Source organism: Mercenaria mercenaria, unplaced genomic scaffold (genome assembly GCF_021730395.1).
Source record: "Mercenaria mercenaria strain notata unplaced genomic scaffold, MADL_Memer_1 contig_3397, whole genome shotgun sequence".
NCBI classification, from domain to species: Eukaryota; Metazoa; Mollusca; class Bivalvia; order Venerida; family Veneridae; genus Mercenaria; species Mercenaria mercenaria.
In genome coordinates, this window is record NW_026461529.1 from 1 (window position 1) to 62,966 (window position 62,966).

The following is a 62,966-nucleotide window of genomic DNA, read 5'->3' on the forward strand; positions in this document are numbered from 1 at the left end:
GATCTGCGCTATATAAAAACATATTTTAGGGCATCATAATGCATATCATAATTTTAAAAATGATGTTAACCAGATAGGTGGGACAGACTTTAAGAATTTTACCTTCAAGAAAGCTTGATTTTATCATTTTCGCAAATTTAACAGGTTAGTCCATAAAACTGTCCCAGAATGCAAAAAATGAAGTGCCAAATTGCAAAATTTCCAGGGCGGGTGGGGGCAGGGGATCGGACCCCCTCTGAGAAAATTGGCTGTGTCCGTGCATGGTCACTATACCTGTCCAGTACTGGACATTACGGTAAACGCTTCATTCCTGCACAAATGACGATTTCGCAGCTTCTGTCCGGTTTGTACAAATTTCTGGCCGCGATAAACCATTTGACTTGTATACTTTTTGAGCTAGGTGTGTCACAAGGTGAAAATGTACATTTTTGACTATTTCAGGGGCCATAACTCTAAAAATAGGGGGCGGACCCAAATGAACAAGCAAATTCGATGAATTGGAATCCCCCGCCGAAAGGGTCAGAGTTGAGGAACGGCAAAAAAATATATCCAGCAAAAAGTTAAGAATGTTACCAAGAAGCAAATAATTTCATTAGTCAAAATCAAATTAAAAGAAAATGAATGGTTTGTTTGGGTGGGGGGTGGGTGTGTATGGTGAGGATACAACAGTTTACATGTTGATTATAAATATTGATAGAAAACAAAAACTGAAAAAAAAAAAAAAAAAAAAATTGGGTGGTGGGGGGGGGTTTGAGGGGGGGGGGGGTGACCAAGGTAAGGTGGTGACCAGGTGTAGGTACACAACATCACATGTTTATAATAAATATTCATGGAAAAGAATGGAAGAAGTTTAATGAAATTCTTCCAATTGGTTGGTTTGTTATGTACAGATCTGTGGATTTTTAAACAATTAAAGGGCAATAACTATATGGAAAATTGACCAATCGAAAAAAAACTTGAAGGGCATCGTCGCAGTATCTTGGTTCATGTCTACTTCAAGTTTGATGAAATTCTACCTGCTAGTTACTGAGAAATGGCTGCAGACGGACATTTTTCATTAAATCAAGGGCAATAACTCTGAGGGAAATTGACCAATCAAAAAAAAAACTTGACGGGCATCAGCGACGTATCTTGGTTCAGGTCTATTTCAAATTTGATGAAATTCTACCTGTTAGTTACTGAGCAATGGCTGCAGACGGACATTTTTTATTAAATCAAGGGCAGTAACTCTGAGGGAAATTGACCAATCAAAAAAAAAACTTGACGGGCATCATCGCAGTATGTTGGTTCATGTTTATTTCAAGTTTCATGAAATTCTACCAAGTAGTTACTGAGAAATGGCTGCGGACGGACAGACGGACTGACGGACGGACAACGCCATTTCAATACCCACCTCCCGATTTCATCGGCGGGGGATAAAAATAGGAGGTACGCAAGTTCATATCATGATTAAGACTCATGCAAGGTTTCATGAATCTATATCAAATACTTTTTGAGCGAGGCATGTCACAAGGTGAAAATGTGCATTTTTAACTATTTCAGGGGCCATAACTCTGAAGATAGGGGGCAGAGCCAGATGAAAAATAAGAGGTGCGCAAGTTCATATCATGATAAAGACTCAAGCAAGGTTTCATGAATCTATATCAAATACTTTTTGAGCTAGACATGTCACAAGGTGAAAATGTGTATTTCTGACTATTTCAGGGGCCATAACTCTGATAATAGGGGCAGAGCCGGATGAAAAATAGGAGGTGCGCAAGTCCATATCATGATAAAGACTCATGCAAGGTTTAATCAATTTATATCAAATACTTTTTGAGCTAGGCATGTCACAAGGTGAAAATGTGCATTCTCGACTATTTCAGGGGCCATAACTCTGAAAATAGGGGGCAAAGCCAGATGAAAAATAGGTGGTGCGCAAGTTCATATCATGATTAAGACTCATGCAAGGTTTCATGAATCTATATCAAATACTTTTTGAGCTAGGTGTGTCACAAGGTAACTAGATGTGTGTCCATAGGACACAGGTGTCCCCCACTCTTGCCACTGTAACATGGTTTAATGACTCAGGTTAAACAATTTTTAAGATGTTTGCAACACAAACTTTTAAGAACCTTATGTGTATTTTTCACTTTGGCCATAACTCTGGCCTAGCTGAGTAAAATCCTAAAGAGAACACTTCATAGGCTATAAAACAATCCTCTCATGTTTTATGATTCTAGTTTTAACATACATGTTTCACAAACTTTTTTTTTTGAGTAAGTCTGGACAAGAAGTCTGGTCTTGTGTAGTGAAATAATGACTGTAGGTAAAATATTTTCGGAGCTATGCACGACAAAACATTAAAATGAAAATTTTTTCCTAGGTCAGGGTCCATAACTCCTACAATACTGAATGAATATGGACGTGAAACCCCAGGTACACAACTGCACATGCTGACCAACATTCCTGTAAACTTTGGTGACTCTAGGTCAAATACTTTTGGAGCTATGCGCGACACAACATTAAAATGTCCAATTTTTAACTAAGTCTGGGGCCATAACTCATACATAACTGAATGAATCTGGACGCGAAACCCAAGGTGTACAACTACACATGCTGACCAACATTCCTGTAAAGTTTTGTGACTCTACATCAAATACTTTTGGAGCTAGGCGTGACACAACACTAAAATGACCAATTTTTACAAAGTCAGGGACCATAACTCCTACAAGACTGAATGAATCCGGACGCGAAACCCCAGGTGCACAACTACACATGCTGACCAACATTCCTGTAAAGTTTTGTGACTCTACGTCAAATACTTTTGGAGCTAGGCGCGACACAACATTCTCGGAAGGACGGACGGATGGAAGGAAGGACGGACGGACGGACAAGAGCAAATCTATATGCCCCCACCACTCATGGGGGTGGGCACAAAAAAAATGTGCATTTCTGACTATTTCAGGGGCCATAACTCTGACAAGAGGACCATGATGGTCCTGAATCGCTCACCTGTCCCAACATGACCCAGTTTTGAACTGAGTATGATGTCGTTTTTTTTTCTATTATTTGACATAGTGACCTAGTTTTTGAGCTCATGTGACCCAGTTTTGAACCTGATCTAGATATCATGAAGATGAACATTCAGACCAACTTTCATACAGATCCCATGAAAAATATGGCCTCTAGAGAGGTCACAGGGTTTTTTCATTATTTGACCTACTGACCTAGTTATTGATGGCACGTGACCCAGTTTCAAACTTGATCTAGATATCATCAAGGTGAACATTCTGACCAATTTTCATGAACATCCATTCAAAAGTATGGCCTCTAGAGAGGTCACAAGGTTTTTCTATTTTTAGACCTAATGACCTAGTTTTTGACCGCAGCTGACCCAGTTTCGAACTTGACCTAGATATCATCAAGATGAACATTCAGACCAAATTTCATACAGATCCCATGAAAAATATGGCCTATAGAGGGGTCACAAGGTTTTTCTATTATTTGACCTACTGACCTAGTTTTTGAAGGCACATGACCCAGTTTCAAAGCTGACCTAGATATCATCAAGGTGAACATTCTGACCAATTTTCATGAAGATCTTGTGAAAAATATGGCCTCTAGAGAGGTCACAAGGTTTTTCTATTTTTAGACCTACTGACCTAGCTTTTAACCACAGTTGACCCAGTTTCGAACCTGGCCTAGAAATCATCAAGATGAACATTCAGACCAACCTTCATACAGATCCCATGAAAAATATGGCCTCTAGAGAGGTCACAAGGTTTTTTTATTATTTGACCTACTGACCTAGTTATTGATGGCACGTGACCCAGTTTCGAACCTGACCTAGACATCATCAAGGTGAACATTCTGACCAATTTTCATGAAGATCCATTCAAAAGTATGACCTCTAGAGAGGTCACAAGGTTTTTCTATTTTTAGACCTATTGACCTAGTTTTTGACCGCAGCTGACCCAGTTTCGAACTTGACCTAGATATCATCAAGATGAACATTCAGACCAACTTTCATACAGATCCCATGAAAAATATGGCCTCTAGAGAGGTCACAAGGTTTTTCTATTATTTGACCTACTGACCTAGTTTTTGATGGCACGTGACCCAGTTTCGAACTTGACCTAGATATCATCAAGATAAACATTCAGACCAACTTTCATACAGATCCCATGAAAAATATGGCCTCTAGAGAGGTCACAAGGTTTTTCTATTATTTGACCTACTGACCTAGTTTTTTAAGGCACGTGACCCAGTTTCGAAATTGACCTAGATATCATCAAGGTGAACATTCTGACCAATTTTCATGAAGATCTTGTGAAATATATGGCCTCTAGAGAGGTCACAAGGTTTTTCTATTTTTAGACCTACTGACCTAGTTTTTGACCACACGTGACCCAGTTTCGAACTTGACCTAGATATCATCAAGATGAACATTCTGACCAACTTTCATAAAGATCCCATGAAAAATGTGACCTCTAGAGAGGTCACAAGCAAAAGTTTACGCACGGACGCACGGACGACGGACGCTGCATGATCACAAAAGCTCACACTGTCACTTTGTGACATGTGAGCTAAAAATAGGGGACAGAGCCTGACGAAAAATAGGAGGTGCACAAGTTCATATCATGATAAAGACTTGTGTAAGGTTTCATCAATTTATATAAAATACTTTTCGAGCTAGGCACGTCACAAACTTTGGACGGATGGACGGACGGACGCACGGACAAGACCAAATCTATATGCCCCCACCACTCATGGGGGGGGTACAGAAACATGTCTCCCGTCTATGTATTCTAAGGATAGGAGAGGGGCATGTTTGTTGGTATGCAGGGTGAAAGTCAAAACATGAGTTGCAGTTGGTATTGACGGATTTAAGACATGAAGATGAAGGCAGTTTTGTCGAAATCTGTCCAGTGACCTGTGAAAGCCTGACAAGATTTTTCTATTTTTTAGCTCTGCTGGCCATTTTGTGCAGTGAAGTGGAAGTTGCCAGTGGTATTCACAACTAGGGTTGGTACTGATCACTCCTGTGAAGTTTAATCAAAATCCAGCCAGCAGTTTGATCTGAGAAAGTCGGGCAAGATTTTTCTATCTTTAGCACTGGCGGCTATTATGTGCAGCGAAGCTGAAAGTGTCGGCAATATGCACAACTAGGCTTTGTACTGTTCACTCTTGTGAAGTTTGATCAAAATCCAGCAAGCAGTTTGACCTGTGAAAACTGGACAAGATTTTTCTACTTCTAGCTCTTGTTGCCATTTTGTGTAGCAAAGCGGAACTTGCCAGCCACATGCACAACTAGTCTTGCAGTAAAGTTTCTTTGAAATCCGGCCAGCACTTTGACCAGTGAAAGCCGGACAAGCCTTATGCGGACGAACAGACAGACAGCAAAGGCGAAAACAAAATGTCTCCCCCCACCTATGGGGGAGACATAGCTATAGTAAATAGTTGTAACTTACTCTGTATCCAGCATAGATTATCTGAGCAATACTCTGATGTTTCTTGTCAACAGAAATTGATTCAGGAACTTCTTCAGACTCTAGAAACTCCTTGTGTTTGCATGTGGCCTCTCCTTGTTGCTATAGAAACAAAAACTGAGTATAAGAATATGATGTATAATCTTTTCCATCAGTTCAACTAAGGAAATTAAGCCAAGGTAGTCTTTGGTGAATATTATGTTGCCATTTCTATTTCCAGCTATAGTAACCATTTTATATCAAGGGGCACAATCATTTGAATATCACTGATAGGCCCTGAAGGGTATCCCTCACCTGATATAACTTTTAACTCATGGAAACATAGTATCTAATTTAGTTTAAGGAGAGGTAGGTTACCTAGTTACATGGGAAAATTCAAATTAGTTGAACTGCAGCAATTTTTTGTATTTCATGTAATATGATGTTTTAACTGCTACAATCTCAATTTTGTTTATCTCTGTCCCTTCAAGTTCAATTTTTACCCAGGTTTGAAGAACATGACCCTCCAAAGGTACTTTATATTAAAAGAAGGAAAATATGGATATTTAACACTTTTCAGTGTATTTTAGTTTCACTGATATCCATAATGTCTGCATAACTGATAAACTAGTATGCACTTTAGCTATCTAATATCAGCTTAAAATGTATATGTTGCAGGGCTCATGTTTCCATGGTAACGCATTTTCTCTCATTTTTAAACAACTATGTATTACAAGAGGGCCATGAAGGCCCTGTATCGCTCACTGACCTATTGACCTAAAGATCATCAAGATCAACATTCTTACCAAGTTTCATTAAGATATGGTCATAAATGTAGCCTCTAAAGTGTTAACTAGCTTTTCCTCTGATTTGACCCAGTGACCTAGTTTCTGACCGGACATGACCCAGATTTGAACTTGATCTAAAGATCATCAAGATTAACATTCTGATTAAGTTTCATGAAGATATAGTCATAAATGTGGCCTCTAGAGTGTTAACAAGCTTTTCCTTTGATTTGACCTAGTGACCTAGTTTTTGACCCCCACCTGACCCAGATTAAAACTGACCAAAAGATCATCAAGATTAACATTCTGACCAAGTTTCATTAAGATATGATCATAAATGTGGCCACTACAGTGTTAACAAGCTTTTCCTATGATTTGACCTGGTGACCTAGTTTATGACCCTAGATGACCCAATATCAAACTCGTCCAAGATTTTATTGAGGGTAACAATCTGACCAAGTTTCATTAAGATTGGGCCAAAATTGTGACCTCTAGAGTGTTAACAAGCTTTTCCTTTGATCTGACCTGGTGACTTAGTTTTTGACCCTATATGACCCGATTCAAAATGGACCTTGAGATCAACAAGATTAATATTCTGATCAATTTTCATGATCCATTGAAAAATATGGCCTCTAGAGAGGTCACAAGGTTTTTCTATTATTTGACCTAATGACCTAGTTTTTGAAGGCACATGACCCAGTTTCAAAGCTGACCTAGATATCATCAAGATGAACATTCTCACAAATTTTCATGACGATCTCATAAAAAAGTATGGCCTCTAGAGAGGTCACAAGGTTTTTCTATTTTTAGACCTACTGACATAGTTTTTAACCACATGTGACCCAGTTTCGAACTTGACCTAGACATCATCAGCATGCTTATGCAATTTATGAAATGTTTAAAAATGGCTGCGCCCAGGCTGTATTATTTCCAAAATTTTGAAGTAATTTTAATGAAAATGAAACAACATTTAAAGTTGCAACGTAGTGCTTTCCTGAAAAATGGCCAATTGTCGATGATATGCAGTCTGTGTTTAGTATACGACTAAGTTTATAGTAACTGTTGTCCCAATAGCGCAATGCTTATTATGGTGATTCTATGCATGGCTTATGCGAACTTGAAAGCAATTTTTCCCTAAAAATATCATTTATATACACAATGATTACAGTACTTTTGTTTGATGATATAAACTGGTACAGGGGACATCAAAACGGTGTAATTGTAAGGCCTGGTAAGCAAACGTTTAGCCTGTCCTCTAGCGCTTTTTTGCGTCCAGTAACCTGTTTGTTTATAAATTATGAATTACGTATTTTTTTTTTAATGAAATTATTGTACGTTACATATTAACATCAGATTAATGTTGATTATAGATGTAATTACTGTCTTTTCCAATGTTGTTGTGCAGCAGATGTGGCAAAACAAATATTTGACTGACAGAATTTTCAAAGATCATGGCACAGATGAACTGTTGTATTACATTTGGCCTATTCATAAAATAAATAACAAAAGCCAAGAAAACCATAAGAGGAAAGGCAAGGCTTCCAGTTAACAGACGGGCAGAATATAGGTGTCTGTTTACTAGATGGCTAGACACTTCCTATTCCTATTTTACTTACAAGGCAGTCTGAAAGACAGCTAAATCCCCCGCCACTGTTATGGATAGTGAAAGGGTAAACCTTTGACCTTGAGCTGTGACACTGACCTTGAACTGGCATGAATGACTTATGAATCCTGCACATCATCTTGATGAGGTGATCATTTGACCCAAGTTTCATGAAAATCCTTCAAGGGTTTTAGGAGATACAGAGCTCAAACATTTGACCTTGAGTTGTGACCTTGACCTTGAGTTGACATAGCTGAATCATGAGTTCTTGATGTGGTAATCATTTGACCCAAGTTTAATGAAATCCTTCAAGGGGTTTAGGAGATACAGAGTGGACACAAAATGGAAGGCTCAAACCTTTGTGACCTTGACCTTGAGCCTGCATGGCTGACTCATGAGTTCTGCACATCGTCTTGATGAAGTGATCATTTGACCCAGGTTTCATATAAATCCTTCAAGGGGATTAGGAGATACGAGACCATTCCTATAACCCCCCACCACTTGTGGCGGGGGATTAAAAAAGATAATTGCTTATTAGGCACAGTGTATTGTATACTGTCATGTAGTTGTAGCCCTAAGTTTCAAACTGGGTCCATAAACAGCCAAGATGCTTGATGGCTGCTGAGTGTAAAATTCTGACAAACAGTGTTGTTCAAATGTTTGGAATATTTGATTCTTCCCATCTGTTGTTTTAACACAAGGTATTAATTTCAGTCAGTGTTTAACATATGACTTCTATGTCTCCATTCATTTAGTATGTGAGAATATATGCAGTTTTTATGTATAGTATAAAATGTTACAGCTAACTGCCCAGCCGTATATTAATGTAATTTTACAGAAAATACAAAGACAAAATTTTTTCCCAAGCAGCTATAACTAGCCCCAAGGCTCATTTTTAATCAAATATAACCAAGGTCAAAGATATTTTTGAAGGAAAAAGCATCAAATATGGGAAAGAAGATTATAACATGCAGCCTGTGTGATGTTATCTAGAATTTACCCATATTCCTTTCAAAGGTCTGTTTCCTATGGAGATAAAAAGTTCTGATTCTGTTTTTTTATTTTATTTTTTTTCCCTCCTCCTACGACCATGTGTCATCCTGGCGGTTCGTAAACCAAAAAATAAAAAATAACGGCCTGGATTTTTGTGTTCCTTAAATAGACCAGTGTCAACACTTTTGAATTTTACATTTAGATATATAGGTCATGAGCTTCGTTTCCATGGTAACATCAATTCAATTCAAGAAACCACAATTTTCTACTGAAATTTGAACAATTTTAGAGCTTATTTTTAGTATATAAGTAACAAATTATCAATGGAAACTGAAAAATAGGTATTACAAATCAAACTGCCAGCTTTTTTTTTATTTGAAAATGGCCGTAACAAGTAACCTTTCACCCAACTATATTCCAAATAACATTGGTTACCATCATCCATTTTCTTACATTCCGCATAACATTTCAATATAACTACATAAAAGAAGCAAAATACTGAATATAAGTCAGAGCAAAAGACTCATAAAAATATTTCAGCAAATAATGGCTGTTTGAAAATAGTTCAAATAAAGAAAATGCACAGAATTACATACTTGCAATATAAAAGCTATTAATTTTGCACGGTAACTGACATGTAACGTCATGATGCCAATGACATCATTTTAAGGCAACATTGTTTGGAAGCATTTCTGCGGCAATTTATTCATTTCTGCATTTTTAAACCATAAAGCATCAGATTAGAGACATGTTCAGGATTTGTTTTCAGAAGAATGGATATACAAACACATTTAGTCTGTCGTAAACATCATCGTAAATTGTCACGTTAGCTTCCGGTTGGACATGCACACATACAAATATTAAGGTAACCTACCTCCTTAAGTTTTCATAGAGACAAACATTCTGTCCATGTTTTATGTAAGTGAGTGAGTTGTGTTTTAGGCAAAATCGACACAAAATGGTCATATATCACCAAGATGTTTTATGTAAATCAGATAGATCATTAACCAAGTTTTTCAATGATTTGGCCCAATGAGTTTTTTGTCCAAGTGACCCAGTTACAAAATTCTCCTAGATTTCAAACTGGTTAATATTCTGACCAAGTTTCATGAAGATTAGGTAGAAGAAGTGGCCTGCAGAGTGTTAACAAGGTAATTCTATGATTTCATATAGTGGCCGAGTTTTTTTTAAATAGATAATCCAGTTTCAAAACTGACCTAGATTTCATAGACAAACATTCTCACAAAGTTAAATAAAAGTAAAGAAGAAAATGTGCCATCAAGTGGCTTAACATAGTTGTTTCCTGTGATTTTAAATAGTAAATAAAAAGTTTTTGAACAAATAAAAAAAAACACCAATTTTGAGAAGTCGACCAAATAAATAACAAGAGCTGTCACAGGCGACAGCACGCTCAACTATTTCGATGCTGGATAGTGAAACTGGGCACATCTGAGGAAACTAGAGCTGTCACTGGAGTGTTTAATGACTCCAGTTGTGGATGAAGATATTGCACAATAGCCTGAGTCTATGTCAAAAATATCAACTTAAAGTAATAAGAGAGGTAAAGATAAAATGTATCAAAACACTACATAAGTATATCCTAAGCAACAAGAGCTGTCCGTAAGACAGCCAAGCTCGACTATTCGAAATATTGACCCAGAAGCAGGAAAATATTACCCAAAAAAGTTAAATATCAAAAGAGTTTTAAGTTAAAAAGGGGGAATAATTTGACCAAAATGCATATCAGTTATGGGACTTGCTGCTATCAACTAGTTTTATAACCCCGAAGGCACATGAGAAGTTTCAATTCAATATCTGCATTAGTTTTGGAGATAGAAACTTGCATGTAAAACTTTAACCAGAATTTTCAAAGTCCAAAAGGGGGCATAATTTGCCCAAAATACATGCCAGAGTTATGGGACTTGATCCAGTGAGGTTAGTAATTGATCTAGAAAAAGAAAAAATAAGTTTCAAATCTATATGCCTTTTAGTAATAGCTGTATGTACTTGCACGCAAAACTTTAACCAGAATTTTCTAAGTCCAAAAGGGGGCATAATTTGGCCAAAATGAAGGTCAGAGTTATGGGACTTGATCCTATCAACTAGTTTTATAACCCCGAAGACACCTGTGAAGTTTCAAATCAATATCTGCATTAGTTTTGGAGATTAATAACTTGCATGTAAAACTTTAACCAAAATTTTCTAAGTCTAAAAGGGGGCATAATTTGCTCAAAAAAACATGTCAGAGTTATGGGACTTGACCCAGTGAGGTTGGTAACTGATCTAGAAAAAGAAAAAATAAGTTTTAAATCTATATGCCTTTTAGAAATAGTTGTATGTACTTGCACGCAAAACTTTAACCAGAATTTTCTAAGTCCAAAAGGGGCATAATTTGGCCAAAATGAAAGTCAGAGTTATGGAACTTGCTGCTATCAACTAGTTTTTATAACCCCGAAGACACCTGTGAAGTTCAAATCAATATCTGCATTAGTTTTGGAGATAGTAACTTGCATGTAAAACTTTAACCAAAATTTTCTAAGTCTAAAAGGGGGCATAATTTGCTCAAAATACATGTCAGAGTTATGGGTCTGACCCAGTGAGGTTGGTAATTGATCTAGAAAAAGAAAAAATAAGTTTCAAATCTAATGCCTTTTAGAAATAGTTGTATGTACTTGCACGCAAAACTTTAACCAGAATTTTCTAAGTCCAAAAGGGGCATAATTTGGCCAAAATGAAAGTCAGAGTTTATGGAACTTGCTGCTATCAACTAGTTTTATAACCCCGAAGACACATGTGAAGTTTCAAATCAATATCTGCATTAGTTTTGGAGATAGTAAACTTGCATGTAAAACTTTAACCAAAATTTTCTAAGTCTAAAAGGGGGCATAATTTGCTCAAAATACATGTCAGAGTTATGGGTCTTGACCCAGTGAGGTTGGTAATTGATCTAGAAAAAGAAAAAATAAGTTTCAAATCTATATGCCTTTTAGAAATAGTTGTATGTACTTGCACGCAAAACTTTAACCAGAATTTTCTAAGTCCAAAAGGGGGCATAATTTGGCCAAAATGAAAGTCAGAGTTATGGAACTTGCTGCTATCAACTAGTTTTATAACCCCGAAGACACATGTGAAGTTTCAAATCAATATCTGCATTAGTTTTGGAGATAGTAACTTGCATGTAAAACTTTAACCAAAATTTTCTAAGTCCAAAAGGGGGCATAATTTGCTCAAAATACATGTCAGAGTTATGGGACTTGACCCAGAGAGGTTGGTAATTGACCTAGAAAAAGAAGAAATAAGTTTCAAAGCTATATGCCTTTCATTGATGGCTGTAAAAAAACTTAACCAAGGTGTGACGCCGACGCCGACGCCAGGGTGAGTAGAATAGCTAGACTATTCTTCGAACAGTCGAGCTAAAAAGGGGCATAATTCATTAAATATTGGTGCCAGAGTTATGCAGCTTGTGTCATATAGTGTGGGTGATGATGTTGAACAACTATTTTAAGTTTGAATCAAATCCATTTATAAATAACAGAGACAGAGTGAAAGTGCATCAAAACTTTAACCTAAAATTCTAAGTAAAAAGGGGGAATAATTAATGAAAAAATTGGTGCCAGAGTTATGCACCTTGCGTCATATGGTGTGGGTGATGATGTTGAACAACTATTTTAAGTTTGAATCAAATCCATTCAGTAATAACAGAGACAGAGTGAAAGTGCATCAAAACTTTAACCTAAAATTCTAAGTAAAAAGGGGAAATAATTCATGAAAAATTGGTCCCGGAGTTATGCACCTTGTGTCATATGATAAGGGTAATGATGTTGAACAATTGTTAAAGTTTGAATCATATCCATTCAGTAATAACAGAGATAGAGTGAAAGTGCATAAAACTTTAACCTGAAATTCTAAGTAAAAAGGGGAATAATTCATGAAAAATTGTGCCAGAGTTATGCATCTTGTGTCATATGATGTGGGTGATGATGCTGAACAACTATTTTAAGTTTGAATTAAATCCATTCAGTAATAACAGAGGTAGAGTGAAAGTGCACCAAAACTTTAACTTGAAATTCTAAGTAAAAAGGGGGAATAATTCATGAAAATATGACGCCAGAGTTATGCACCTTGTGTAATATGATGTGGGTGATGATGCTGAACAACTATTTTAAGTTTGAATCAAATCCATTCAGTAACTAGAGCTATCACTAAAGGTGATGAATGTACCCCCCGCATGCACTGACACAGTACATTGCAATTTGACGCACACAAGATTGCATAATTATGTGGACTGTATATATATAGACTGTATGTATACAGTATAGTAACAAAAAACAAAGTCCCATAACTATGCAGAATATTTATCTAAAAGAATGTAACATGCACCATGCACAACTAGGGTTGGTACTGATCACTTGTGTGAAGTTTCATTAAATTGTGTGCAAGGGTTTGGTAGATTAGGCACGCACAAGACTGCATATGTAGACTGTATGTACATAGTATGTTAACAAGAAACAAAGTCCCATAACTCTGCAATTTTTGTCACTGAAAGAACCTAACATGTCCCGTGCACAACTACTGTTGTTACTGATCACTTGTGTGAAGTTTCATTAAACTGTGTCAAGGAGATGAGGAGAGATGGTGCGCACAAGATTGTGTCTATGTATATAGTATAGTAACAAAAAACAAAGTCCCATAACTATGCAAAAAGTTTTTCTAAAAGAACCTAACATGCCCCATGCACAACTACTGTTGGTACTGATCACTTTGTGAAGTTTCATTAAATTGTGTCAAGGGGATGAGGAAGATGGTGCACACAAGTTTGTGTCTATGTATATAGAATAGTAACAAAAAAACAAAGTCCCGTAACTCTGCAAATTTTTTTCTAAAAGAACCTAACATGCCCCATGCACAACTACTGTTGGTACTGATCACTTGTGTGAAGTTTCATTAAATTGTGTCAAGGGGATGAGGAGAGATGGTGCGCACAAGATTGTGTCTATGTATATAGTATAGTAACAAAAAACAAAGTCCCATAACTCTGCAAATTTTTTTTCTAAAAGAACCTAACATGTCCCATGCACAACTACTGTTGGTACTGATCACTTGTGTGAAGTTTCATTAAATTGTGTCAAGGGGATGAGGAGAGATGGTGCGCAAAAGATTGTGTCTATGTATATAGTATAGTAACAAAAAAAACAAAGTCCCATAACTCTGCAAATTTTTTTTCTAAAAGAACCTAACATGCCCCATGCACAACTACTGTTGGTACTGATCACTTGTGTGAAGTTTCATTAAATTGTGTCAAGGGGATGAGGAGAGATGGTGCGCACAAGATTGTGTCTATGTATATAGTATAGTAAAAAAAAAAACAAAGTCCCATAACTCTGCAAATTTTTTTTCTAAAAGAACCTAACATGCCCCATGCACAACTACTGTTGGTACTGATCACTTGTGTGAAGTTTCATTAAATTCTGTCAAGGGGATAAGGAGAGATGGTGCGCACAAGATTGTGTCTACGGACAGACAGACAGACAGACGGACAGACGGACAGACAGACAACCTGACAACCTGAAACCAGTATACCCCCCCTTACAACTTTGTTGTCAGGGGGTACAATAACAGAGATAGAGTGAAAGTGCATCAAAACTTTAACCTGAAAATCTAAGTGAAAAGGGGGGATAATTCATGAAATATTGGCACCAGAGTTATGGCCCTTATGTCAGATGATGTGGATGATGATGAGGAATAAGTATTTCAAGTTTGAATCAAATCCATCAAGTAATAACAGAGATAAGTTAAAAAAAGAGAAAGTGCACCAAAACTTTAACCAAGGTGGGGACGCGGAAAGACGCCGACGCCGGGGCGAGTAGGATAGCTCTCCTTATACTTCGTATAGTCGAGCTAAAAATGAAATGTTCAAAAGGATACAATTCTTTTTTTTTGTTCAACACAGAAAACAAAAGCTTGCAAGCTTAAACTGAATACACACTCCCAAAAAAACTATTCATGCTATTCTGAACTGGTTTATATCTCATAATCACAGTATATTGTTATTTTCTTTATGTGTAGCTTGTATGCATTTATATGCCATTTTCAAAGTAACCAAGGATATATATTATTAGTGTCTTTGTTATACATATCTATTTTGTAGTAAAAATAGACTTGTGGAAACATTTTTCATAATAAACTATACAGATACCACAGTGGACATGCAAAAACATTGCATAATGTTTTTTATATAAACATGAATAAAATGGGGATATGCAATGACTACTTTAGGTCTGCATCCTGCATACATGCAACCGGCAGGAGGCACAAAGTCTTGAAAGACAGGCATTGTCATACTAGAAAGCAGAAATTATCAATTGATAAATACTATTCACACTGGGTTTTGGAATCTGATTCATTATATGCAGTAATTTAACCAACAACATTAATATTGTTGTAGCTTTGGTTAAGTTTCAGTGGCTTGAATATTGTTTTATATTTTGCCGACTGTCAGTGCCACCTACGTTGTATGACAAGCAAAAACAATCTCAATTTTGGTTCAGCTAAAATGTGTACAAAATAACAACCTTATCGGCTAATGTGCAAACAACAGTTTCGGAGAGAAGACTCTTCACCGAGATGGGACTTGGGACTTAGCAAGTTACGAGTCCGAAAAAACATTTATTACTGGATATGTCATTATGTGTTCCTCAGTGTCAAAGGCACATGTGGCATATAGGGAATGAATGTTTGTCCCATACATTACAGATTTTATTGGTATATATCAAGTGGACATAAAAATATTGCTGTGAGTTTCATGTTTTGAGATACGGTACCTGGCTAGAACTTAATTTAATTTGACGCAATCCTAGAAAATATTGAGAATGATAATCTGTTATAGTTTATATTATGTGAATATATGTTTAAATGTGTATGTATATGTTTTGTTCTGTATCATTTCAGTTGCTGGAGCCTTCATTATAGTGTAATCAATAAAAAGTAATGTGTTAACGTAGTTCGACTATTTTACATAATCTTTTCATATAGGCAATATTTTAACTCGGTTTTATTGCCCGTCACAAATATTAAACAACCATTAATCTGACTGTCTAATTATTTGGACAAGTTAGAATTCTTTTATCACATGTATCATTGTCAAGCATTTGCAGGGGACATGTGTCATTATACATTGAAACTGCACTTGGTTTTGAACAGAACTAATAAAAATTTATGGTAGTAGTTATTTTTTCTTCAAGACTTCAAAGAAACAAAAATGTGTTTAGCAAGTTAATATTCACTTTTGCTCTTCCATTATGACATTTCTTTGGTTTCTTTCCTTTTTACCAATTGTAGTATTTTCTGACAGGACCCACATGAATTTGATTGTTGCCCAATTACAATATACAGACAACAACTCTCTATATCGTGATATGCCAGTTTTTTTCCAACAACTCCAATTATAAGAAAAACATTTTACTCTGACACTGTGCGTTTCATTTGAAACGTACAAGAAACCTAAATACATGAAAAATACAAGGTTTTAGCTTGATATCAACAGCTTCTAAGGTTTTATGGCATTTTCAGTACCATAAGACAAAGCGTCAGATTTTGTCAAATATAACTGTCGCAACATATTTTGAAGCACTTACCCCAAATGTAGTCCCAATCTGTGACTCTAGTTACCTCTCCTAACGGTCCGTCCACAGAGTCACAAGCAGCCACTATTAAATTGACGTAATTTAGGTACTTCAGTCTTTCAGACATGATTGCAAGCATAATGATGATTTAATGGCGAAATTTAAGAAAAATATTTCAAATAGCAAATTTTTTCTTGTGTTTGTCTTGTAAAATACGCTATATGTCAGGTCATGAGCAAAAAGTAACGCACTGACCTACGTTATCGATTTGTTTTTCGCCATTGGTGACTTTACAGCTTTAGTACGTCACTATTGGCGCATTTCATTCCTACTCAATTACCGGTAACGGATGAGCACAACGTCTCAGGCTAATTCTAAATGTATTAGCGCAGTATTATTTGTTACCCCAGTCTGAAGTTGAATTATAAAATTTGAAGACAAAACAAATATTGGGAGAGAACTATTCACATATATTCCCATGTGCTTGTTCCTTCACGAACACCCGGAATAAACTTTGGAGAGCAAATCAATTTCGACTTCAAACTGTGCTAAATGCTGTACATTCATGCATGTATATTTGACAGCTGTTTTTCTACAGTTTTTTATGCAGAATACCATTTCTGTTCACAAGATAAATGTATTACCTACAGCAAATTAAAATATTTCTTTCATTTTTCAAACTATGAAGCTTATAATTTATGTTCATATTTTAATCACTAATGATTACGCCTGTGTTCTGACGTGGCTGAGTTGGACGTAATATCAGACTGAAATGAAATGAAAGTGACAATTGAGTCACGAAATAGCTCTACAGAGCAAAAAACCTGAGGACATTTGTATCCGCCATTATGCAACTACCATTTTTTTCGCACCATTTTTCTATTTAGTGTCTATATGCCTGGACAGTGTTGATAGTGAAAATCATTTTTCATAGTTTTACCTGATTATTCCTAATGTTGAGCTTTAGCTGCTGTAATTTCTACTCAGATCCAATTTCTTTACAATACTTGTTATCTCTGCCAATTTATTCCAAAGATAATTGTCTGTTTAACTTGTACATTTTTGGCTTGGAGCTACGGCTCCAAGCCTATGTATTGTTTTTGTTGTTTTTTCGGTACCCAAGTGTCAGTAGGGGAAACTTCCCGTTCGGGAAATCATTTATGGGTTTTTCCCTACTTCCTGAACGGGAAACTTGTTACTTTTTATAGTAACATGCTTCCCGTTCGGGAAGCAATATCGCAAGTTTTAGACCCATTTCATTTAAAATTGCCGGTGCACGAGAATATACACAATATCTGCAAATTAAATATGCCACATTAAACTTGAATGATATATCTAAATTTCTACCATTCACAATTTTTTTAAATGTCTTACTGAATTTTTTATTTGACAGTGAAATTGACCATTTTCTTCAGAAATTGCTTAAAATCAGAGTTTCCCGAATTGGAAACCTAACTTCCTGATCGGGAAACCTAGCCTTTAAGTTACTTCACAATCAGGAAACTGAAAGCAGACATTCAGAAAATGTATTTTTTTATTGTTATAAAAAGCAATTATTTCAAATTTCAAGTTTTCAGGGAGTTGTGATCCTGTAATTTGATGTGTCTGGTGCCCCAGGATTTTAACAGACTCATATGAGTTTGGGTTCAAAGGCAGTGGATCAATTATTTGAATATTTACTTTAGATATATTCCAAGATCTTGTGTTGTGTGACTCCAGCATAGTTTCTGACGTAAATGTATTTCTTTCTCCTTTTAGTTCGTCTGTTTTTTGGGGGTTTTTTTTTTTAACTTTGTGAGGTATTGTCGTCACTTGATGGTTGGCGTTGGTGTCTGCGTTTGTTAAAAATTTTGTTTAGGTCCACTTTTTCTCAAACATTGTAAGGGTTACAGCTTTAAAACTTTGCACATTAGGGGACTATGTATGCCTAGAACCACAACTCTGATATGCATTTTGATAAAATAATTGCCCTTTATTGTACTTGGAAAATTTTAGTTTCTTGGTTAAATTTTTTGTTTAGGTCAAAAACTATAAGAGCTACAGTTTTGAAACTTTGCACACTTGTTTATCATCGATCATTAGGGACTATATAGCCCAAGAACCATAACTCTAATCTGCATTTTGTCAGAATTACGGCCATTTTTGTAGTTTTAAAAAATCCTAACTATATCTTTTTAAGATCTCTTGTATGTGTTACTACATAATACACATGTTATTTCTTTACTTTTCTGTTGTTCAGTTTTTATCATTTTCAATACTATCAGAGAAATTGAATTCAACAAAATGCGGATCTCTGCTCTTCAAAAATAATCTTCTTTGCTGAAAACAATGTACAAATATTCATAATGTGGGTCATAAATTGAATCATAATACTGGCCTGTTTTGTTCTTTACACCTTCTTGTTTTTATAAGTTTTCACTACATACTGATGTTCTGAATTCAAATCTACTGCACAAAATGATGTTGCATTAACTTTGGTATCAGTTTTAATTAACCATGTTTTTCCAACTATTTGATCATTGTTAAAGGCTCCTATACAGTAAGACAGAAGAAATTTCAGTTGCTAAGTTCCCTGTGATGTCAGCCACTTCATTAACGTAAGATAGCAGCCAGGGGCCGTATTCATAAAGCATATTAAGTATAAGTTTTGACTTAAGTTTAAGATTTTACTTAAGTTTGGGTGATTTCAACTTAAGTCTAAGTAAAAACTTAAGTTCTAGTCATAAAACAGCTAAAACTTAAGATACGTAAGAAATAACATAAGTCAGAAAATACAAAAGCGTTGTGAGTACGATTAAAGTGTTGTTTTCAGATAAAAGCACTTTAAACATAATTGTGCATGTTGTATCTGTCTGAAATTAATGTTGTTGTTTTTTTAATGTTTTCGTCCACAATAAAAAAACAAGAGGGCCATGATGGCCCTATATCGCTCACCTGTTATCATTGCACTTGAGGACAAGAAGGTCCTCAGAAAAAATATCTAAGTCCAAAGGACAGGAACAACAAAGGGAAGAAATTTAACCAAAAAGAAAAAAAAATTCTTACAAGGTAGAGATATGTCAAAATACACCTAAAAATTGGAGGTACCATCCATGTTGTACCACAGAAAAGTGGTCTCAGTTTTTCCCTACGGTCAATAATAAAAAAGTTACTAAAAACAAGCTATTTATAGTAACGTAAGTGGGAAGTAATAAAAAAAAAAAAAAATGCTTGTAAGTTAACAAAAGAAGGATCTGCCAAATAAATCTTGACAAAAATGAAATTTCAGATCAGTATCTTCATTAGTTACAGAGATATACCCATTTTAATTTGAAATAAAGGGAGGTAATTTGATATAAAATCAGTCCATAGTTATCTACCCTCAGTGACTCAGTCCAACTAATGACAATAATGAAATTTCAAATAAGTCCTATAAGTACTTACTGATATAAATCCATTCTGATTACAATCAGGGGAGGTAATCATATATAAAATAACTCTGGAACCTTTGAATGGATCTGATTTGTCATGGAATCCAAGATTTATTGTTGCTGAAGATATTTTGGAAGTTTGTATCAAATAAAACCATAAATGAAGTCTCTATATGGCTGCAAAAGCCAAAATAGCTAATTTTGGACCTTTAAGGGGCCATAACTCTGGAACCCATGAAGGAATCTGGCCAGTTCAAGAAAGAAACAAAGATCTTGTGGTGATACAAGTTGTGTGCAAGTTTGGTTAAAACCAAATCATAAATGAAGCTGCTATTGTGCAGACAAGGTCAAAATAGCTAATTTTGGCCCTTTCAGGGGCCATAACTCTGGAATTCATTAAGGGATCTGGCCGGTTCAAGAAAGGAACCTAGATCTTATGGTGACACAAGTTTTGTGCAAGTTGGATTAAATTCATATCATAAATGAAGCTGCTATTGTGCAGACAAGGTCAAAATAGCTAATTTTGGGCTTTCAGGGGCCATAACTCTGGAACCTGTAATGGGATCTGGCCAGTTCAAGAAAGGAACCGAGATCTTATGGTGATACAAGTTGTGTGCAAGTTTGGTTAAAATCAAATCATAAATGAAACCACTATCGTGCAGACAAGAAATTGTTGACGCACGGACGGACGCACGAGACGGACTGACGACGGACGACGGACGACGGACGAAGGGTGATCACAAAAGCTCACCTTGTCACTATGTGACAGGTGAGCTAACAAGAATTACTTATCAAGTTGTTTTATGAATAACAAATATTCTTAAGTAAAATAAATTTCTAACCTAAGTAATACTTAAGTAAACAATCAATTTCTTGTACTTATAAGATGCTTTATGAATACGGCCCCAGATGAATAACATGAGCTGTCCATAAGACAGCATGCTCAACTTTTGTCAGTGCTTGACTCTGAATTAGAGTTTTGCAAGTACAAATTTTAACAGTCAAAATTCAAATCAGAGTTATGAGGATTGTTTCTCTTAGTGATGACTTTGATAGTAAAAAACTATTTTAATTTTCAAGTCAAAATCTTTGATAGTAACAGAGATATTTGACTACATCAACAACTTTTACCAAAAAAAAAAAAATCTAAGTTAAAAAGGGGCATAACTCTATCAAAATTCAAATCAGTGTTATGGGGATTGTTTCTCCTGGTGTAGACTTTAATAGCAAAAAAAAAACTATTTTAATCTTTGATAGTAACAGAGATATCTGACTTTATCAAAAACTTTTACACAACAAAATCAAAGTTAAAAAGGTGCCTAACTCTGGCAAATTTCAAGTTATGAGGATTGTTTTCTGGTGTAGACTTTGACAGTAAATACCTATTGTAAGTTTCAAGTCAAAAACTTTGATAGTAACAGAGATATTTGACTTTATCAAAAACTTTAAAGTTAAAAATTAGAATAACTATATCATAAGTCAAATCAGAGTTATGTGGATTGGTGTAGACTTTGATAGTAAATAACTTTTTGAAGACTGAAGTCATATTTTTTTTACTTCTCTTTAATAGGTTTAAAACAGTCTAAAAGAGCATTTGTCACCTTTGCATTTGGGTGTGCAGAAAAGGAAGACATATAAAGAGATTGTAATTCTGTATCAGCTATTAATAGAGACATAGAGTCCTTGATTAACTTGGATTTTGATAAATATAAAAGTGAAAGAAACAAAGTAGTTACATCTTTTCTTGAAGGTATCACATCTGATACAGTAAAAACACAAAATACTGTAAGAGCATGTGCTGCATTTGAACAGATTTACAGTTTCAGGTAGATGCATCTTATGGCCCCAGTTTTGTTACAATATCAAACAGCACAAGGTAAATTGTCTGTCAGTATTGGTTCTAATCTTTAGCTCGATTTTTAAAAGAAAAAAGTAGAGTTGGCGATGGCGTCACCTTTGATTAAAGTTTTTTAAAAGTCAAATATCTCTGTTCCTATCAAAACTAGTATTCCAAAACAATATAATACTCTGAAACCAAACCATGAGCTTATAGGGACTTGTCACTGCTATATTTCTATGTCATTATAAGTAAACCCCTTTCATATTTTATCGTTATGTTTAGTAATACAAGTATTGTTATATTATCATGTACAATAAGTAAGCTAAAGAACAGACTTTAATTTAACAAGAGCTCGTCGAACACGAAATGCCCCCCTTGATGCATTTAGTAATTGCACAAGCAACAGAAATTATATGCTCACTGTAAACAAAAGTTCTACCATTCTGGTTTAATCTGACCTTGACATTTAACCTATTGACACTAGGCCGAAGCGTTCTTGAGTTATTGCCTGGAAACCATTTTACTGTTCCTGGTCACTGTGACCTTGACCTTTGACATACTGACCTCAAAATCAATAGGGGTCATCTGCTGGTCATTACCAACCTCCCTATCAACTTTCATGATCCTAGGCCCAAGTGTTCTTGAGTTATCATCCGGAAACCGTTTTACTATTCAGGGTCACTGTGACCTTGACCTTTGACATACAGACCTCAAAATCAATAGGGGTCATCTGCTGGTCATTACCAACCTCCCTATCAAGTTTCATGATCCTAGGCCCAAGTGTTCTTGAGTTATCATCCGGAAACCGTTTTACTGTTCAGGGTCACTGTGTCCTTGACCTTTCACATACTGACCTCAAAATCAATAGGGGTCATCTGCTGGTCATGGCCAACCTAACTATCAATTTTCCTGACACTAGGCCAAAGCGTTCTTGAGTCATTGCCTGGAAACCATTTTACTGTTCCTGGTCACTGTGACTTGACCTTTGACATACTGACCTCAAAATCAATAGGGGTCACCTGCTGGTCATGACCAACCTGCCTATCAACTTTCGTGACCCCAGGCCCAAGCATTCTTGAGTTATCATCCGGAAACTGTTTACTGTTCAGGTCACTGTGACCTTGACCTTTAACATACTGATCTCAAAATCAATAGGGGTCATCTGCTGGTCATTTCCAACCTCCCTATCAATTTTCATGATCCCAGGCCCAAGTGTTCTTGAGTTATCATCCCGGGAAAACCCTTTTTACTGTTCAGGGTCACTGTGACCTTGACCTTTAACATACTGACCTCAAAATCAATAGGGTCATCTGCTGGTCATTACCAACCTGCCTATCATTTTTCATGATCCTAGGCCCAAGTGTTCTTGAGTTATCATCCGGAAACCGTTTTACTATTCAGGGTCACTGTGACCTTGACCTTTGACATACAGACCTCAAAATCAATAGGGGTCATCTGCTGGTCATTACCAACCTCCCTATCAACTTTCATGATCCTAGGCCCAAGTGTTCTTGAGTTATCATCCGGAAACCGTTTTACTGTTCAGGGTAACTGTGACCTTGACCTTTCACATACTGACCTCAAAATCAATAGGGGTCATCTACTGGTGGTGACCAACCTCCCTATCAACTTTCATGATCCTAGGCCCAAGCGTTCTTGAGTTATCATCCGGAAACGGATAGGTCTACATTCCGACCGACCGACAGACCGACCGACCGACATCTGCAAAACAATATACCCCTCCTTTTTCAAAGGGGGGCATAATAACATTTTTGGTTCTAGCATATGACAGTATTATGTCATACTGTTTCGATGTCAGTTGCCTTAAAGCTACTTTTTCGAATTTCTTAAGTTTGTTCAAAAATTTTCAATTTGAAAAATACATTTTGTATCACCTTGACAATTGATTTTTTTTTTTGGAAAATATTCATGTGAAGAATACAAACAATCTGGAAAAGCATTATGTATCCCTCGTGAACAAAATCAGATTTTACATTGAAAAACATCAAGCATCGAATATCGTCCTGCTTTTGGTATTTCTAAATACCATTTTGTATCAAACTAGATACTGTGAATTTATTACTGAAAGATTTGGCATCAATTAAGGTAAAAAATGTACCTGTACACATACATGTGTTCAATAATATCGGTCTGTGTTGCTTGATCTATTTTCTTTGCATTCTGTATAATAGTTTTAAAGTTTTCAATGTAGGAGACACAGCCTTTGCAATATGACACTAGTTTTGTGATTTTCTATTTTATGTAGTTTATCAAAGAGCTATAAAAATAAAGTATTTTATACTTCTTTGAGTTTATCAAGTTTTTTCAGATCTCCCTTTGAAATGTTTCTTCTGGTTCTTATGACTTCGTCTGTCTCGATATTTCATTTAGTATGATAAAAAGATGTACCACGAAAATAAGAATTTCCTGATCGGGAAGTTTGGTTTCCAAATCGGGAAACTCTGCTTTTTTGCAGTTCATTCAGAAAAAGGGCAGATTCAATGTAAAATTAAAAAAATACTAAAGCATTAAAAAAAATTCTGAACGGTAGAAATCTAGATATGTCTTTTAAGTTCAATATGGCATATTCAATTTCGAGATCTCATGTATAGTCTTATGCATCGGGCATTTTTAATGAACCTACATAAAATATAGTGGTTTTACTTCCCAAACGGGAAGCATGTTACTATAATAAGTAACAAGTTTCCTGTTCGGGAAGTAGGGGAAAACCCATAAATAATTTCCCGATCGGGAAGTTTCTCTTACTGAGTGTGTGTTAGTATGATAAGAAAAGCCGGGAAGCTGACGCAAACAGAGTTCAATATGTTACAAATTCAGTGATTGGTTGCAGCAACAAGTGACCTGTGACGTCAGCTGCGCAATGCAGAAATATTGGAAGTATTCCGATTGCAGTTGCTCTTTTGTTTGTCTATTATTTAACTGGGGGTGTACAGCAATATGAATATAACTATAAAACTAAAGTCTGTACGATAAACTGACAACTTCTCAATTTTGACGTTTACATTATTCATGATTGAGTTTACATTTATCCATTGCAGTAATTGTTAATAAGATTTAACAGGCAGTTTTGAAATTTGTTAGAGAACGCCACCCTTAAAGGATGTAACATACCAAAAGGTGTCTCAAAAGACATTTTGCCACCAATTTTTGACAGTACTATTATGGTTGGTTCGATTAATGTTGTAGGGGTGTTATTAAAACAAGTTAAGGAAGTAGCTCTGCAAGGTATTTTTAACAGATTTTTTTTCACAATACCACCTTATTTTGCATATCAGTGTTTATACTTCTGTGTTTGTATCGTAATTACTGGTGAAAGCCATGGCAAATCTGGGTTAAGGCTTAGAGTTTTGTGTATTCTTATTATGCCCCACATCAAAGAGGGGGTATACTGCTTTGCATAGGTCAGTCGGACGGTTCATAGACCATAAACTTTCAGCCTAGTAACAACAGAACCATTTAACCCATAGTCTTCAAACTTCATAGGATAATTGGTCTCATTGAGTAGAGAACCCCTATTGTTTTTATGGTCACTGGGTCGAAGTCACAGGGGCCTAGTAAAGGAAATTGGTTTCCGCTCAATAACTTGAACGCTTTGGGCTAGAGTCTTTAAATTTTATATGGAGGTTGGACACCAGTAGTTCAAAACCCAAAATGCCAAGAATTGTTCAATACCCTTGCCTCTAAAGTTAAGACTGGCGTTCCCATGGGAGCAGCAGTAGAAAATCGCAATCATGTTTTGCATAGAATCTTATGTAATGATCCCTACCCCCACTTGTCCAGTTATGTAGACTATGCCTAAACCAGACAAGCCTTTCCTTTTTAAAAGGAAACTTTGTTCCTATTTAATTTCACACAATTTTTAATGCAGGCCAAAACTGTTCATGCCTCTGCTGACCTTGATAAAGAAAACCTCTACCATACAGTTACACTTTTATTTTTTGGCAATATCAGACCTAAGACCACAGTTATTATTACTATGTGCTCTACATAGGCACTGGACACTACTGCAATTTTGCATGCATTCCAACCCCCCTAAAAATACCTGAACTCAACAGAACTATTCAAGAGAAAAAAATCCAGCCACAATAAACATGGGGTTGACCATGCAGCTCTTTTTTCCACCATTTTGAATCAAATCACATGCGTATGAAGAATACTCTCTAGATGGCTGCAAACAGGTAAAACAGGCCTTATCAAAAGGTCATGTTATGCATATTCTGATATTCTCATTCTGTCAAATTGTACATGTACCTACTATTTCATATCTCCTCTATTAAATCATGCCATTTATTGCAGGTCTTTCACTAAAAAATTCACCAATATTCACCATCAAACAGAGAAACTATTTTCCACGTAACCACTTCCTTACTCTGGTCAACCAAGGGCAAATAACTGTGGTCTTGTGTCTATGTAGTAGTTATGGACGGTCGGCAGGTAAAATGAAAATAAAAATACTCAAAATGACATTTACTTTTATTTTGTTTCGTCAAAAATTAGGGTCGACGCTCCCGGAAACCAGAAAATAAACTAGAGCTATCACTAAAGGTGATGAATGTACCCCCCGCATGCACTGACACAGTACATTGCAATTTGACGCACACAAGATTGCATAATTATGTGGACTTATGTATATAGAATGTATGTATACAGTATAGTAACAAAAAACAAAGTCCCATAACTATGCAGAATATTTATCTAAAAGAATGTAACATGCACCATGCACAACTAGGGTTGGTACTGATCACTTGTGTGAAGTTTCATTAAATTGTGTGTAAGGGTTTGGTAGATTAGACACGCACAAGATTGCATATGCAGACTGTATGTACATAGTACGTTAACAAGAAACAAAGTCCCATAACTCTGCAATTTTTGTCGCTGAAAGAACCTAACATGCCCCATGCACAACTACTGTTGTCACTGATCACTTGTGTGAAGTTTCATTAAATTGTGTCAAGGGGATGAGGAGAGATGGTGCGCACAAGATTGTGACTATGCATATAGTATAGTAACAAAAAAACAAAGTCCCATAACTCTGCAAATTTTTTTTCTGAAAGAACCTAACATGCCCCATGCACAACTACTGTTGTTACCGATCACTTGTGTGAAGTTTCATTAAATTGTGTTAAGGGGATGAGGAGAGATGGTGCGCACAAGATTGTGTCTATGTATATATAGTATAGTAACAAAAACACAAAGTCCCATAACTCTGCAATTTTTTTTTCTAAAAGAACCTAACATGCCCGATGCACAACTACTGTTGGTACTGATCACTTGTGTGAAGTTTCATTAAATTGTGTTAAGGGGATGAGGAGAGATGGTGCGCACAAGATTGTGTCTATGTATATAGTATAGTAACAAAAAAACAAAGTCCCATAACTCCGCAAATTTTTTTTCTAAAAGAATCTAACATGCCCCATGCACAACTACTGTTGGTACTGATCACTTGTGTGAAGTTTCATTAAATTCTGTCAAGGGGATAAGGAGAGATGGTGCGCACAAGATTGCGTCTACGGACAGACGGACAGACAGATGGACGGACGGACAGACAGACAGACAACCTGAAACCAGTATACCCCCCCTTACAACTTTGTTGTCGGGGGGTACAAAAATGCTGGCCTTATGAAGATCAAACAGAAAATGTGACCTCTAAAGAGTTAGTAATGTGTTTCTCAGATCTGATCTAGCAACTTAAGGCTTTTACCTCAGGTAACCCAGTGTTACATTTACCTAAATTTCATAGCAACATACATTCTTAGTTTTATGAAGATTGGTAATAAAATGTGGGGATGCAGAAAGGCGCCGGGCAATCAATGCGGCACAAAGCATGCTGCATAGTAATGGACAGCAGACACGAGACAATCCTTGAGCACTTTGTGCTTAGGTCAGCTAAAAAAACTCATGTTGTTCAACTTTTTCTTTTTTTGCTATTCCAGTAAAAAGAAACTACACTCTGCACTGAAAAAGGCTTAAACTAAGACTAACGTGTGATATGCTCCGAAACAGATAAAATTGATTTTTTTCTTCAATAAAATTTAATTTTATATAAATTCAATATTATTTTGAAGAAAGAATATCAAAACCATAATAATAATGATACCAGTTAATGTTAATGGACTACTATTTTTAACGGAGATAAATCTGTCAATAACAAAACTGACAAAAAGGTGACACAGTAGGCCGGCCAACTAATTGACACTTTAACAGATGAGAACAACAAAATATTGGTAAAACTGATAGATTCTACCCAATGTAAAATTATTGCATACTAAAAGCACAGAAGGGGAATTCATCAACTGGGCACAATGTGGAAATCTGTGACTAGTTTATCTTTTTACTAATGTTGAATAATAAAAGGGCAATAATTCAGTGAATAATCATTGGACATGAGCGAATAGTTGTTGAGAAAACACATACACAAGACATGTGCATTTCCTATTGGGTGTGAAGCTTCCTATGTAGTTTTGCTGAAGCATAATCTGAACAAGAAATGGTGCTATAGAAAACTAATGCTGAACAAGCAAATTCGATGAATTAGTATCCCGCGCCGAAAGGGGTTGAGGTAAGAAATGGCAAAAAATATTTCTTGCAAGAAGTTAAGGATGTTACTAAGAAGCAAATAATTTCATTAGTCAAAATCATTTTAACAGAAAACTAGAGATGCTTTTGAGAAAAGCGCATGTCTCCCACAACTGCCCCTATGAAAAATGTTAGTTTCTCTAGATGTTTCAGACGAGTGGATCCAATTAGATGGTCTGGATGAGTGGATCCAATCAGTAATTCAAGGGCCATAAATCAAAAGTGCCTGGGCGGATTTGGCTAGTTATCGAACTAGGGTAAGGTCTTATGGCCAAACACACTTTGTTCAAGTTTGGTGAAGATCGGATGAGAAATGTTCGACTTAGAGAGCGGACAAGAGTAAACAGACGGATTTTTTCGGTAATTCAAGGGCCGTAACTCTAAAATGCCTGGACCGATTTGCCTAATTATCGAACTTGGCCGAGGTCTCATGGTCAAACACATTTTGTTCAAGTTTGGTGAAGATCAGATGAGAAATGTTCGACTTAGAGTGCAGACAAGAGTAAAAAGGCCGATTTTTCGATAACTCAAGGGCCGTAACTCCAAAATGCCTGGACCGATTTGGCTAGTTACCGAACTTGGCCGAGGTCTCATGGTCAAACACATTTTGTTCAAGTTCGGTGAAGATCGGATGAGAAATGTTAGATTAAGAGTGAGGACATGAGTAAAAAGGTCAATTTTTCGATAATTCAAGGGCCGTAACTCCAAAATGCCTGGACCAATTTGGCTAGTTATCGAACCTGGCCGAGGTCTCATGTTCAAACACATTTTATTCAAGTTTGGTGAAGATCGGATGAGAAATGTTCGACTTAGAGTGCAGACAAGAGTAAAAAGGCCGATTTTTCGATAATTCAAGGGCCGTAACTCCAAAATGCCTGGACCGATTTGGCCAGTTATCGAACTTGGCCAAGGTCTCATGGTCAAACACATTTTGTTCAAGTTTGGTGAAGATCGGATTAGAAATGTTTGATTAAGAGTTCGGATATGAGTAAAAAGGCCAGTTTTTCGATAATTCAAGGGCCGTAACTCCAAAATGCCTGGATCGATTTGGCTAGTTATCGAACTTGGCTGAGGTCTCATGGTCAAACACATTTTGTTCAAGTTTGGTGAAGATTGGATGAGAAATATTCGAATTAGAGTGCAGACAAGAGTAAAAAGACCGATTTTTGGTAATTCAAGGGCCATAACTCCAAGACGCCTGGACCGATTTGGCTAGTTATCGAACTTGGCCGAGGTCTTATGGTCAAACACATTTTGTTCAAGTTTGGTGAAAATCGGATGAGAAATGTTCGACTTAGAGTGCGGACAAGCTTTGTGACAGACACACAGACAGACTGGAGTAAATCAATATGTCTCCCACAACACTGTGTGGTGGGAGACATAATGAATGCTTTTTTTGGGGGGTGGGGGGGTGGGGGCACTGGAGAGGGGGGGGCAGCGGGGGAGACCGGGTGAGGGTACTAAATTTCACCTGTTGATTATAAATATTGATGGAAAATTAAAAATGAAAAAAAAAAAAAAAAAATAAAAACTGGGTGGGGAATGGGGACGCATGATCGGGGTGGTGGGCAAGACCGAGTGGAGAGTGAGGTGGGGGAATGGTATAACTCTGCATACTAATAGATATTCATGGAAGGTTTGAAAACAAGAGGACCATGATGGTCCTGAATCGCTCACCTCTTCCCACATGACCCAGTTTTGAGTATGAGGTCGTTTTTTCTATTATATGACATAGTGACCTAGTTTTTGAGCTCATGTGACCCAGTTTTGAACTTGACCTAGACATTATCAAGATAAAAATTCTGACCAATTTTCGTGAAGATCCATTGAAAAATATGGTCTCTAAGGAGGTCACAAGGTTTTTCTATTATTTGACCTATTGACCTAGTTTTCGAAGGTACGTGACCCTGTTTTGAATTTTACCTAGATATCATCAAGGTGAACATTCTCACTAATTTTCATGAAGACCTCATGAAAAATATGGCCTCTAGAGAGGTCACAAGGTTTTTCTATTTTTATATCTACTGGCCTAGTTTTTGACCGCACATGACCCAGTTTTGAAATGACCTAGATATCATCAAGGTGATCATTCAGATCAATTTTCATGAAGATCCATTGAAAAATATGGCCTCTAAAGAGGTCAAAAGATTTTAATAATTTTAGACCTACTGACCTAGTTTTTGACCGCAGTTGACCCAGTTTCAAATTCTGACCAATTTTCATGAAGATCCATTCAAGGGTATGGCCTCTAGAGAGGTCACAAGGTTTTTCTATTTCAAGACCTACTGACCTAGTTTTTGATCGCAGTTGACCCTGTTTCAAACTTGACCTATATATCATCAAGATAAATATTCAGACCAACATTCATACAGATCCCATGAAAAATATGGCCTCTAGAGAGGTCACAACGTTTTTTCATTATTTGACCTACTGACCTACTTTTCGAAGGCACGTGACCCACTTTTGAACTGGAACTAGATATCATCAAGATGAACATTCTGACCAATTTTTATGGAGATCCATTCACAAGTATGGCCTCTAGAGAGGTCACAAGGTTTTTCTATTTTTAGACCTACTGACCTAGTTTTTGACCGCACATGGCCCTGTTTCGAACTTGACCTAGATATTATCAAGATAAACATTCAGACCAACTTTCATACAAATCCCATCAAAAATATGGCCTCTAGAGAGGTGACAAGGTTTTTCTATTATTTTACCTACTGACCTAGTTTTTGAGGGCACGTGACCCATTTTCGAACTTGACCTAGATATCATCAAGGTGAACATTCTGACCAATTTTCATGAAGATCTCATGAAATATATGGCCTCTAGAGAGGTCACAAGGTTTTTCTATTTTTAGACCTACTGACCTAGTTTTTGACCGCACGTGACCCAGTTTCGAACCTGACCTAGATATCATCAAGGTGAACATTCTGACCAATTTTCATGAAGATCTCATGAAATATATGGCCTCTAGAGAGGTCACAAGGTTTTTCTATTTTTAGACCTACTGACCTAGTTTTTGACCGCACGTGACCCAGTTTCGAACCTGACCTAGATATCATCAAGATGAACATTCTGACCAACTTTCATACAGATTCCATGAAAAATATGGCCTTTAGAGAGGTCACAAGGTTTTTCTATTATTTGACCTACTGATCTAGTTTTTGAAGGCACGTGACCCAGTTTCGAACTTGACCTAGATATCATCAAGGTGAACGTTCTGACCAATTTTCACGAAGATCTCATGAAAAATATGGCCTCTAGAGAGGTCACAAGGTTTTTCTATTTTTAGACCTACTGACCTAGTTTTTGATGGCACGTGACCCAGTTTCGAACTTGACCTAGAAATCATCAATATGAATATTTTGACCAATTTTCATGAAGATCTTGTGAAATATATGGCCTCTAGAGAGGTCACAAGGTTTTTCTATTTTTAGACCTACTGACCTAGTTTTTGACGGCACGTGATCCAGTTTCGAACTTGACCTGGATATCATCAAGATGAACATTTTGACCAACTTTCATAAAGATCCCACAAAAAATGTGACCTCTAGGGAGGTCACAAGCAAAAGTTTACGGACGGACGGACGCCGTGCAATCATAAAAGCTCACCTTGTCACTTTGTGACAGGTGAGCTAAAAATAATAAAAAGGAATGATTTTTTTTTTTTTTTTGGGGGGGGGGGGGGGGGGGGGGGGGGGGGGTGTGTGACCAAGGCAAAGTGGTGACCAGGTGTGGGTACAAAACTTCACATGTTTATACTAAATGTTCATGGAAGAGAATGAAAGAAGATTCATGAAATTCTACCAATGGGTTTGTTTGTTATGTACAAATCTGTAGATTTTTAAACAATTAAAGGGCAATAACTCTAAGGAAAATTGACCAATTGAAAAAAAAAATGAACGGCATCATCCAAGTGTGTTGGTTCATATTTATTTCAAGTTTCATGAAATTCTACCAGCTTGTTACTGAGAAATGGCTGCAGATGTAGATTTTTCATTATATCAAGGGCAGTAACTCTAAGCGAAATTGACCAATCTGAAAAAAAAATTGACGGGCATCATCACAGTATGCTGGTGCATGTTTATGTCAAGTTTTATGAAATTCTACCTGATAGTTACTGAGAAATGGCTGCGGACGGACATTTTTCATTAAATCAAGGGCAATAACTCTAAGGGAAATTGACGAATCCAAAGAAAAACTTGACGGGCATCATCGCAGTATGTTGGTTCATGTTTATTTCAAGTTTCATGAAATTCTACCTGCTAGTTACTGAGAAATGGCTGCGGACGGACGGACGGACACATGGACTGACGGATGGACAACGCCATTTCAATACCCACCTCCTGATTTCATCGGCGGTGGATAATAATTAAAGGGCAATAGCTCTGTGAAAGATCATCCAACAATATTTGCATTTCCTACTCTAACACCAAAAGCTTAATAATGTTTACTGTGACATCATCTGACTTCAAGGGCATACAATTTCATTGTTAACCCTAACAATAACTGCGGGTACAATCACTTGTGTAAAATAAAAGGAAACTTTATTTGTTCATTCGGATTGAATTTTGCGGATTTGATACAACTACATAATCCATGTAAATCAACCCTCCCTTGAAGGTCTATGATTTTACAGTCACCTAGATCTGTGTATTTGTAGTCTAAATGTACTGTCTCAAAGTATGGTTCAGGCGTTCTGTTAAAAAACTGATTTTTCACAAAATTACTATAGAAATTATATCTTGTTACCATTTCTGGTGGGAGGTAAGTCCAAGTCGTATGTGAGATCAGGATCACTTGAATCATACACTTTGTTCAGGCTCTCTCTCTCTGAGGAAAAGTCCAGCACATCACTGCCCTTTTACTTTTACTGAAAACAAAGTTGTGATTTCACTTAGGGCTGTTCCAGGAAAAAAGGCCTGGGGGGGTCGGAACGAGTACCTATTTTTTTTCTCTAGGTGGGGGGTATTTTTGATATTTAAATTTCCTTGGTTGGGGGTGTAATTGGTATTTTAATTCCGTTGGTGGGGGGTATTTTGCACACTAAGACATATAAAAATGTTTCTTGAGATTTTCTATGCGAGTATATTTTATAAGGGGGGGGGGGGAAGGGGGTAGGTTGTCATCATTCAACAAAGCTTAAAAAATCATCATTATTTAACAAAGTTTGAAAAATCAATTGATCGCCGACAAACTTGTCACTTATGCAGCGCATAGGTAACGACAATTTTGATTGGCCCGCGTAGGCGCTGTACTTCAAGAAAACTACTGTCATGTTTTTCATAAATTTTACATGCGCCGAAAAGTTCCCCATACTGTGCATTTCTCGATTTCTTGCATGCAATTTTATCTTCAAACACGAAGAACATGTAGATGTCACGTATATTGCGAGTTATGTCTTATGCGAGTATTGGCAAGTTAAAATCTGGATAGGGACGAGTGGACTTCTCTGTATACTCGGCCGTTCGGGCGAGTGGATTTTACTTCGTAACTTTACCAGATTCAGAAATTACATCCCTAAAAATAACCTGGATTGACTGGAATTTACCCGCGAATCGTAAAGATATCAAAACATCATGCCAGTAATTTTCCATTCCACGAACACGTGCGACCTATCGTAATAATAATATCTAATTTAGGCTACATCGCCGTTACTTTTGTTTATCGAAACGTACACAAAAAACGTGCGTAGTGCGTTCATTTTTTAATATAATCGCTTCAAATTTCAACACCGCTTGAGAAGTAATACAGTTTGAATTCTATAACGATTTTAATAAGATATCGACAGAAATGTAGGCAAAATTCTATAAAAACGATCGAATTTTCATACAATTATTTGTAAAATTTCAAACAGCGCGATCTTAATTATTTATTTATTTCTAAAAGTAAATAAATAATACATTCTATGGTCATAAAATTCTGACTTTTGACAAGAAAGTATAAAAAACAGAATTAACAAGTGAATGAAGTATTGCCATGCAATACAAAGTCCCCTACTGGAAGGCACCTAATTTTCTCTACTGCAGTATAACATAATGTACTGATATATGTCAATGATGTATAAACAATATTGTACTACATATACAATATGTTATAACAACACACTTGGATTAAAATGTGTATATATAAAAAACCCACAGTTGTTTCATACTGAATTTTTTTGGCTGATTATAAAAATGTTATCATGTAAGTTATTTATAGTAACAACAAAGGGAAATTAATCTTAAAAAAAAAAAAAAAAAAAAAAAATCTATATAATATCAGTCCACAAGAAACTCTTTACCAAGTAGAGATAGGTCAAAATACACCTAAAAATTGGATGTAACATGCATGCTGTACCACAGAAAAGTGGTCTCGATTTTTCTCTACCGCCAGTAATAAAAAAGTTACAATAAAATCTATTTATAGTAAAACAAAGGGACGTAATTCTAAAAACAAGGGTGCCTCATGGTGGTGAACATTTGGTCCAAGTTACATCAAAATCCCTCCATGCATGAAGAAGAAATGTTCTGTACAAAGTCATTCTTGAATTTGACCTTTGACCTCTAAATATGACCTTGACCTTAGACCTAGGGACCTGGTTCTTGCGCATGACATGTTGTCTCATCCAGGGGAATATTTGTGCCAACTGATATCTAAATCCTGCTTTGCATGACAAAGTTATAGACCGGACAGGAAAAAAATCCTCTTGACCTTTGATCTCAAAGTGTGACCTTGACCTTTAAGCTAGGGTACTGGGTGTTGCGCATGACACGTCGTTTCATCATGGGGAACATTTATGCCAAGTAATATTGTAATCCCTTGATGGATGACAGAGTTCTGGATCGGACAGGGAAAAAACCTTATTGACCTTTGACCTCCAATTGTGACCTTGACCTTTGAGCTAAGGGTCTTGGCTTTGCGCATGACATGTTGTCTCATCATGAGGAACATTTGTGCCAAGTAATATTAAAATCCCTTCATGGATGACAGAGATATGGACTGGACACGAAATTGCGGACGGACAGACGGACGGAATGACGGAAAAGTGCATTCCTATAGTCCCCGAAACTGGTTTTCAACCAGTAGGGGACTAAAAAATCTTAAATAATGAAAAAGCGGCAGCTATTTGAATACATTGAGTAAAACAATTTTTGGCAAACAGATTTCTGTAAGTGCGGCGGAATAGGTTACGTGACCTCGTGAACGTAAATAGAAATGTGGTTTTAAAATAAAGCAGTATGATGTCGCTGTGGTTTTAAATATGTTTGATAAGTAAATGAATCTTTGTAGAAGTTCATTTGACACGACACTATGTAAGATATTCTTCTCAAACAATAATGTAAATTCCTTGAGGGCAAATGAGGATATCCACTATTATCTTTTGACACATTTACCTGTCAGTTTATACGGGATATTACATATTCGCTTTGAAAAAAATTAAAGAAGATACTTTTTTTTTACTGATTTAAAGAACCGAGGCGGTACGATCAGACAGTGTCATATGGCGCGAAACATAACGTAATGCCATGACAATCTCTGACAACTTTGATCTCCACTTAAGATGCCATGATACCGACACACTTCTTTTAGCTCTTTGAGGGGGTTTTAACTGATGACGAAAACAGGGCCAGTACTTATTTTATCAACAGAATAATTACCGATAATTGTTAATGTTTTTTTCCACTTTGAACAGGGGTGGGTTGATGATAATTATTGTGTCCATATTTTTGGGACACTATCCAAAATAATTATTTTTCCGGATTTTCGAATCCAATGCAATGTAGATCAGATGGGATACAAGAAAAATATATCAACAGCTGCATACTGATAAATGGAAGCAAGATTCCTGTTTGTTTCATATTTAATGTTCGGTCCGGCAGTGCAGGACCGAATGTCCGGCCATTTTTGGCAACTTTCGCGATGTCTGGATTTTATTATACGCACCTTGTAAAGAGTTCCAATTATAAAAATAAGCTTCAACCACGGAAGAGTCACTTTAAAAAAAATATTGCAGTGATGATACTCGATCCCGTTACATACCGAAATTTACTTCAACTGTCTGATTTAAAACGACGACCGTTTATATAGCTATTCACTCACTATTTTCATGACTTTCACGTGCGCCTAAAAGTTGCCGCGTCAAAGTTTGCACGGACTTTCGCACGCATTTCTTGATTTCTACGCTTTGCACGCTTTTTATCTCCAAAGTATCAATCTTTCCACGAGGGTCACGAAGATCAAGATTTCATTCTGGTATTAACACGCCGTAATTACGGCTGCACGGGATAGTGCGTGAAAAATGAAGTTTTTACCACCAGCGTACAATACTTAGGACTTAGAAAGCAAACATGGTAACAAATGGAGATGGACTTGGCTATCTGAATGTGACACTGATGGTCATCGATGGGGTCTTTGGCTACGAAAACCGGATATTGCAGGGTCTGCATTTTGTTAATGTTGTGCCAAAACGTTGAAATATGGTGGCATGAAAAAACAAAAATGTTGCCAGAATTTGAAGGTTGTTTCAGTCTGAATCTTACAGAAATATGTTGAGGGTATATTGTTGAAACAAGTCCTTGACTTAGAAAAGTTACTGTTTACTGAAAATCATGCATTTTGTGCATTATAATTAGTAAATTTTTGGCACACATATAAGGCTAGAATAGGGCTGTTCTAAGCGTTCAAAATCACTAATTCTCAGGACCTTCAGAGGGGCTTTGCCCTGGACCCACTGGGGGCCCCCAAGCCTCCAGCAAATTTTTCAGAATTTCCAGTATTCCATACTTTCACCCTTGGGTTAAAATGCAAATGGCAGAACAAACCTGGTTCAGAAATCTGAACGTAGAAGGCATCGTCTCCTGGCTCGCAGACAAAGGCCTTAGCGAGATGGGTAATGTAATAAAAGGTTACACAGGATTTTCTTTCTTTTGGCATATCTTTCTTGACTGCATGTACTTAAAACTTCCTGTTTAAATAGCAACATAATTTTCAACTGTTCAAGAGCTAAACACAATCCTTCCCATTCGTAATTTTAAAAAATCAAACTTATTTGTTACTATACATAATATATATAATTAAAATTCTGTGGGTAGTGGGTATCAAAGCAATAAAAATTCTGTTGGTGGTCCCCCAAAAACAATTAAAATTCTATAGGTGGTCCCCTAAAATATGGAGCTCGTTCCTACCCCCACCCCCCCCAGGCCTTTTTTTCTGGAACAGCCCTTACAACCACATGTTTAATGATTTACTGTGTCTTAAACAAAAACAAACATATACTATTAAAACTTGAAAAGTGATTAATTGGTTGACAGATTCTCAAACTTTCAACACATAGAAAATGTAAAACAAAAGAGCCATGATGGCCCTAGATCGCTCACCTGAGTTACAATGCTTGCTTGAACAGTTTAAGTATGGTTAATTGTTTATGCAAACAAAATGTCTGTGAATCATTTTTAAATAGTGCCAGTATTCTCACTGTTTGTTAGTTTTGGGGTTTAACACCATTTTCCTGTATTTCAGTTATGTGACATTGGGCAGTAAATCTAACCAGTGTTCCTGTTCTCTGCAAGTAACTGCAAACTTTCCCACATGAATCAAAGGTGAAGGACAAATTATTTCAGAAGCAGTGTCTTTTATCAAATCGTCATGGAAAATGCCCAGAGTTCAAATTCAAATTGAGCTAAGTTGATGGACTCACCGGTGTTTTCTAATCATAACACTGTAATATGTTTCTAGGAAATAAATACAGCTGGGTAATGTGTGTCTGTTGGGGTATGATAAAGAAGTTGGGAAATGAAGACATTAATTTATACTCAGAGACAATATCAAGCAAGTAGATTATATATATATATATAGGGGAAAGTGACCACACACATTTTGCGGCCATGTTTTTTGACGAAACGCAATATGTACACTTTTCATGAAGGGTCACCCAAGAAACATTTGAATCAAGTAATTTTAAAATTTTGCCAGCAATTTCTGACAATAAGACTGAAAATTTCCACAATATAAATACAGGGAAGAGTGACCACCCTCACTAACGGCAATGTTTTTGACGAATCAGACTAATTTTAACAATCTTGATAGAGGGTCACACAAGGACCAATTGTGTGAGATTACTTCGAAATCAGGTTTGCAGATTCTGAAAATAATTTTCAAATTTTCCATTAAATACATATATATTAGGAAAAAGTGGCCACTCCCTCTGGCAGCAATTTTTTTTTTTTTTTTTTTTGATGAATCAGAGCAATTTGTACGATCTTGGTAGAGAGTCACACAAGGACCATTTGAGTGAAATTATTTTTACAAGGCAGTCTGAAAGACAGCTAAATCCCCCGCTACTGTTATGGATAGTGAAAGGGTAAACCTTTGACCTTGAGCTGTGACCTTGACCTTGAACTGAAATGACTGACTTTTGATGTGTTAATCATTTGACCAAAGTTTAATGAAAGTCCTTCAAGGGGTTTAGGAGATACAGAGTGGACACAAAATGGAAGGCTCAAACCTTTGTGACCTTGACTTTGAACCAGCATGGCTGACTCATGAATTCTGCACATCGTCTTGATGAGGTGATCATGTGACCCAGGTTTCTTATGAATCCTTCAAGGTTCAAGGGGATTAGGAGATACAGAGCTGACACATAATGGAAGGCTCAAACTTTTGACCCCAAGTTGTGACCTTGACCTTGAGCCAACATGGCTGACTCATAAGTTCTGCGTATCGTCTTAATAAGGTGATCATTTGACCCAAGTTTCATGAAAATCCTTCAAGGGGTTTAGAAGATACAGAGTGGACACAAAATGGAAGGCTCAAACCTGTAACCCTAAGTTGTGACCTTGACCTTGAGCCTGCATGACTGACTCATGAGTTCTGCACATCCTCTCGATGAGGCAATCATTTGACCCAAGTGTTATGAAATTCCTTCAAGGGGTTTAGGAGATACAGAGTGGACACGAAATGGCAGGCAGAGAGTCACACAAGGACCATTTGAGTGAAATTATTTTTACAAGGCAGTCTGAAAGACAGCTAAATCCCCCGCTACTGTTATGGATAGTGAAAGGGTAAACCTTTGACCTTGAGCTGTGACCTTGACCTTGAACTGAAATGACTGACTTTTGATGTGTTAATCATTTGACCAAAGTTTAATGAAAGTCCTTCAAGGGGTTTAGGAGATACAGAGTGGACACAAAATGGAAGGCTCAAACCTTTGTGACCTTGACTTTGAACCAGCATGGCTGACTCATGAATTCTGCACATCGTCTTGATGAGGTGATCATGTGACCCAGGTTTCTTATGAATCCTTCAAGGGGATTAGGAGATACAGAGCTGACACATAATGGAAGGCTCAAACTTTTGACCCCAAGTTGTGACCTTGACCTTGAGCCAACATGGCTGACTCATAAGTTCTGCGTATCGTCTTAATAAGGTGATCATTTGACCCAAGTTTCATGAAAATCCTTCAAGGGGTTTAGAAGATACAGAGTGGACACAAAATGGAAGGCTCAAACCTGTAACCCTAAGTTGTGACCTTGACCTTGAGCCTGCATGTCTGACTCATGAGTTCTGCACATCCTCTCGATGAGGCAATCATTTGACCCAAGTGTTATGAAATTCCTTCAAGGGGTTTAGGAGATACAGAGTGGACACGAAATGGCAGGCAGAGAGTCACACAAGGACCATTTGAGTGAAATTATTTTTACAAGGCAGTCTGAAAGACAGCTAAATCCCCCGCTACTGTTATGGATAGTGAAAGGGTAAACCTTTGACCTTGAGCTGTGACCTTGACCTTGAACTGAAATGACTGACTTTTGATGTGTTAATCATTTGACCAAAGTTTAATGAAAATCCTTCAAGGGGTTTAGGAGATACAGAGTGGACACAAAATGGAAGGCTCAAACCTTTGCGACCTTGACTTTGAACCGGCATGGCTGACTCATGAATTCTGCACATCGTCTTGATGAGGTGATCATGTGACCCAGGTTTCATATGAATCCTTCAAGGGGATTAGGAGATACAGAGCTGACACATAATGGAAGGCTCAAACTTTTGACCCCGAGTTGTGACCTTGACCTTGAGCCAACATGGCTGATTCATAAGTTCTGCATATCGTCTTAATAAGGTGATCATTTGACCCAAGTTTCATGAAAATCCTTCAAGGGGTTTAGAAGATACAGAGTGGACACAAAATGGAAGGCTCAAACCTGTAACCCTAAGTTGTGACCTTGACCTTGAGCCTGCATGACTGACTCATGAGTTCTGCACATCCTCTTGATGAGGCAATCATTTGACCCAAGTGTTATGAAATTCCTTCAAGGGGTTTAGGAGATACAGAGTGGAAACGAATTGGCAGGCTAGAAGCTTTGACCTTAAGCTGTGACCTTGACCTTGAGCCGACATGGCTGATTTTTAAGTTCTGCACATTGTCTTGATGAGGTGATGATTTGACCAAAGTTTCATGAAAATCCTTCAAGGGGTTTAGGAGATATGGAGCAGACACCAAAGTGTTACAGACGGAAGAACAGAGACCATTCCTACTACTCTTGGCGGGGGATTTACAAGAGCTGTCACAGGAGAAAGCGCGCTCGACTATTTCCATGTGGATAGTGAAACTGGGCACATCTGAGGGAACTGGAGCTATCACTGGAGTGTTTAATGACTCCAATGGTGGATGAAGATATTGCACAATAGCTCGAGTCTGTGTCAAAAATATTAAATAACAGGAGAGGTAAAGATAAAGTGTATCAGAATACCATGTAAGTATAATTCTAAGTAAAAAGGGGGCATAATTCATATAATATCTGTGCAAGAGTTATGCACCTTGTGTCATATGATGTGGGTAATGATGTGGAACAACTACTTCAAGTATGAATTAAATTCATTTCTTAATAACTGAGATATAGTGATAATGCATAAAAATTAGCATACGATTCTAAGTAACAAGGAGCTGCGTTCAATAAACGCTTGATGCCCCCGGTGGCATCCTTGTCGATACAAAGCAACCTAAGTCCAAAACAAGTTCAAGGTCAAGGTCAAACTGAGGTCAGGTGATGTTTGAAGATGAGAAATGGTCACAGGTTACATCTGTATTAGTATCAATTCATTCTTGTAAGCGGTATTGATGCCAGACGAAACGGTCCCATTTAGTTAACTAAGAGATGGCCCATATAAAGCAACCTAAGTCCAAAATGAGGTCAAGGTCAAACTGAGGTCAGGTGATGTCTGAAGATGAGAAATGGTCACAGGTTACATTTGCATTAGTATCAAGTCATTCTAGTAAGAGGTATTGATGCTAGACGAAACGGTCCCATTTGGTTAACCTCGTATGGACGGACGAACGAACGGACGAAAGGACGGACGGGACAATCACTATATGCCTTCCGCATTGGTAGATGCCAGGGGCATAAAAAGGAGGCAAAATTCATGAAATATTGGTCCAGAGTTATGTACAATGTGTCATATGATGTGGGTGGTGAGGTAGAACAACTATTTTTAGTTTGAATCAAATCCACTCAGTAATAAGTCAGATATTATGTGAACAAGGCAGTCTGAAAGACAGCTAAATCCCCCGCCACTGCTATGGATAGTGAAAGGGTAAACCTTTGACCTTTAGCTGTGACCTTGACCTTGAACTGACATGGCTGACTCATGAATTCTGCACAACGTCTTGATGAGGTGATCATTTGACCCAAGTTTCATAAAAATACTACAAGGGGTTTAGGAGATACAGAGCTCAAACTTTTGACCTTGAGTTGTGACCTTGACCTTGAGTTGACATGGCTGACTCTTGAGTTCTTGATGAGGTGATCATTTGACCCAAGTTTGATGAAAATCCTTCAAGAGGTTTAGGAGATACAGAGAATGGCTGACTCATGAGTTCTGCACATTGTCTTGATGAGGTGATCATTTGACCCAAGTTTTATAAAATTCTTTCAAGGGGTTTAAGAGATACAGAATGGAAACAAAATGGAAGGCTCAGACCTTTGACCTTGAGCTGTGACCTTGACCTTGAGCCAGCATGGCTGACTCTTAAGTTCTGCACATCGCCTTGATGAGGTGATCATTTGACCCAAGTTTCAAATGAATCCTTCAAGGGAATTAGGAGATACAGAGCAGAGACAAAATGGAAGGCTCAAACCTTTGACCTTCAGTTGTGACCTTGACCTTGAGCCAGCATGGCTGACTCATGAGTTCTGCACATTGCTTTGATAAGGTGATCATTTGACCAAAGTTTGATGAAAATCCTTCAAGGGGTTTAAGAGATATAGAGTAGACACAAAATGGAAGGCTCAAACCTTTGACCCTAAGTTGTGACCTTGACCTAGAGCCGGCATGGCTGACTAATGGGTTCTGCACATCGTCTTGATGAGGTGATCCCTTGACCCAAGCTTTATAAAATACCTTCAAGGGGTTAAGGAGATACAGAGCGGATACAAAATGAAGGCTCAAACCTTTTACCTTGCGTGACCTTGACCTTGAGTGGACAAGGCTGACTTATGGGTTCTGCACATCTTGATGAGGTGATCATTTGACCCAAGTTTCATGAAAATCCTTCAAGGGGTTTAGGAGATATGGAGCGGACATGAAAGTGTTACGGACAGACAAACGGACGGAGACCATTCCTATAAGCCCCCATCACTTGTGGCGGGGATTAAAAAGCACCAAATTAATCTGAAATTCTAAGTATAAAGGGGGGAAACTTCATGAAATATTGGTGCCTTTGTTATGGCCCTTGTGCCATATGATGTTGGTGATGATGAGGAACAACTATTTTAAGTTTGAAGCAAATCCATTAAGTTATAACAGATATAAAGTGAAAGCATCAACACTTTAACCTGAAATTTTAAGTACAAAAGGGGGTAAATCATTAAATATACAGGTGTCACAGTGTCTCAAATGATGCAGGTAGTGATGATGAGCAATTATTTTAAGGTGAATCAAATCCATTTAGTAATAAGTCAGATATCTAGTGGAAGTGCACCTGAAATTCTAAGTAACTAGGGAGCATAATTCATGAAAATGATGTTAGTGATGATGTTGAACAATGTTTTAAGTTTGAACCAAATCTATTAAGTAATAACTGAGATAAAGTGAAAGTGCATTAAAACTTTAACCTGAAATTCTAAGTAAAAATGGGGGAAAATTCATGAAATATTGATGCAAGAGTTATGCATATTGTGTCATATGATGTGGGTGATGATGTGGAAGAACCATTTTAAGTTTGAATCAAATCCATTAAGTAACAAGAGCTGTCTGTAAGAAAGCGTGCTCCACTATTTGGGGATTTGACAGTAAAATGAATATATGTCTGAATAAGAGACCTCTACTTTAAAAGGAAGATACACCAAGGGGCATAATTCTGTCAAGAACACAAATTACAGTTATTGGGATTGTTACAACACATACAGATGATGATGATAAAGATATACTTTGAGTTTCAAGTCATTATCTTATATAGTACCAAAGTTATGTCCAGAAAACAAAGTTTGTAAAAAAAATTTAAGTATAAAAGGGGCATAATTCGGTCAAAAATACAAATCAGATTTATGGGGATAGTTACCACACATGCAGATGATGATGAAAAAGATACATTTTACGTTTCAAGTCTTTATCTTATATTGCATTAAAGTTGTATCCAGAAAGCGAAGACTGCAAAAAAGTTTAAGTACAAAAGGGGCATAATTCCGTCAAAAACACAATTAGAGTTATGGGGTATGTAGCCATACATGCAGATAATTATAAACAAATACTTTTAATTTCAAGTCATTATCTTTTAAAGTACCAACGATATGTCTATAAACAAAGCCCAGCCCCTGTACATAATAATAATAATAATAATAATAATAATAAATTCATTATTTAAAGAGGGTAAGACTCATTAAGTTTCATACATAACATACAAATCTTATTTTCAATGAGGCCCTCTAACAAACACAAAACCATTTACTCATACAAATGAAAATGTCACAGTCATTCCATAGAGCAGACTTGTAAAGAAGAAAAACACATGTTAACAGTCACATAACATAACTCTACACTATATTGATTAAAAGAAAGTTTCTAAGTAAATATTTAAATGAATTTATTGAGCTAGCATTTCTTATTGAGTAAGGTATATCTTTCCAAATTTCTACAGCCATAAAAGAAAACGAACATTTAAGAAAGTTTGTTTTAGGTCGAAGGTGCTGTAGATCAAATTTCATATTAGAACGAAGGCTATAGTATGTATTGTCACAAATTCCAATAGTGTCACAAATATAAAATGGTGCAAGTTTATTTAATGCTTTATAAACCAAAACAACAATATTGTATTTAATCCTGTTTGGAAAAGTTAACCATTTAAGTTCACAAAAGAGAGTACTGGATGATGTCTGGAAGGGTACTTTCAATATAAGTTGAGCTGCCCTCTTTTGAATTTTAAAGATTTTTTCTATATTTCCCTTAGAGCAGTTTCCCCATATAGTGGATGCATAGTCAAAAGTCGGTAAAATGTACGAGTTATAAAACATATTCTTCATGTCAGCATTTAGATATTTAAATATTCTGTAAAAAAGATACAGTTTAGAGTGCAATTTTTCACACACCTTTTTTACATGTTAATCCCAATTTAAATTTTTATCAATATAAACACCTAACAATTTTTGACATGATACACTTAGAGTTAGATTTATGTTTCTTACTTTATTTAATTTCTTGTTGGTACCAATTAACATACTGGTTGTCTTATTTGGATGGAGAGCCATATTGTTAGACGTGCACCAATTATTAACTTTGATAATCAATTTGCAATTTTCTTTCGATATCAGATACGTTATGGTCGCTTACATGCATAGTAGAATCATCGGCATACATGTCAAAGTTTGAGTTTTCAACAACTAATGGAAGATAGTTTATATATATCAAAAAGAGCAAGGGGCCAAGTATAGATCCTTGAGGAACGCCAGTTTTTATATACGATAAAGAAGATTCAATATCATTCATTTGGACATACTGTGTTCGATTCTTCAGGTACAACTCAAACCAGCACAATGAAAGTTCACTAAAATGATACAGTTTCATTTTGTAATGGAGAATGTTATGATCCACTAGGTCAAAAGCCTTACGGAGGTCTAGGAACACACTACCGACTATTTTTCCTGAGTCAATGTCTTTAGCCCATTTATCAATTAATACAGTAAGGGCCGTTTGGCAAGAATGCATTTTTCTGAAGCCAGACTGGGTGGTGTGTAGTATGTCCGTTCTATTGAAGAAATTATGCAGCTGAGTAGCAATATGTCTTTCAACTACCTTGGAAATGGTTGATAATATAGATATGGGTCTGTAATTGTTCATTTCCTCCTTAGAACCAGATTTAAAAATTGGAACTACTTAGCTTCTTTAAGTTTGTCTGGGAAAACCCCATACTGAATGCCCATTATACCCATTATAGTTTGTATACTGGACAATGTTTATGTGAAGTTACAGTAAGATATAAGCAATAGTAACAAAGATATGACAGAAAAACAAAAGTTGCCGAAAAAACTTTAACCTTAAACATAACCTAAGTATAAGACCTTGGTGACCTTGACCTTGGGTATAATGGGCCCACTCCCTATACATTCTTTGTTTGTATGCTGGACAATGTTTATAAGAAGTTACAGTAAGATATAAGTAATAGTAACAAAGATATGACAGGAAAACAAAGGTTGCCAAAAAACTTTAACCTTAAAAAAATCCTAAGTATAACACCTTGGTGACCTTGACCTTGGGTATAATGGGCTCAGCCCCTACACATACTTTGTTTGTATACTGGACAATGTTTATGTGAAGTTACAGTAAGATATAAGCAATAGTAACAAAGATATGACAGAAAAACAAAGGTTGCCTAAAAACTTTAACCTTAAAAATAATCTAAGTATAACAGCTTGGTGACCTTGACCTTGGGTATAATGGGCTCAGCCCCTACACACATATTGTTTGTATACTGGACAATGTTTATGTGAAGACACAGTAAGATATAAGCAATAGTAACAAAGATATGACAGAACAAGAGCTGTCACTAATGGTGACAAATGCCCCCACATCACCTTTGACCTGGTGACCTTGACCTTTCACCTGGTGACCCCAAAGTCAGTAGGGGTGGTGTATTCAATAAGTACTATCAGCATGTGAAGTTTGAAGGTCCTGGGTGAAGTGGTTCGCGAGTAAAGTGCCTTCGTGCAAAAAGTTAACGTTGGCCCCTGTGATCTTGACCTTTGACCTGGTGACCACAAAGTCAGTAGAGGTGGTGTACTCATTAAGTACTATCAGCATGTGAAGTTTGAAGGTCCTGGGTAAGTGGTTCCCGAGTAAAGTGCCTTCATGCAAAAAGTTAATGTTGGCCCCTGTGACCTTGACCTTTGACCTGGTGACCCCAAAGTCAGTAGAAGTGGTGTACTCAATAAGTACTATCAGCTTGTGAAGTGAAGTTTGAAGGTCCTGGGTACAGTGGTTCGCGAGTAAAGTGCCTTCATGCAAAAAGTTAACGTTGGCCCCTGTGACCTTGACCTTTGACCTGGTGACCCCCAAAGTAAGTAGGGGTGGTGTACTCAATAAGTACTATCAGCATGTGAAGTTTGAAAGTCCTGGGTGTAGTGGTTCGCGAGTAAAGTGCCTTCATGCAAAAAGTTAACGTTGTGACGAACGAACTAACGGAGGGACAGTTGAAAACTAATATGCCTCCCTTCGGGGGCATAAAAACAAAGGTTGCCTAAAAACTTTAACCAAGAAGGGTCACGCTGATGCCGGGGCGAGTAGTATAGCTCCCCTATTCTCCGAATAGTGGAGCTAAAAACTGAGATAAAGTGAAAGTGCTCCAAAACTTTAACCTGAAATTCTAAGTAAAAAGGGGGATAACTCATAAAATATTGAAGCAAGAGTTATGATCCTTGTGCCATATGATGTGGGTGATGATAACAAACAACTATTTTAAGTCTGAAGCAAATCCATCAAGTAATAACAAAGATAATGAGAAAGTGCATCAAAACTTTAACCAAAGTGAGGACGCGGAAGGATGCCGACGCTGACACTGGGTCGAGTAAGATAGCTCTCCATACTTCGTATAGTCGAGCAAAAAAATGGGGCTAGCAGTTTCATACAAGATCACTTTTAAAATTTCCACTATATACATATACATTGTAGGACAGTAACCACATCCCCTGGCAGCAGATAAATAGGAAGGATATGAACAATCTTGGTAGAGGGTCACACAAGGAATATTTGTGTAATTTATACTAAAATCAGGCCAGCAATTTCCTACAAGAAGTGTCCATTATATATATACTGGAAAAGTAACCATGCACAAGGAATATTTGTATGAATTTATACTAAAATCAGGCCAGCAATTTCCTACAAGAAGTGTCCATTATATATATACAGGAAAAGTAACCATGCCCACTGGCAACAAGGTTTTTCACGAATCAGAACAATCTGAGCACACACAGAAGATAGCTACATTATTAAAGGACCATTTATGTGAAGTTATTTCAAAATTGGACATGCAGTTCAGGAGATGCCATTTGAAGATTTTTCTGTTTTTAGCTCTGGCAGCTCCTATGTTTAACAATTCAGAACAGCTTGAACAATTTAGGAGGAAAACCATCAAGGGAACATCCAAGCCAAATGTCATCAACTTCTACCACAAGGTTTCAGAGGAGATGTTATTTGAAGAAGTGTGGATGTATGCCGGACAAACAGATGCTGGATGCCAGATGTTGAGTGAACACAATAGCTCGACCTGAGAACTTTGCTCAGGTGAGCTAACAAAACCAGTCAATTGAAACTAACATTAAGTCAGAGATATAATTTGCAAATGGCACTTAAATATCTGTTGCAATGCTGACTGTATTACAAGAAACAAACTGGTTTGTATTTTGTATTTTTAACAAATATTTCTATGTTGATCATAACCAAGTTAAAACACAAAGTAACTTACCTCTGTTTAATTCATGACTAATATCCACACCAACAAAAGTTTCTGCAGTGAATGCATTACTTGTGTGTTCTCTGACACTACTCACACTACCAATGATGTTTGTACCATCGCCCTGTAACATCGTCATCAACTGTGATGCTGATATCAAAACTGAAAAACAAGGGTGCCATAGTCACAAAGTACGTCTGTAAATAGCTGGTGAACAATTGTGTCAAGTTACATCAAAATCCCTCCATGCATGAAGAAGATATGCCCTAGAGAAAGTCATTCTTGAATTTGACCTTTGACCTCTAAGTGTGACCTTGACCTTAGACCGAGGGACCTGGTTATTGGCACTCCGTCTCATGGTGATGAACAATTTTGCCAAGTTACATCAAAATCTCTCCATGCATGAAGAAATGCCCTGTACAAAGTCATTCTTGTATCTGACCTTTGGCCTTTAATAGTGACCTTGACCTTAGACCTAAGGTCCTGCTTCTTGCGCATGACAATCCGTCTTATGATGGTGATCATATGTGCCAAGTTGCATCAAAATTCCTCCATGCATGAACAAGAAACGCTCTGGACAACAAAGTTTGTGGACGCCACCCACTAGTTCGTCCACATGCCAAGGGCATTCCCATATGTCCCGTCTTTCAGACAGGCATATATAAATTACAACAAATTAAAACTGGAAGTGAAAATTGGAAAATTACACAACTTAACATCTCAAGATTAGGTCGCCCATCTTATCTGAAGTAAAATTTATACTTACTAATTAACAAAAGAAAGTAATTTTTCAACAAATAAGTCTCAATTGTTTTGGCAGAAACTGTGAAATATTTTCAATGTTATAAATTTCATGGTTTTGTTCCAAACAATTTGTGGGGGATATGAATTTTGTATTTCCAACTGAAGACAAAAGAATGGTAATTCTATGTGTTCATCAAGACTTAATTTTGCAGAATGATGCGACCACGAAATCCCTTTAAATTAGTTCCTTAAGAATATTACTTTTTTCACAGTACATTACCAGATCTAGTCAGAAACAAGCAATATTACCTTTAAGTATAGCAACCTGATGTAGCTCAGCATTTTTTGCTGTTGATTCCCCAAAGTCCCGTGAGCTTTGTCATGACTGAAATAGCAATATATGCAAATAATCAGTTAACTTCTTACATGATTCAGTTTTGTATGTTTAATTGCCCTAAAATAGAGAATGTCTTTATTTGTCTGTTTGAAAAAATCACAACATCCGAGACACTAGTTTACATACAAAAGCTTAAACAAAATTTTCGAAGTATAAAATGAGTGCCAGACTGCTATTTTGTATGCCCATCACAGCAAATTACTTTTGACTAGCATTCGGTTTTCTCATATTCTACCAATTAGTGGACAGTTACTGCAATGCAACTGGTTACCAAACTTGGCCAGGGTAATATGCCAATAAACATAGTGATGCAGTTTGGTGAACTTTGTATAAACTGCTGAAACAAGGAAGTGGACACTCTCGATTTCTGTATTCTGGACTACATCACAAGGTAAGCTTTTAACTGACATTGTCCAGTAATAAAAGGGCCATGATGGCCCTAGATCGCTAACCTGGGTTTCAGAGCTTAAACAAACTTAATATTGATGAAAAATAAATCAGGCATTAGAAGCTGGTTACATAAAACAGTGTGACAGATGACAAACAGTTCAAACAATATATGATTCTTAGATCTCTAAAATTGGGTTGCAAAATTACACAAGACAACTGCTGCAAGCTCAGTGTATTTTGAAAGGTCTCTTCAGAGTGGTTATCTGCATACAAGGTACCAGCCTCTATGGCCTTTTTTATCCTTCAAGAGTAGAAATCATTTAAAGGTATTTTTACATTTTGCACTAGTGGCCCCTAAAAGGGGGCTGGTGCCCCAATCTGAAGAACCATTCATGATTAGATATTGTTTAAAGGTTTTCTAGTTTTACCTTTTATCTGCCCCTATAAGGGACCAAGCACCCAATATGAAAAAAAAATAGAAAGGACTTTTTAATGATGCTACAGACAAAAGTTTAAGATCTATCAAGCAATTAATGAGAATAATTTGTTTAAAAGTATCTAGAGGCCACTAAAGGGAGCCAAGTGTCCATATTTGATAACATTTGGGAGCACCCTTAAATGATGTTACAGATCAAGTTTAATGAAAATCTATTGAAAAGTAAATGAGAAGAAGTTGTTTAAAGCTTTCTCTCTCTTTAGCACTAGTGACCCCTTAAAGGGGCTTAACATCCTCATTCAAAAATAAATTGGGCGAGGACCATACAATGATGCTACAGACATTGTTTGATAAAGATTCATCAAGAAGTTCATGAGGAGAGGTCTTTTCAAGTTTCTTCCTTTTTTTAACTTCAGTGGCACCTAAAAGGGGTCCCAAGTGCCTCCTTTAACAGAAATTGCAGAATACCAACTTGAATAAAATTGGTACAGGACCTTACAATGATGCTACCGACCAAGTTCGACGAAGATCTATCAGAACAAGAGGGCCATGGTGGCCCTATACATCGCTCACCAGAGTTGATCTGGCCTACTGACCTAGTTTTTGACCCCGCATGACCAAGAGTTGAACTTGACCTAAAGATCATCAAGACAAACATTCTGACTAAATTTCGTAAAGATATGGTTACAACTGTGACCTCTAGAGTGTTCATAAGCTTTTCCTTTTATTTGACTGGTGACCTAGTTTTTGACCCCATATGACCCAGATTCGAACTTGACCTATAGATTATCAAAACAAACATTCTGACTAATTCCCATGAGTTTCAAACTTAAATTGTGGTCTCTAGTGTTGAAAAGAATTTCCTTTGATCTGGCCTAGTGACCTAGTGTTTGACCCCACATGACCCAGATTCATAACTGACCTAGAAATGATAAAGACAAACATTCTGACCCAGTTTCATAAAGATTGAGTCACAAATGTGGCCTCTAAAGTGTTCACAAGCTTTTCCTTTAAAGATCTGACCAGGTGAACTAGTTTTTGACCCCACATGACCCAGTTTCAAACTTGACCTAGAGATAATCAAGTCTAACATTCTGACCATGTTTCATAAAGATTGGGTCAAAAATGTGGTCTCTAGAGTGTTCACAAGCTTTTCCATTGATCTGACCTACTGACCTAGTTCTTAACCCCACATGACCCAGTTTCAAACTTGACTTAGAGATCATCAAGACAAACGATCTGACCAAGATTCATTAAGATTGGGTCAAAAATGTGGTCTCTAGAATGTTCACAAGCTTTTCCTTTGATCTGACCTACTGACCTAGTTTTTGACCCAACATGACCCACTTTCAAAACTGACCTAGAGATCATCATGACTAACATTCTGATTAAGTTTCATAAAGATTAGGTCACAAATGTGGTCTCTAGAGTGTTCACAAGCTTTTCCTATGATTTGACCTACTGACCTAGTTTTTGAACCCACATGACCCAATTTCAAACTTGACCCAGAGATCATCAAGATTAATGTTCTGACCAAGTTTCATAAAGACTGGGTCAAAAATGTGGTCTCTAGTGTGTTCACAAGGCAAATGTTGACGGACGACAGATGACGCACACCGGACAATGACCGGTCACAAATGCTCACCTTGAGCACTTTGTGCTCTGGTGAGCTAAAAAGTCATCAGAAAGTTTCTCTATTTTAGCAATAGTGGCATTTACCAGGGTCACAGCTCCCCCATTTGAACAAAATTGGGAATATACCTTATAATGATGTTACAGAACAAGTCTGATGAAGATCCATCCTGCAGTTTATGACAAAAAGCCATTTTAAGGTTTTCTATTTTTAGGTGTGGTAGCCCATCAAAACTGCCAGGCTCAAACATTTGAACAAGCTTGATAAAGACGAGATGTCATCTGAAGTATGAGCAGACTAAAGGATGCTTGACGGTGAGTAATCACTATAGCTCACCTTCAGCACTTTGTATTCAGGAGAGCTAATAAAACTGCAGTTACAAAATATGTAAGATACTCACATCAGGCTGTTGTTGTTGTTTATCAACTTTGGCCGAGATATTATGCTAACAAACATTGTCAGCAAGTTTGGTGAAGATGGGATGAAAACTGGTTGACTTACAGAGTGGACATGATTTGGACACCAACTGCCCACCGCAACAGGGGTTCACATAATACACCCCGCTCTTTCAGAGACGGGTGTATAAAAAGTGGGAAAAAGCAGTTGTGAAAAAATGTAGAAAAACTATCAAATCAAAGTCCAAAAGGTGCCATAATTCTTGCAAAAAAGCAGGATTGAGTTATGTTTGTTGCTGTACAGAGTCAGGTTTTGATGGTTAACAAGTGTTGCAAGTTTTAAAGCAATAACTTTGATAGTTTAGGAGAAAAGCCAACCTAAACACAAAACTTTACCAAGAAATCTGATTTTCTAAGTCCAAAAGGGGCCATAATTATTGCAAAAAGCAATGTAGAGTTATGGTACTTGCTGTGGAGAGTCAGCTTTTAATGGCAAATAACTGCTCTAAGTTTTAAAGCAATATCTTTGACCCATAAGGAGAAAAGTTGACCTAAAGGCAAAACTTAACAAATTCTAAACAAAATAGCAATCAGATATAACACTCAAATGTTTTTGTCATTCTTTGATTACTAAAGCTGACCTAGTTATCATCTTAATGCAAACACACTTATTTCTTTACCAAATGGAAAAATATGTGTATAAATACAGTGGGACAAGTGGACCTAAATGAAGTGTAGCAGGATGTGATTTTGATTTTGACCGATTAAATTTTCAAAATTTCAAAAACCCTGAATACAATTAATGTTGCACTTTTACCTAGGACAAATCTGCACAAAATATACATAAATACAAATTTAGCAAAAATGAAATGATGTCAAAAATTTGATTTTACAGTATTCTTCGAAACTTTAAACTGCACAATAGCAATTTCTGTTTGTGGTTCACTAGAATCCCCTTACCTTATTATCAAGAAAGAATGAATACTTCTGGTTGTTCAAAACAACAGCAAGAACCTTCTCTGACTTGCCTCCTGCATTCCTCCAGTCATCCCTTGTGAAGCAAAACTCGATTGTCAGCAAGGATATTTGATTTCTGCGGAAAGTTCAAAATACTTCAGTTAATCTTTTTATAACAACAATGGCATCACGGAAAAATATTTCAAAAACAAGAATGATGTCAAAGTTATATGACAAAGGAACTCTCTGAACATTGGCAAGTGATGAAGATGCAAGGAAGGCTGGAACCCACAGAAGTGCAGGGCAAAGGAATCCAGTTCACCTTTTGTTGCCATGGCAACCATAGTTCTGAAAAAAATCTAAAGGGCAATAACTCCATGAAGAACCATCAATGGATTACTTTGTTATGTGGTAATTTATGGACTGTAAAATTATTAAAGGGCAATAACTCTAGTTAGTCAAGTGATCCTTACGATACTGTACATGCTTCACTGCACTCAAGTGATCTACACATGTGTAAAACTTCATGAAAATCCATTAGTAGATTATGTTGATACAGTCAAAAATCAGTCTTTTTTACCAGAACAAGGCGAAAATCTCTGTTTTTACAGGTACTTGGTCAAGGGCAATAATATTGAATTATATATATCTATATATACAGTGCAACCTCTGTAGAGCAACACCCTTTGGCAGATACAAATATTGACTGTTGTGAAGAGGTTGTTGTTCTGGAGAGGTAAATTTGATAGTATATTTCAGCTTAGGGAAATTTTGATGATGTTGTGATAGAGAGGTTTTTTCTTTAGACAGGGCTGCTCTGGAGAGGTTGTACTGTATAAAGATTGAATATAATCTTGAATTATAAGCATTTTCAGTCTTTTCAAGGGGAAAAACTCTGCTTTGACTGGGGCATAACTCATTACATGTTGGTGCCAGCATTGTGGACCTTGTGTCATATGCTTAGAGCAGTTATTTGCCATTGAAACACACATCAAATCTATTTAATAACAAAAGGGCCATGATGGCCCTATATCGCTCACCTGAGATAAATTGCTTGGTTAAACAAATTTCTTTGCTAATGCTTCAAAAACAAACAAAAAATAGTTGAGATGGTCATGGTAAAGATTTTTCAAGATAAGTACTGAAATCTGTTAAAAAATTATACAGGTGGTCCAAATCTCTTTGCTGTAGCTTCAAAAACAAGGAAATAGGTCAGTCGGTCAGGGTTAATAATATTTATTTTGTTTGTTTGTTTTGGGTTTAACGCCGTTTTTCAACAGTATTTCAGTCATGTAACGGCGGGCAGTTAACCTAACCAGTGTTCCTGGATTCTGTACCAGTACAAACCTGTTCTCCGCAAGTAACTGCCAACTTCCCCACAAGAATTATCAGAGGTGGAGGACGAATGATTTCAGACACAATGTCTTTTATCAAATCGTCACGGAGAACATACGCCCCGCCCGAGGATCGAACTCGCGACCCCGTGATCCGTAGACCAACGCTCTCCCTACTGAGCTAAGCGGGCGGGCTTAATAATATTTAAGATCAGTATTGAAATCTGTCTCAAAAGTTCTACATGTGGCCCAAATTTCCAGGCTGTATCTTCAAAAACAAGAAAGTAGGTCAGAAGGTCACGATTAAGACTATTCAAGATGAGTATTGAAATCTGTATAAGAAAAATATAGCTGGTCCAAATTTTTATACTGTAACTTCAAAAACGAAGAAGTTGGTCAGCAGGTCACAATTTCAGTAGGTCAAGGTCACAGTCAAGTGACCCCTTATTACTTGGGGTCATCACTTAATTGTAATTAAACAATCTAGGAAATATTATCAGATAATTTTTAAAGTACTTTTTCCTATATAACTCTTGACCCCTGGAGCTGGGCCTCTTTTCACCCCAGGGGCATAATTTGAACAATCTTGTTAGAAAACCACTAGGCAATGCTACATACCAAATATCAAAGGTTAAGCCTTGAACTTTCAGACAAGAAGATTTTTAAAGTTTTTTTTTTCCTATACAAGTTTATGTAAAACTTGGGACCCCCTGGGTGGGGTCTCTTTTCACCCTAGGGTCATAATTTGCATAATCTTGGTAGAGGATTACTAGGCAATGCACATACCAAATATCAAAAGCCTAGGTCTTGTAGTTTCAGACAAGAAGATTTTTAAAGTTTTTTTCCTATTCAAGTCTATGTAAAACTTGGGACCCCCGGGGCGGGGCCTCTTTTTACCCCTGGGTAATAATTTGAATAATCTTGGTAGAGGACCACAAGGCAATGCTACATGCCAAAAATCAAAGACCTAGATCTTGCGGTTTCAGACAAGAAGATTTTTAAAGTTTTTTCCAATATAACTCTTACGTAAAATTTGGGACCCCCGGGGTGGGGCCTCTTCTTGCCCCAGAGGCATGATTTGAACAAACTTCATAGAGGACCATTAAATGATGTTACATGGCAAATAATGAGGCTCTACACTTTGTGGTTTTGAACAAGAAGATTTTCAAAGTTTTCCCTATAAAAGTCAACGTAAACCATGTGACCCCCAGGGCGGGGCCATATTTGACCCTAGGAGGATAATTTGAACAATTTTGGTAGAGGACCACTAGATGATGCTACAAGCCAAAAATTAAAGCCCTATGATCTGTGGTTTTGGACAAGAAGATTTTTAAAGTTTTTCCTTTGGGCTGCCATGACAACCAGAGTTCTGTATGGAATTCAATTCTTTGAATAAATTTTAAGGAGGACCATCCAAGGAACATCCCTGTGAAGTTTCGTCAAAATTGGCTTGGTAGTTTAGGACATGTTGTTTAAATGAAAGTGTGGACTAATGCCAGATGGACAGACGTCGGACGGACGGTGAGTGATCACAATAGCTCACTCTGAGCCTTTGGCTGGATGATTTTTAGAAATTTTTTGGAAGATTTTCCGATGTACAATCAAGAAACCTCTGAGGCGTGGCCAATTTTACCCTGGGGGTCATGATTTGAACAAAGTTTGTAGAAGTCTACTAGGCAATGTTACATATCAAATATCTAGGCCTTCTGGTTTATTTTTAGCAAAATTATGAAGATTTCCCTATGTACAATCAAGAAACTTCTGGGGCTGGGTCAATTTGACCTTGGGGAGTGGTGGGGGGGGGGGGGGGTCAAGATTTGAACAAATTTTGTAGAAGTCTTCTAGGCAATGCTACATGTAAAATATCTAAGATCTAGGCAGTCTGGTTTATTTTTAGAAATTTTTTAAAGATTTTCCTATGTAAAATCAAGTGACCCATGGGGCGGGGTCAATTTTGACTGCGGGGGGCATGATTTGAATTATTATTATTATTATTATTATACCAGATTTATATAGCGCCATTTTCATGATCAATTTCACGTTCAAAGGCGCTTTACATAGTTCAAATGCAGCCACACAGGGCGCATAATTCATCCTCTACTAGTACAGACACAGAGCGATCTGACCAGACGGATAGAGTGAGACAAAGCCCCCACGACAGAGAGATCAGAAATCAGATACAGGCTTGTCCGGCTAACTTAGCCTAGCTCGTTGCGAATAGACAGCCTGGTTCTTTAACGTGCCCAGTGCATAGCACTGATACATGCAAGGATTGCCTGGGTTCCTGACCAGTACACCTCTAGTTGGGTGGGAAACACTAAAAAGCGTTTCTGAAAATTCCCCGAGTAGCTGCTGGGGATTGAACCCCCGACCTTAGGATTGGAAGGCCAGTGTGCAAACCACTGAGCTATCCAAACAAATTTTGTAGAGGTCCACTAGGCAATGCTACATGTGAAATATCTAAGCTCTAGGCCTTCTGTTTTAGAAAATTTTTGAAAATTTTCCTATGTAAAATCAAGTGACCCCTGGGGCGGGGTCAATTTTGACCCCGGGTCATGATTTGAACAAACTTGGTAGAGCTCCACTAGGCAAAGCTTCACACCAAATATCTAAGCTCTAGGGCTTCTGGTTTTTGAGAAGAAGATTTCTAAAGTTTTTCCTTTCGGTTGCCATGGCAACCAGAGTTCTGCATGGAATTCAATTCTTTGAACAATTTTTGTAGAACTTCACCCAAGGAACATTCCTGGGAAGTTTGGATGAAATTGGCCTAGCTGTTTATGAGAATGTCGTTTAAAGTAAAAGTTTACGGACGCCAGATGGTGAGTGATCAGAATAGCCTTTGGCTTAGGTGAGCTAAAAAAAGGGGAATATTTCATAAATATTGGGCACTTGTGTGAAATGATGAGGTTGTTGCTGTAGAACAATTATTTTAAGCTGAATCAAATTAATTCTGTTATAACAGAGACATAGTGAAATTGCACCAAAAGTAACAAGAGCTGTCCGTAATACAGCCAGTGCTTGACTATTACTATTGTTTTCCCAGAAGCAGGAATATTACCCTAAATGTTAAAATATCAATAGAGTTTCAAGTATCTGCTTTACTTTTGGAGAAACTTGCATGCAAAACTTTAACTGTAAGTTTTAAGTTCAAAAGGGAACATAATTTTGCAAAACACATGCCAGAATTATGGGACTTGATGCTTAGAATGACCACGTTTTATAAACCCAAGAAATGTGTAGTCTCATTTCAATATTTGTATTAGTTTTTGAGATAGTAACTTGCATGCAAAACTTCAACCAGCATTTTCTAAATCCAAAAAGGGGCATGATTTGGCCAAAATGCATGTCAGAGTTATGGGACTTATCCCAGTGAGGCTGGGAATTGACTTAGAAAAAGAAAAAGTAAGTTTAAAAACTATATGCAATATGTACTTGCATGCAAATCTTTAACCAAGGTGTTACGCCGACGCCCAATCCAAAATGGGGCGTAATTCATGAAAAATTGGTGCCATAGTTTTAGACTTTATGTCTTATAACAGCTGCGGAACCATTCCTCTGAAATTGAATCAAACTGATTCAGTATTAGCCCAGACAGAGTGAATTGCATCAGAACTTTAACTGAAATCGGATAATTCATGAAATACTGGTGCAAGAGTTAATATCTTTGTGCTACATGATGTTTGTGATGTTGAGGAATAATTATTTTTAAGTTTGAAATAAATCCAACCAGTAATTACAGAGATACAGAGAATGTACATCAAAACTTTAACCAGCAAGGTGCCAACAATGAAGGATGCGAATGCATGGAGTAGGATAGCTCTTCATATACTTTATACAGCCAAGCTAAAAAGTGTCTTCCGACCCGCCATACAATTAATTCTGGCACTGCCCTAAGATAATCATATTTAGCAGATCAAACAATATTCAATTTTTAGCAATGATTATTCCGTTTGAAAAATTCACTTCCCTTTTCCAGCTTATAATGTAAAATTACAAATTAATCATAAACCTACCTTTATCACTTTTAATGACAGCAATGAGGATTGGATACTTTGTGGGTCTCTAAGTAGTAGCAAAAAATCAGGAATCTCATTTTCTACAAAGGGGATGCTGTGTTCTGATCTGAAAAAAATTTTTTTTTGAATAACAGTCATATATATTATCTTAACAAACAAGATGGTCCTATATTGCTCACCTGAGTGATATTTGTGTCAGTGGAAGTATATCATATGAGATTATATATAAACAAGTGAATGAAGTATTGCCATGCAATAGAAAGTCCAATACTGGAAGGCTTCTAATTTTCTCTATTGTTATTTATAGTAACAACAACGGGAAGGTAATCCTTAAAAAAAACTCTATATTAAATATTAGTCCACACAAAACTCTTTACCAGTTAGAGATAGATCAAAATACACCTAAAATTAGATATAACATGCATGTTGTACCACAGAAAAGTGGTCTCAATTTTTCCCTACAGCCAGTAATAAAAAAGTTACAATATAAGCTATTTATAGCAGCAACAAAGAGAAGTAATTCTGAGAACAAGGGTGCCTCATGGTGGTGAATATTTTAGCCAAGTTACATCTAAGTCCCTCCATGCATGGAGAAGAAATGCTCCGAACTAAGTCATTCCAGACTTTCACCTCTAAGTATGACCTTGACCTTGGACCTGGGACCTGGTTCTTGCACATGACACTCCATCTCATGGTGGTGAATATTTATGCCAAGTAATATTACAATCCCTTACAGGATTATTGAGTTACAGACTGGACAGGAAAAAAGCCCTTTTGGCCTTTGACTTCCATATGTGACCTTGACCTATCAGCTATGGGCCCAGGTTTTGTACATGACACCTCTCATCCAGGAAAATATTTGTATCAACTTAAATTTAAATCCTATTTTGCATTACAAAGTTATAGACTAGACAAAAAACAACTCCTATTGACATTTGTTTTCCAAGTGTGACCTTGACCTTTAAGCTAGTGTTCTGGGTGTTGCACATAACAGGTCATCTCATCATGGGGAACATTAATACCAAGTAATATTGTAATCCCTTGATGGATGGCAGAGTTATGGACCGGACAGGAAAAAAACCTGTTGACCTTTGACCTCCAACTGTGACCTTGACCATTCAGCTAGGGGTCCGAGTTTTGTACATGACACATCATCTCATCATGGGAAATACTTGTACCAAGTAATATTAAAATCCCTTAAAGAATGACAGAGTTATGGACCAGACACGAAACAGACCCTGTTCATGCCATGTAAACATTTGACTGCCAAGTGTGACCTTGACCTTTGAGCTTGGGGTCTGAAAACATTTGTGCACAATACATTGTCTTATTACAAGGTATAATTGTGCCAAGTAATATTCAAAGTAAAACCCCTTCAAAGATAGCAAAGTTATGGACCTCCAATTGTGACCTTGACCTTTGAGCCAGGGGTCCAGGTCTTGCACATGACACATTGTCTCATCATGGAGAACGTTTGTGTCAAGTAATATTAAAATCCTTTCATTAATGACAGAGTTATTGACCAGACACAAAATTGCACACGGAGGAAAGACTGACAGAATGGCAGACGGAAAAGTGCATTCCCATAGTCCCTGAAACTGGTTTTCAACCAGTTAGTCAGTATGCCAAATGCCAATTAGCCATCTAACCTGAAATTACAGTATGCACAAATATTTTTGCATAAATAGGTTCGACAACATGTACCTTCATAGGAACTGGATGATGCAACTTTGTCATCATTGAGCATTTTAAAATATTCAAGATGGCCGCCAAGATGGCCACCAAGAACGCAAAATAGACTTATCTCCTAAATAATAGAATTTGGACAGGATTATTTATGTATATAATATGTTTGTTGCTAGAGATTACAAGAAAAACTTAAATGAAAATTTTCAAAGAAGAAAAGCATTTGGAAAATCCAAGATGGCTGTCAAAATGGAAAATTCTTATATTTTGCATTAGACACTCTAAACATATAGGTTTTCCTACCGTATACGATTACTTCTAATGATTGAAAATGTTTATAACACTTTGCATATTTCTTCAGTAAATTCATAACAAAGAGGTGGATAAAATGAATGTTCTTATTCAGAAGCATATAAGAACATGGTGTGATCAGTTTTCTATAGATAACAGTAAGGATACACTCAAGGTCTTTAAAATGCCCCATTTGTAAAATTTGATTCAAGAAGGTAATTGTAATCCAAATGCTTAACAGATAAAGGTATAATGGTGGAAAATGAAGCAGACTGCTGTTCACGAAGCTCATATTCGGATAAGTTTTATTCAGATATCGGTTGCCGTTGCATTGTTAAAAAAATAAACAAATTTACCATTTTGTCCAAAGACAAAAAGGCTAGTTGTTTTTAACGATACAATACGCTTCAGTAGGTTACGTTGACATAATGTAGAACGATAACATAGCGGTGTTAAACAAACCCTAAAGCCACAGCTTGTTCACTATAAATTCGATACCTCTCTCATACCGATATACATGGTTAGAGACTGATATTTTTGATTTACAGTGTTTCAATAAAAGATTTTGAAAAACGCCTTGAAATAAAAGTCGCGAAAGTCTGATGAAAACATTGCTTATGAGCTGAAATAATTGCCATATACGGATGAGCGTTTCTCAAGTGCCATCTCAATGTTACTGTGTTAACTTAACTTATCCTTGTGCTGTCTTATTATTAAAACTATTATTCAAATATGTTATATCCAGTTTGACTTTCCAAAATGCTACTGGACGATTGACATGTTTAGCATTTCCGTTTTCGAAGTCTCTGTCAGTATCATTAGAGTCATCATCTGCATCACTGAATATTTCACCAATAGCTTACACTATGTCTACAATGTATTTATATTGAGAGGTACATGTTTATGGCAGTTACGTAATATTGTGCAGGCAAGGTGAGCTACAGAAAGATACAAATGTTACTCTGTTATTCTGATGCACAATTACAACAGATAAGGTGGAGGGATGCTGCTTTCCTTTATTGTCATCGGCAGAAGCCTCTAAAAGTTTTATCCTTGCTCTATCAAAAACTGGTGGCATCAAAAGTTGAAAGGTCTGGATCATAAACAATCCTCCATATGCGTGTCTATATGTATGCTCCTTTTACATTCTCGTAGAAAGAGGAATGGTCTTCTTTCCCATATCTGATACCCAAACGTCATATCTGATATACTTTCAGCTCCTTTCTTACCCTAACAGGAGGCAATGAAACAGTTTCTATTAAAATCTGTTTGTATCTGCACCGACATATCCATATTTGTCCAGATTTAACTCTATTGTCAGCTGTTTGGCAACGACTTTCATTCTAATGCCACTTAGCTTGGAGACATTATCGCATCCAGACAGACATCTGGGGCATAATGGTTGCATTTTTTTTGTACCTTACATGGTGCTGCAGATTCCACTATCGTCCACTGAGCACCATTTCCTTCCATTAGTACATGTATTCATATTCTGCCCTGTAGCCTGTGTTTGTCAAAACCATATGTTATGCGTGTGATTGTGTCATGGTATTCAGGTTATGATTCACAAGGTTCAACTGATGACATGATTTGCAAGCACCACAAAGACAGAATTCGGATTTGAGACAGTGACATGTGATGACATATTCAGATTTGTTTTGTTGATGCACTTCTATGTTTTGTTGGTGCACTTTTCTGCAATCAAGGATGTGTCATGTTCTGTGCTGAAGGAAACTATGCTCAGCAGACAATAGTGGATATTGTAACAACATGTAAATCTACAAGGATCTTGTATGACTGCCTGTGTAAGACAGAGTATTCCAAAAACCCGAGGGGCAGCGTGGAACTGAAAACCGAACACTAGCGAAGCATTTTATCTACTCTGTTCCGAGGGTTGGGAAATCACCTATTTCAATCAGGCAGCCATGTTAGGTCATTTTTCTTGCCTACTGGTGATATTACTGCATCTTTTTCAAAGACATCATAAATTAAAATTGCTCATACACTAACATCATAACACGACACCAAATTATGACATCAATTAGTACCAAACAAAGCAGCTGTCAAACAGTCCAGACTCTTTAAATTTTAATGCTATCAGTTTTAGATGGAACAAGGATCCAACTCTTTCAGACGCTTGTACAGTTAACAATCCTTGAAGTGAACCCCCAACCTGGCACCAGCTTTGTCCTTAAGTTTATCCATATTGGATCAGAACACCATGTGCAACATCCCGCTGTCATTCTGTGGCTCATCTGGCCTGCACAATATTATATCAGCTGTCAAAAAACAGGTAGATGAACTACTCAGTAATGCAGATGATCATGATACTAGTCATTATGACGAGAATACGTAAACTTTACAAATATATACATGCCAATCATGAAATAGCCCAAAGTCAAACAATATAATATATCATATATAGATAAAAGTGTAACATATGTAATATGAAAATAGAAGAAG

At 36.9% G+C, this 62,966-nt stretch overlaps 1 long non-coding RNA gene across 1 annotated transcript; it reads right to left on the minus strand.

Moving 5' to 3' along the window:
* Positions 1–5,471: 5,471 nt before the first annotated feature.
* On the minus strand, positions 5,472–49,333 carry LOC128553031 (uncharacterized). The gene is made up of 4 exons (XR_008369227.1): positions 49,278–49,333; positions 48,237–48,386; positions 33,056–33,176; positions 5,472–5,573 (listed from the first exon to the last, which is right to left on the minus strand). It is a non-coding gene; the product is annotated as an uncharacterized LOC128553031 (long non-coding RNA).
* Between the last annotated feature and the right edge of the window lie 13,633 nt (positions 49,334–62,966).